Raw genomic sequence first — 72,089 nt, forward strand, 5'->3', positions numbered from 1 at the left:
ACTATCCAAGAGTATAATGTTGTGTTAGCTTTTCGATTTGAGCTCACAAAAACTCCCCCTTTCACTATGCACACTTCCTTTGTGATGCTCTCCCCCTTTTTGTCACGATTAGCTAAAGGCTCTCCTCCAACTTGCGTTGAATCTCATCTAGCTATGTTTCAATGGCAGTGAGGCACATTTGAACTTGGTTATTTGTGGAGTAGAGGACATTTGTAAGTCCTGACATACACTCATGCAAACCTTCAACTAAGATGGTGAACCGGTCGGCGTGAGAGCTAGATTGACCTGGCTGAGTGTTGATAGTTGGAGGTGCAGGAATGTGAGAAGGTGTAGTCTTGGTAGTGTGAGCAGCTGATCCATGACCTGAATGAGTGACATGTTGAACAAATTCACCTTCCGGAGGTGTGGACAGATTTTGCTTTTTCCGCTCAGTAGAAGAATGACTTTTGCTCTTTTCAAGAGATGATATATAAATTGGGCGACGACGAACTAAAAGCTTTCCATCTCTTGGTGGACTAACCCCTTCATGTAATATGATTTTCATGAGAAGACAGCAAAATGGAAGACACATTTTTTGCTACTGATCGTGCTACTGTTTTTCCTATAGTCTAGAAGATATGAGCACAAATGTCAATCGGAGTTCCGGTGATGAGATCACATAAAAACTGTGCCCATCCAAGATTGATAAACCCTGTGTTGGACAATGGATATAGATTGAAGACCATGATGAAGGTGAGAGTCTTTAGTTCAATTTTGAACTTTGCTATTCTGATGGATGTGCCTTTTGTTGAAACTTCATGTTCATCTCCAAGAATACGAAGAATATCCGTCACTACAGGAAGTCTGTCATCGTAGGGAGACTTGTCCACATTTGCAGGTCAGGTGATATGAAGAAGCTTTGCAATGTAATCTGGGGTGATGGTGAACTCTTTTCCCCGAACCCAACATTGTAGTTCTACTCCAGTGAATCTTGCATTTGAATAAAACTCTTTAATCAATTCATCAGTCAGATCCTCGAAGTTTCCAAATAAATCAGTCCAATCCTTGCCTGCAAAGATCCTAGGGATAAAGGTGGATCCCAAGGTATCAAACTTAACAATACGCTCCACCATAATGGGGTCGTCCTGAAAAATTCTAGAGAAGGTCTGAGAGTCTAGGGGAGACTTAAATCTCTCGCTGTTTGAGACTTCAGATGAGTGCCGTGTCCGTTTTGACACTGGTGATAATGTGAGGTCAATAACAGGATCTTTACCACGAGAAGAACGACGAGACATCTGCATAAATGGACACAGAACAAGGGAGCAAATGCAAAACAACACAAACAGACCATAGAACTCGATTAGATACAAGTTAGTCCAACACAAAAGTAAAACACCCTAAAACAGAGCATAACCAACTTAAAACAGAGTAAATAAACTCAAACAACATGCTAAAGGTGTTAAACGAAGTAAGCATAAACGCAATGCATGAATTAAGTAACTGTGCATGTGTGTGTCTGTGTTGAGCATGTGCTGATGCATGTGTGTGCAGCATGTGATGCATGGGGATGCAGCATGAGATGCAAGAAGAGTGCTTAGTGTGTGCATGGCATGGCATTGAGGCACAAATTGGACATAGTGTGTAAACACCACAAACACTGACCAATAGATGATAAGCATGATCAGTCAAGACAAAATCTAAGCATTGGAACTCACTTGAGTCTAATTCAACACAAAAATGTCACTAGGACATTTTGTCAAACACCTAACATGCAACAAAGTACACAGATGATGTAAAATGCATGAACATAATGAAATTTTCCTCAATACATGCTCAAACTGCCTCAAGGGGCCAACACAAGAACAATCACAGCAAATGGGACTCAGCCCAATCAAAAATTTTGAAAAAATTTCACAAAAACTAAGAACCCAACCTATTTTTGAAAAATCCCCAATATATAAAACCTTAAGCTAAAATCTGCATAATCCCAGATAAATGATAAGAGAGGGTATCAGAAATGCATACCTTAAAGAGATTTTGCAAATATAAACTTGAAATTGATGGAGTTTTGAAGAAAAATAAGTTTTGGGTTGAAGGGGGTTCGAGAGAGTCTAAGTGAGGGAAGTGAAGAATTTTTGAAAACCTATCACATCTGTTACATAAAAACTGAAAACATGCATTTTTCGCAGGTTAGAGAGTAGCGAAACAGTCATGAGAAAGTCGCGAGACATACTAAAGCTTTTGCGAGAAGCCCTTAGTCGCGAAATAGGCGCGAGATAGTCACGATAGCCTCTGTGTGAGCTTGAAAAAAAATTCAGTTTTTGCCTAAAAACATTTCACGAGAAGAGTTTAGTCATGAAATACTTGCGTGGCAGTAGCAAGACTTTCTGTATGAAAATGTGACTTTTTAAATTTCCCTCAAGCACATTTCATGGGAAGCTCTCAGTTGCGAGCTTTTCGTGAAAAGACCTCTAAACCAGGTTTTTGAAGAAAAACACACAAATGCATTTTGAACAAAAACTAAAAGCATGAAAGTATAAAATCACTTTCAAAAACATATAAAACACTCAAAAATATTTTTGGGTTTGTTCAGTAAGTACGTGAGCATACACATCACATTTGAATATGTACAATCATACAAATGAGATAAGCATTATTTGAACAAATTCTTGTGTCTAGTGTGTGAGTATCAAATGAGGAATAGTCCATAGACTAGAGTGAAGTTTCAATGATCAATTCAATCAAGTCAAACACAACTGGTATGAAATCAAGTGGTCAATCTCAATTATAGAAATAAACATATATGACCTCCCACAAGAGAAAGATTACAAAACTTATAAGCTTTTCATTTGGCTTCTGCATAAATCATAACAACTGATCCTTTTTGGATAATACATCTCTTTTTAAGATCAGTGCTTGAAATTTTGATATTTCAACATGCAGAGTTAGCCTTTGGCTTTTTGAGCACCATACATTTCAATACATAAGTCGCTTTCCCTTTTTCCTAGTCAAATACTAGTATGTGCGACAGGCATTTGTAGCTCATTATCTCTTTTCATTTGGAGATTTACATTTAGTGAGCTATATAGCAAAAACATAAAAAAATAAAGTGGGAAGAGATATAGGCACAAGTCTATGCAAGTATCAAGACCATCAATACTATTGACCAATCATTCATAACAAGCTTGAAGATCTTTTTACAACAATCACACATAGATTTCAAGATTTCTCCCACACAAATAAATGTGCATACATAACAAGCTAGGCTCGTAAATACACTATGCCATTAGTACGAAGGTACTAGGCCAAACTCACATGTGATACACACAAAACAAGTGATCAAACTTTTTGAAGATTTTTCAATTTTTTATGGTTTTTGAATTTTTGAACACACTCAAAAACAGAACAAGAAAAGTAAGATCAATAACAACAAGTAAGAGCAAAACTAGTAAAAGAAACATGCTATAAACAGAAAGAAATGCATGATATGATGCATGAACCTATGATCCTAAGCATTGGAAGTATTGATGCATGGACATAGGAGATAATCATGCATGAGTACCCCTCTTCACCCACACGTCACGTGCATTTGGGGTGATATCCCTATAGGATTGGGTATGTGAATTGTGACCTTTAAACCTGCTGTTGAAGTTTGCCAAACATGTGGTGAATGCCTCAATCATCTTCAGTACATCCATCACACCGGAATCTCCATTTTGACTTCTTGGTTGTCCAATAGCCCAATTCCTCTTCTCATCTCTTAGTCCTATTGACCTTTGATCCCTAGCATTATTCAATGCTCTCAGCTTATGACAATTAGGTCTGGTGTGTCCTTGAAGTCCACAATGATGGCATACATGGTTCGTTCTCGAACCTCTTTGTGATTTTGAAGGTGATATCCCTTTGGCTTCAGACCTGACCATTGATTGGTTGCGAGGCTTGTTCAACATCTTTTGGTCAGCCACATTCTTTTTTTTCTCAACCTTTGCCTTTTCCATAGTAGGGGCAACTGCAACTGGCTCTTTGGCCTTCACAAACTTCACTTCTTTGGAGATATTCACAGTCGAACTACTTTCTCCAGTGTATCCCAATTCGGTTTTGTCGGAGAAAAGTTTTTTATGAGAAAGGACTTCATCGAGCTTCTTGGAGGAGAGTCGCTCTACTTTAGCATTGGCTTGAACCACTTCAAGCTCAAGAAATTTTATCTTTGAGTAGGCTTTGGTCAGTTCTCCATTCACCGTCTCTATTTCACATTTGGCCTTCTTATAACACACTAGAAGACTTCTAAGTCCTCCTCTGCCTTCTTCATCTTTTTAACAGTGGCTTTGGCTACCCTTACATATTCTCCAGACTTCTCGAGAAGGGAATTATAGTTCTCTTGAAGGCCCACTAAACTTTCATCTTCTTCAGCATCCGATTCTTCTACAATTCCCATGGATTCCTCATCACTATGCTCCCCAAGTTCTTGCACAAGCAAATTCAAGTCCTCTGAAGATTCAACATGAGCAATAGTCATAAATGTTGAGAAATTCCCTTCTTCATCACAACTATCCTCCGAATCTGAATTGGAAGAGTCTGAATCACTGAGAGTTGTGGCATATGCCTTCCCCTTCACTCTCAAATAATTAGGACATTCTTTCTTAACATGTCCATGTCCATTGCACTTGAAGCAAGTGATTCCTTAAGTAGATTAAGGCTCCTTCCTATCTTTCTTCCTGAATTCCTTCCTATCTCCCTTGTAAGATGAAAACTTCCCTTTGTTGAAAGGCTTCCCACTATTTTTCATCTTTAGAAATTTTCAGAAGTTCTTTGCAAGGAATGATACTTCCTTCTCCACATCATCCTCTTCGAAGGAGTTGTCCATTCTCTCGATGATGGTTTTAAGAGCAAGTGATTTGCTCGATTTATGAGAAGGCAAGTCCCAGCTCATATGTTTGGAGAGATCCAATTAGCTCTTGGATTTTGATCTCATCCAAGTCTTTACTCTCTTCTATAGCTGTGACTTTAGCTCGGAAACTCTCTGGTAAAGACCTCAAAATCTTTCTCACCACCTTAGAATCTTCAATCTTCTCTCCGAGATTAAGTTTGGCAATTACAATTTCATTGAGCTTTCCATAGAAAGAATCAAAAGCCTCGTCATCTCCCATCTTAAGTTCTTCAAATTTGGTGGTAAGCATTTGAAGATTCATGTCCTTGACTTTCTTGGTACCCTCATAGGTCGTTTCAAGGATCGTCCAAGATTCCTTAGTTGTCTTCACGTGCGATATCCTATGAAACTCATCAGGGGACACACTACAGAATATAGCATTAATGGCCTTACTATTCACATTAGCTAATGCAAGAGCTGCCTTGTCCCATTCGGACTTGGCAGTTGTGGATTTAACATACCCATTCTCAACGGAATCCCATATGGACTCATCTATAGCACACAAGAAAGCCCTCATTCGAACTTTCCAAAAAGCATAGTTGCCTCCATTAAAGAATGGTGGGGCATTAAGAGATTGTGACCGGTCCATCATAAAGGGTCAAGGAACACACTCAGGTATTTAAACCACAATGAGTGTACCCGCTCTGATACCAATTGAAAGTTCGAAAATGTGTTAAAAAAACAAGAGTTGTTAAGGCCCTCAAATTAAAGTTACAGCTCGATAGATTTTACACTAACTTAATTCTAAGTGTGGAATAGTGTAAATGTGAGCGGATAAAAAAAAAAGATACTCTAACACATATTCACATAATCACAGCATTAAAATGAAATGTAAAAGAGTAGGGAAGAGGAATGCAAACACAGATAACACGCTAATGTGTTATCGAAGAGGAACCGAAGAACTTGGCGAAAAACCTCTCCGCCAGCCTCCAAGCAGTAATTGATTCACTAGACAATCAGTTGAGATACATGGCTTAGCAAGAGACCCTTCAAGCCTAATCTACCCGTTGTACCTAAGCCCTCCAAGCTCCTACTCCAACAAGGCTTCTCGGAACCGTGTCTTGTCTAGCTTTTCGGATCCTGCAACAAGCCCCATGTTGCATTTGCTATCCTTGGCTTCTTCCAATGCTTCCCAGCAGCACCAAACGATTACTTGACACTCTGAAAGGGTGTGATAAGTGTTTGGGCTATCAACTTCTCAATGGTATGGAAATGGGGAGGTAGGAGTTGAGGAAAATCCACAGGCTATTGTGTAGAGGATTGTGGGTATAACAATCTCTAACTCTCAAGGTGTTTGGCTAGGGTCTTCTCTTAGAAGCACTCCTTTACATTTGTGGGTAATATGGGTATATATAGTGTGGGTACAGAAAGTGTGTATCAGATAGCATAGTTTGGCAAAACAAAATGTCTCGCGGGTGTCTCGCGGGAAGGCCTTACTCGCGAGATACTCGCGAGACACAGTTGTCTTCATCTGTACTGACTCTTCGCATTTCAATCATGTGCAGGGCACATGCATTACTTCGCGGGATGCTAAGTCGCGAGATACCTGCAAAAACCTCTTCAGTCTTCAATAGCTTGAGTCTTCACACTCTCTCTCTATCACACAACCCTTACAATCAAATCCCACAATAAATACAAGCAACAAAAGATTGATTAAAATTACAATCAAATTTGGCACGGAATTAAAGCCAACAAAACACATAGTTGTAAATCACAACTTTACAACTCCTAAACTTATTAATTTGATTTTTAGCTAACGTCTTTACTTGTGAAGGTTGAAATTATTGTAGATTCTAAAGTTAAATGAAGTCATAATATTGTTTTATAAATGAGGCCTATTACTCTATGCTTTAAAAGTTTTTTTTTTTTTTAAATTTTTATTTCAGTTATATTATAATTTTATAGTGTAGATGACATTTAATTCAAATGTGCACTAAAAACTTATCCCTCTAGATATGAATTTTTTTTAAAAGGAGATTAAAAAAAAAAAAAAAGAGTTACTAACAAAACATGTTACAGTTATATCTATTAAAATAAGTTTTTTAAAAATTAACATCAATACAACATTGGTATTTTATATTTATGCAATTAATTTTCTTTTTTTGTGACTTTTTTAGACTAATAGACTCAAGGACAGACCCAAGCATAGGCTGGGGGTGGCTAGGCCCCCTGACCCCCCAAACTCTCTCTCTCTCTCTCTCTTCTTCTTTTTTTTTTTTTAATTTTTAATTTTTAATAGTATATATAGTTTTAAGGTTTTAAATTTTACACCCAAGAAAAATTAGTTTTTGGCAATTTATTTTCTTCTAATTTGCATAAGTGTTGGTCTTGGGCTTGGGTTCCAATCTATCTTGGGTCTTATCTTTTTCCTTTCTCTCCTTCTAGCCCAAATTAATGCCTAGCTCATTCAGTATTTATTGTTGTCAGTAGTCGTTGGGCTCTTGGCATTGGAAGCCTACCCTTAGGCAGCTTGTAGACACTTCATTTTGTACCCGGTCAATAAACTTTAGTCCCTAGCCCCAATAATGAGCTTGACATGTCTACAAAAGGTAATTGAAGTTATTTTGATAGTTTGGAAGTAATCACAACTCAAAAGTGCTCAAACCACTTTGAAAATGATGTTGAAAAATGACCTTTACACACTGTTTTGACCATAACTTTTGATCCACAAAGCATTTTTGAGTGAAATTGTATCATTGGAAAGTAGACATCATGTGGTTCACTTTGAACGCAAATATTGCTTAATGTGGGTTCACTTGATATTGGGCCACCTGAATCATGCATGCGTATGCAAGTCATTTTTCTGGGTTCTAGAACTTTAGTTTTACGGGCCTAAAACATCATTCTTTGATGTGGGCCGACCCCTAGACCCTTTGGAAAGTCTAAATATGTCTAAAAGGCCCCGAAAATCCTAGTTTAAACATATAAGTACAACCTTATGCCTCCAAATTCAAACATTAGCTAGAGAGAGTGGATTATTGACCTAAAGTCTTCCAAAAATGCTTTCTTTTCTTTGCATGTTCTGCACACAGCCACCGAGCATTTTTTTTGGTTCTTCAAAACCTCTCTCTACTACTCATTAGGGCAGAAACTATCTATCTCAATCCAAGAAATGTATTTCAAGAACACCTTTTTTTTTTAGTTATGATTACTAATGGACTATTGATATATTTGACTACTTTGATTATCATTCGATCTTGTTGTGTAGGCACGGAAGGGCTAGTTAAATATCAACCAAGTTGTGTTCCGTAAGCAAGGTGAGTCTCTCTCCATGACTCCTCCCTAATTTGGATTTTGATAACTTATTTTCTTGTTGTTCTTATTTGATTTATATGTTATACATACTTATAAATATGATTTGATTTATTTGGTTTTGCTTTGTTATGTCTCATCATGTTTTGAATGAAGGGTTGGATTAATATATTAGAAGCATGTTGGGTTTTGTTTGATTGTCATTTTGTTGCTTGCTTTAAAACTGTGTTTCTAGAAGTGTATGTGTAAGGTTGGATTTATTCAATCATGTGTTAGCTTTATTCCATGCCAAATTTGCTTGTAATTTAGCAATTAGATACCCTGTATTTAGGTGGGAATTATGTATGGGTAGTGTGTGAAAGAGTGTGAAGAAATCTCAAGAAGTGTGCAATTCAAGGGAGTCTTGCAACTGGATCTCGCAACTAGCAAGTCACCAGAATGGCACACGTGTGAAGCATGCATGGGGAGATGAAGGGTCATGCTAGCTTAAGCACTACAAGACAAAACTTTTAGTATGGCCAGACAATTAGCTCACGACTCAAACTCGTGACTTGTTCCAGTCGCGAGGTTAAGTCGCCAAAATGCCCTGTTTGATTAAAACTTGACTTTTCGCATTCCTTATACACACCACTATAAATACCCTTATACCCACGAAATGTAAAGAGTTTCCAGAGAGAATTTTGAGAGAGAAACCCTAAAGAAAATAAGATTGACTCATCCACACTCTTCATCCTTTGATTCTCCAAATTCCTCTACTCTCATCCTCTCCAGTGACATATCCTTGAGAGGTACATTTAGCCAAATCCTTATCTCACCATACCCATATCAATGAGGAGGTATTTTGGTGCTTGGGAAGCAGTTCAGAAGGGGCTAATTCATTTTGGTTGATGCAATGGGTGATTGCAGGATCCGGTAAGTTGGAGAAAACAAGGTTTGGCGTAACCCTGTTGGAGCAAGAAGCTTGGAGGGCTTAGGTAAACTAGGTAGATTAGGCTTGGAGGTTCTTTGCTATTTATGTATCCTAACTTTATTTTCTAGTGGATTATTAGCCACTTGGAGGGCGTCGGAAAGATTTTTCGCCGAGTACTTCGGTTTCCTCTTCGATAACACATCGCCGTGTTATCTTTGTATTTGCATCCTTCTGCCCTTACTCTTTATCATTTAATTGCTACTGTGGTTGTGATTAATTATGGATTAGAGTGTTTTACCAATTTGGGTTTAGCTTTTATTCATATTCAGCACATATATTGTTTGTTTATAAGTTTGTGTTGGTAATTTTAAATTGGGGGTCTAAACGTTCATTGGTGTCTTACACACTAATTGAACTTTCAATTGGTATCAGAGCGGGTGCACTTGCTATGGTTTAATTACCTAAGTGTGATCCTAGACCCCTTTTGAGATGGATCGATCTTAATCGCTTGATGCTCCACCATATTTTGATGAGAGCAACTATGCATTTTGGAAAGTCTGTATGTGGGCATTCCCATGTTCCATTGATGAGAGTGTTTGGGATACTATAGATATAGGATGGACTAGGCTGAAGGCTGCCAAATCTACTTAGGATAAGGTAGCCCTTGCGGTAGCTAATGCTAATAGTAAGGCTCTAAATGCTATTTTCTGTGGTGTTTCTCCAGATGAGTTTCATAGGATTTCTCACATTACAATTGCCAATGAGGCATGGAAAATTTTGGAAATGCCAAAAAGGTGAAGGACACTAAACTGCAAATGCTCACCACACGCTTCGAAGAGCTGAAGATGAGCGAAGACAAGTCATTCGACTCATTTTATGGGAAGCTCAATGAGGTGGCAATTGGGAAATTTAACTTGGGAGAAAAGACGGAGGACTCCAAGATTGTAAGAAAAATTCTACAATCATTACTAGAAGGCTTCCGTGCAAAGGTTACTGCTATTGAAAAGAGCAAGGACCTTGATGAGATCAAAGTTCAAGAACTTATTGGCTCACTTCAAACCTATGAGCTATCTCTACCATCACAAAGGAAGAGAAAATCTCTTGCTCTAAAGATAATCAATGAGAGAGTGGAAGCTCAAGACTCATCGGATGAGGATGAGGTTGAAAAAGATGTGGCGTATCTTGTTAAGAAGTTCCAAAAGTTCTTGAAGTTCAAAAAGAATAGAAAGTTTGTTGAGAAGGGAAAATTCCCAAATTCCTGGAAGGAGAAAAAGGATTTCAAAAAGAAAGATGGGAAGGATTTTCAATCCTCTCAAGGAATCATGTGCTATGAATGCGACGATTATGGACATCTCAAGAAGGAGTGTCCCAACTATTTAAGAGAGAAGGGTAAAGTGTATGCCACTACTTTTAGTGACTCAGACTCCTCTAATTCAGACTTGGAAGAAAGCTGTGATGGAGAAGGAAACTACTCTGCATTTATGACCATTGCTCCCATGGAATCTTTGGATGATTTGAGTGTGTTAGTGGAAGAGCTTGGTAAGCACACGGAAGTGGAGTCGATGGGGATAGTAGAGGAATCTGATGATGAGGAAGATGGAAGAATTGTGGGATTACAAGAAACCTATAATACTTTCCTTGAGAAGACTGGTGAATATGCAAAAGTGCTAAAGCAGCCATTAAGAAAATGAAGAGAGTAGAGCAAGATTACAAAAGTCTTCTAGTGCGGTACAAGGAGACTCAGTGTGAAGTTGAGATGCTGAATGGAGAGCTAACTGAAGCCTATTTAAAGATCAAATTTCTTGAGCTTGAGGTGATTTAGGCTAATGCTAAAATAGAGTGGGTTTCCTCCAAGAAGCTTGGTGAAGTGCTTGCTAATCAAAAACCTTTCTCCAACAAAAGAAGATTGGGATACACGGGAGAGAGCAGTTCGAGTGCCAATGTGTCCAAGGATATGAAGTTTATGAAAACTAAGGAACCAATGGTAGTAATCACTACTGCTAAGAAAGTGAAGGCAGAGAAGAAGAGGAATGTGACTGACCAATGGGTTTTGATAAAGCCTCCTAATCAATCAGTGGTAAAACCTAAAGCTAAAGGGAAATCACTTCCAAAATCACAAAGAGGTCCAAGAACTAAACATTTATACCATCATTGTGGAATTCAAGGACACACCAGACCTAATTGTCATAAGCTTAAAGCATTAGAGAATGCAAGTGCTCAAAGGTCAAGAGGACCAAGAAATGGCAAAGGGAAGTGGACTGCTGAGCAATCAAAAAGTCAAGAAGGTGATCCCAGAGTGAGGGATGTGATGAAGATGATTGATGCCTTCACTACATGTTTGGCAAGCTTCACTAGAAGGTTTGAAAGTCACAACAATAGTACCCAATCCTCTAAGGATATCACCCCAAACACACGTGCTGCGTGGGTGAAGAGGGGTACACATGCATAAGCATTAGAACATGACCATGCATCAATACTTCCTATATGTTGTGACAGTGCTTGACTATTTTCTTTGTATTTGTTCTATCATGTTTTGACAAATTTGTGCTTATTTTCTTTTCTTGCTTTGAATATTTTTTTTTTGGATCAATCTTTACTTGTTTTTGTGTCAAAAATCCAAAAACACATAACAAGGAGAAAATCCAAAAAGTTTGATCAACATTGTGTTTTGTCACACGCATGTTTTGCCTTTTACCTTCATACAAATGGCTTTGTGTATTTACGAGCATAGCTTGTTCTTTATGCACTCATATCATTGTGGGAAAAATCTTGACATCTATGTGATTGTTGTAAATAGATCTTCAAACTTGTCATGAATGATTAGTCAATGGTTTTGTTGATCTCGAGACTTGCATAGAGTTGTGCCTATATATCTTCCCACTCTTTTATTTTTCTTTCTTAAAGAACTTAACCAATGTAAATCTCAAAATGAAAAGAGATAATGAGTTGCAAAAGCTGTCACACATACTAGTATTCAACTAGGAAAAAGGGAAAGTGACTTATATGAAAATGTATGATGCCCAAAAAGCCAAAGGCTTATTCATCAAATTGAAATATCAAAAATTCTAGGCATCGATCTTAAAATGAGATGTATTGTTCAAAATGAGATGTATTGATTCAAAATGATCAAATGTTATGATGTGAATGAAGCCAAATGAAAAGTTTCCAAAGTACGTAATCAAGTTTTGGTGGGAGGTCATATATTCATACTTCTATAATTGAGATTGGTCACTCTTCCTAGTGCTAATTGTGTATGACTTGGTTGAATTGATCATTGAAACTTCACATTAGACTAAGGACTATCTCATCTTTGGTACCCACACACATCACACATGTCTATGTTCAATGAATGCCTTATTCATTTATGTGATTGTACTTGTTTAAATGTGTTGCACATACTCAAATCTATGTTGATCAAACAAAGAAATATTTTTGAGTGTTTTAATTGTTTTTGGAAAGTATTTAAATCTATGTTGATCAAACAAAAAAATTTTTTTGAGTGTTTTAATTGTTTTTGGAAAGTATTTTTGTTTTGAAAAATTTCAAAATTTTCAAAAACAGTGCAACCCTATTTTGATGACTCTGCCTCACGGGTCTAGCAAGTCACGAGCCCCTAGTCATGAGCTTACACAAAAGCTCTTGGCGACTCTCTGGCGAATCAAGGCCCCAGTCACAAAAAAGACTTAGAAAAATTTCAAAATTTTGGGTTTTTAGGATTTTCGCGACCCAGTTTGGCGACTGGTTCGTGAGTGGAAGCTCAAGTCATGAGGTTTACTTAAAATGATTCGCATCTCCCTTCGTGACTTTCTCGCAGGTGGACCTTCCAGTCGTGAAAAACACTTGGACAAATTTTTCAAAATTTTTCACATGGGTTTTTGGCGGCTTGACTTGGCGACTTGTTCGTGACTCATTCTAGTCGCAAAAAATGCATGTTTTGTGCTTTGAGGGTTCTTTTCAGGACAGTTTTCAAAAAATTTTCATTTTTCCCTTGCTTATTGTGACTGTTCATTGTCTTGTCCGTTCCTCTCCCTCCTAAACTCATCGTGTTCTCTCAAAAATCCTCCATTTTCTTCATCATCTCTTCACCAATCTTCAAGAAAAGTTATGGGTTTTGTCATTTTCTCTATGTATTTTCTGTTTATAGCCCTTGATTTCTTGGATTTTGAGTTTTTCTTGAGTTTTGAAAAATATGATGTTCGAATATGGTTTGGGTGTATTTTATTGAGTTTGTTATATGGGTTTTATTGGTTTTGATAGCATGATGCTTATTATACATGTTTTCATGCTTGCTTCTCATTCTTGAGTAGTATGTCCTGTATGTGTTGTGTTATGCATATCATTCCCATGGGTAAATGCCTCATAGACATCTTCTTGTATTTTTTGCAAATTTCATGGAAGACAATGATTGTAGGCAGTTCATGGAATACAATGATTGTAAAATGGATCTCTGGCTATGTGTTCTCTCATGTCTAGTTGCTATTGAACCATGATTTAATTTAAATCTTTGGCCTTATTCTAAGTCCATTTTATTGCTACTAATTTTTGGTGTTACCATATGTTATGCCCTGTGTTGTGGTCTTTGCTGCTATGTTTTTGCAAACGACTCCAAAGAAGAAGACTACTGCACATCGTGCTGACAAAAGGAAAAAAATGGACAATACTCGATTCCGCTCTACTAAACACTTTGAGAGATACAATCAGTCCTATGAGAAGGCTCCAATCATCCAAGAGAAATTTGTAGACTTGGTTGTTTTGAAGGATTACTTTATCTCAAGCAGTTTTCAAGACAGAGGTTGGGATAAGCTCCTTTGTGATCTCCCTGGAGTATGTGAACCTTCGATCTATGAATTCTATGCCAATGCCATTTTAAGGGAGGATGAAATCAATTATTGGATTAGAGGTCATGAGTTCAACATTGACTTGGAGGATATTGATGATGTTCTTGGTTTTGAGGATCTAGAGCATGGTTTCACTCACTACAAGGATAGAATGCTTTCCATAGAGGTGGTTCAATCTCATATTGGTGGTGCTAGAGAGGGAAGATGCCTCAACACAACTGCTTTTCCACCTGATCTAAGATGTCTTACCTTAATCATGATGTTCAACTTGTATCCGGTGAAGAAGATGACCACCATTAGTAATGCAAGAGCCATTTTTCTCATGGAGCATTGGGAGAACACTTACATTGATATTAGTGCCCATGCCTTTTGCATTATTGCTGATGAAACAAGAACAACTTCTAGGGCAAAGTTGATTCTCCCTAGTCTACTCATAAGGCTCTTTTGAGCGAAAGGTGTGAAAATTCCCCAAGACATCAGTCTCATGCCTACTCCTCTAACTATCAATGCTCTAACAATTGTACGGATCAAAGTTCATCTTTTGGGTGATGAAGAGGAGGGTGATCAAGCATAAGGAGAACCTATGGACACTAAAAGAGAAGCAGAAGGACAACCCTCAAGCTCACGAAGCCGTGCTAAAAGGAGCTGAGCTTCATCATCTTTTGCAATACCTCCAAATGCATTTCAGATCATCCTTGAGAGGTTTGACAGGTCACGAGATGTCCAAAATGAGCAATTTGACTGGCTGACTACTATCCAAGAATAGATGAATCTACCTTCAGCCAAGTTTGACAGCTTCACTACACAGCAGTAGCCCTTTGGCCATTTCGATCAAAAAGGGGGAGATATGGAGTAGCTTTTGAGGGGGAAACTTTAAGCATTTCTATGTTTAATTTATGTTGTTTATGGTTCTTTTTTATTATTTATGTTTGAATAGTTTTAATATGGGTTTTTATAGCATTCTGTTAAGTACTTTGGTTTAATTATATTAGTTACTATTTAGTACTTTGTTATTTGTACCCATGCTTTGTAGCTTAGTACTTTTAGTTAATGTTATGCATTTTCTTTAGTACATCACTCTTGTGCCCTTGTTGGATTTTATATCCTTGATGCATCTACCTTGTGTTTTTGTATCGGTTAAATGTTGGACATGCAAATGATACTTTGCATTGAGCTTATTATCTTGCATGTCCGGATGTTCATTCCTTGTGTGAATGATCATTGTGATCACTATTTATAGTGATTGTTCTTATTTGGTCAAGCCATGCTTTATTGCTTTAATCTTTACTGTTTGATCACATTGTGCTTATTCCATATGCATTTTAAGATTTATGCTTACAATGATTGTCTTGTGTTGTTTTCAGGAAATACTTGTTTTTATGGTTCAAGAGTTTCACAGTATCTAGAATTAGGATGTGAGTGAGTTTTGGCAACTGTTCCTAACTCACATGTTAAGTTTAGAGTCTGTTTTAGGGTTTTGCCACGGAATAGCCAAAGGGGGAGATTTTAAGGTTGAATTTATTCAATCATACGTTGGCTTTATTCCGTGCCAAATTTTGCTTATAATTTAGCAATTAGATACCCTATATTTAGGTGGGAATTATGTAAGGGTAGTGTGTGAGAGAATGTGAAGAAATCTCAAGAAGTGTGCAATTCAAGGGAGTCTCGTGACTGGATCTCGCGACTGGCAAGTCACCAGAATGGCACATTTATGAAGTATGCAAGGGGAGCTGAAGGGTTATGCCAGCTGGACAAACAGTTAGCTTGCAACTCAAACTCGCAACTCGTTCCAGTTACGAGGTCGAGTCGCCAGAATGCCCTGTTTGATTGAAACCTGACTCTTCGCATTCCCTATACACAACACTATAAATACCGTTATACCCACGAAATGTAGAGAGCTTTCAAAGATAATTTTGAGAGAGAAACCCTAGAGAAAAACAAGATTGACTCAACCATAATTTTCATCCTTTGATTCTCCGAATTCCTCTACTCTTATCCTCTCCATTGACATATCCTTGAAAGGTAAATTTAGCCAAATCCTTATCTCACCATACCTATATCAGTGATGAGGTATTTTGGTGCTTGGGAAGCAATTTTTAAAGGGGACCAATTCATTTTGGTTGATGTAATGGGTGATTGCGGGATCCAATAAGCTAGAAACGACAAGGTTTGGCATAACCCTGTTGGAGTAAGAAGCTTGGAGGGCTTAAGTGCATTAGGTAGATTAGGTTTGGAGGGTCTTCTGCTATTCATGTATCCTAACTTTATTCTCTAGTGGATTACTGACCGTTTGGAGGGCGGCGGAGAGGTTTTTCGCCAAGTACTTCGGTTTCCTCTTCAATAACACATCATCGTATTATCTTTGTGTTTGCATCCTTCTTCCCTTACTCTTTATCATTTAATTGCTGTTGTGGTTGTGATTAATTATGGATTAGAGTGTTTTACCAATTTGGGTTTAGCTTGTAATTGTATTCCACACATATATTGTTTGTTTATAAGCTTGTGTTGGTAATTTTAAATTGGGGGTCTAAGATTCAAAACTCAACCAAAAAAAAAAAAAAAAATCAAAAGATAATTCCACACACACACGGTGATTCACTCACACAGATTCAGTGAAATAGCATATCAAAACACTATAAACACAACTCACAGTGAAAGAAAGAGAGAAAGAGAGTGCTGAAAAACCAGATCAAGCAGTGGCAGAAGGTAGACCAAGCGGCTGTAGAAGGCACCAAGCGGCAGCAGATTAGGAACTGTCAAGTGACGGCAGATTGTGGGGGTTATGCAACGGCAAATTTTGTGTGTGTGAAAAGCAAAGGCAGCCTTTTTCCTTTAGGTTTGGACTTTGGAGAGTGATGAAGGATAATGAGGGATTTTTGAGGTTAGGTAGCTGCAAATTCTTAGGTTTTATTTAAGCCTTTTTTTTATGATTTTTTTAAAATTTGATTTATGGGCTATTTATTTCTAATATTAAAGACCCATTTTTTTTTTTCCTGAGTTTAAGTTAGGCTTTAAAAAAAAAAGGGGGTTAGGTTCATGGTGAGGGTGTGCAAATTTGTATTGCGGGGGGTTCAAAACAAATTTTTTTAAAATATTATATATATATATATATATATAATTTTCGGGTTGGGGGGTTCATTTGAACCCCCTGACTATAACATACCACCGCCCCTGCCCAAGTATTATCAAACTCAACTACATCCATCCATTCTTCGGGTCTACACACTTAGTCCGTCCCTTGAATAAATAAATATCTACCCTTCCAATCACGATTGGAATCAGGCACGTCCATTACTAGTTTCAACGTCGCCTTGCATGTCACGAAGTTGTAAAAACCCTTCGACAACGCTATTTGTTAGGGTTTGTAGCAATAGAAGGACTCGTCCAAAGTAAGTTGATAGTGACCCTTACTCCTCTGCCCCCACAATACTTTGGCACCAATGAAGATCCTCTATGCATTGGGATAGATCTGGTTGATGGACACACCTAGGTAGTTTGCAAGCCAACGTTGCAACCCGATAAGGGGCAACCTTAGCCCCGCAACGAAGACGGACTCATAAAAACCAACGTCCACCATCCATCCCAAGTAGCACTTCTTGTTCTTACGCAACAGCCTTAAAGGTATGTGGCTAGGTATCTAGAAGTGCACATGCAGTTTCTTGAATACCTTCTTCGACATTTTAGGGAGAAAGTTATTCACTGACCAAATCTTGGGAAGGATAAAAGGCATGAAATCATCGCTCGACGACTCGGAATCCTCTCCGTCTCCTTCCCCGTCCCCTTCCTCTCCATCCTCTTTATCTCCTTCTCCCCCACCTTCATCCATCTCCCCTTCTTCTACCTCTTCCTCTTCTACCTTCATCTCTCTCCACTTCTTCTTCTAAATGGTGAGCCGATGGCTCCCACTCTTGAAAATCAATCTAGTCTCTTGTCATAGGGTCATTGCCTAACGAGCCAACATCTTCGTCATCTAGACGAATCAATGGAACATGACTGCTCGTCGCTTTATTATCACCTAACATCCTCTCACCTATAAGTGACGAATAAAAGATAAGCGGTCACTCACATATAAGCTAAATATTAAATTGACGATCGAGGAGGGACAATTGAAATAAATAAATAAAATACATAAGGAATAAGAGGTTACCTTGCAAAGATGACGATAGAAAGTGAAGCCAACGAAGCGTAAGGACGAATAGCAGGTGACAGATGGCAGGATTGAAGCTAAAGCTCTGGATAAGTTTTGAAGTAAAAGAAAAAGAAAACCTCAGAAGGGCATGGGCACATTTATAGAATGAAGGAGCACAAAAAATGAAGTGACACGACACTTCCTATCAACAAATCAGAGGATGTCACGTGTCATCCCACGAAATGCAAAGACCTTTTTGCCCCTCATTTATGGCATAGAATGCCAAGATGAAAAACATTAAATGATGGGAATATTCTATGTACTCCACGACCCTTCGGTTACCCCGATGGGTCATGAAGTAAGGGGCAGCTGATAAGGGTATTTTTGTCCGGGAAGGATTTTTGTTGTTTATCCGTCCTTAGGACCCCGTCGGGGACAAGGTCTCTCTTTTCTCCATCTAGCTAGGTACTCATAGGGACCGACGACCCCGTCCTTACCATCCCAACGGATGAGCTAGAAGGCCTACCAACTATGAGCCCATCGCGATAAAGGCCTCGAGTCCGTCATGATAAGTGCCCCGTTTGAAATCTTATGGTGCAGACAGATGGATATACCACCCCTTAGGAAACTCATTAGGTAACTTTCTTATACTACGGACGGACGATTCTCAGCTTAACACTCATGTACCGTTAGATAGATGACCATACTGAGTGGTAGGCATGGTAGGTCACGCAATCCTTTATGTGGACCCCACACGTATATCCTTACAGGGAAATAACTGGTGCACCATGCCCAAAGACCCTACTAAATGCCCATATCTCCTCTGTATGGAAAGAGAACCCTAAATTCTTGGAGCATTAACTCCAAATCTCCTCTACAAGGAAAAACTCCTACATTTAAGGGATCTTAGTTCGCTCTTCACCACTATATAAGCATCAGACCTCCTTTTCTCGTAGGTACGTAGAAAATCCCAAGCTCTCTCACTTTAGAGTTCTTAGAAATCTTTCATCCACAGAATTAACCTTCAGAAGGGGCTTTGACCGGCACCCCACCGGTGATCTCTGTTGGTTCTTAGTTTCTTATTCTTCAGGTACTAATTGGAGTGTTCAAGGACAATCAGCTCACTGACGATTTTTGTACATCATCAGAAATCAAATTAAAACACAACCAATTTGCATAAACCCAAAGTAAAGTTCAATACAAAAGTTCATCAATCTAAGATAAAGATGTAATAAAGAATTAAAAGCCCACTGAGAGAGAGAGAGAGAGAGAGAGAGAGTATTCACATTTTTTGTGTGAGAAACTTATGAATTGAACTAAAGATAGAATAAAAAAATTATAGTAAACAAAATGGGAAAAAGAATAGTCAAAATAAAAGAAAGATGAAAGGTTAGAGGGACTGTAACATTAAGGTATTGAGTAGTGGGGAGATAAAAAGATAAAAGTGAGAGGAAAATGTTGAAGTGTTTTTGTAATGTGAGAAGTTAATAAAGGGGAAAATATTTAAAAATGAGAGAGAAAGTTTTGGCTGTTAGGGTCATATTTTTATGTAATTGGCATATCCTATGACAAAACACATTTTACTTGTAATTGGGTATATCTAAGTGGATTCAAGATCATCATGAAGTACTTTGAAGAAGTATAACAAGTGGTAGACATGAATATTGATAGGCCAAGAATGTATTGTCCCCTTGTGATAAATTAATTGATTAATTAGCCGAGTTTATTAATTAATCAAATTAACATGCAAGATGTGTGGTGGCACAAACAAATCACCAATTAAACTAAGTATGCAGTGGAAATTAAATTAACACGGTGATTTGTTTATGAATGGGGAAAACTTACATGGCAAAAACCCCCCAAGTGATTTTAAGGTCACCATTCCCGAGAATCCACTATTATTAAAACAAGCAGTTACAAGTAAAGGAATCCCAGTATCTTATACCAATCTACAGTTGAACTCTTACCCCATTACCCAATTAGACTTGTTTTGTAGTGACAATCTCTTCTTTTCAATGCACGGCTCCCTGTACGTCACTAACCAATTGCGCGGATCCCAGTACGCGACTTAATCACCAACTTGAGAAGGATGTTGGCTGTAAAGTTCTTTAGTTCATCACATGATGAAGATCATGAAGTTGCTTGGCCACAAAACCCTATGGTGTACAAACACAGCAGCTTCTTCAAGAGAAAGAAGAACTAGGGCAAACTAGGTTTCCAGTTACACTTTTCATCACACTTGTGGAATTGTGCACTTGTACAACTGCATCACCTTTTATGGCCCTTAAAATAATCCTTATATAGATACTAGCTGTCGAGCTAGCTATTTAATGAACAACACTTCTTCAACTGATTCTTAGACAGACTTGCATGACTTTAACACTTGAACTTGAAACCTTGTTTCTTGAAGCATTAAACACATCCTAGATCTACCCAATAACAAGTAAAGTGCATTTTGTCAAAGGATTAGCCAATTACATAAAAATATTGACATATGTTCCTAACATGAATCACATATGTCGGGTTTTATCATCACGGAACCAAATATGTGAAGGAGTAGGATCAAAAGAAAAAGATGCCTCGGAAAGAAGAAGGTTCCGGGACGGATTAGATTTTTGTTTAGGTACTATAGAGAAACTAACCAAAAGAAGGAGAGAGAGACAGAGAGAGAGAGAGAGAGACACAATCATTTCAATAGAGTAAACACACATCTAAAATGCATGAAACAGTGTTATAATGCAAATGTGATGCAATGCATGATGATTGAAAGCCATTTTCACAAAGCCCATCCCAAAAATTTCACAAAACCTCCATTAATTTTGAAAAACCCCAAAGTTTATCAAAAATCCCAAAAGTTAGGTCAGAAAACATGAAATGCATGATAGAATGAGTGAAAAGGATCACACCAGATGAAAGAATATGATCTTTAGGCCGAAAATCTCTTGGGAATAAAGTATTTAGGAGAAAAATGTTTTTAGGAGGTGAAAAGACACAAAAGTATCAAGAGAGATCGAAAGAAGTGAGTCTGAAATCACGCGAACCCTATATATAGAACCTCTTAAATCTGGACAAATCGAGAGATGTCGAGAGATGTCAAGGTTTAAACTTCGACAGATGCATCTATCGAACAGCTATCCAGAGGTGTCCACAGCAAAAACAAGCTTGATGAATTGAGGAGCTATCAATCATCTATCAAGGAGGCAGAAACTTTCTTGATGGATCGAGGAGCTATCGAGAAGCTATCAAGATTGTGATAAAAAGAAACTGAAGAGCTCGATAGATAGCCTAGCTGTCATTAGGTGTCAAGGAGCTGTCGAGATTGCTTAAAAACAGTTTTCCAAGAAGAGAAAAACATAGATATGAATGCAATCAAACAAGCAACTCAACCAAGGATCCAAACAAAATTTCAATCTCTCAAAAACATCTCTCAACAAGAAAAATGTTAAGAACATAGATCCCAAAACACACACACACACACACTAAACAAGTCTAACCAATTTTATATTTCAAAAACAAGTTAAGACAGTTTAGTGAGCATACATTAACATATGTATTCCTTGTGATGGCCAAATCACATTGTACCTGCACATGTATCAAAAGTAGCAAAGAATATTGCATGTCATGTGTGAAGAACATCACAAGATTGCATAAGTGTCTATATGTTATGATGATTTGAGATATGAGAAAACCGTTTTAACTCACACACAATCATGACTGTTTGATGGAGACTATTAGCTTCGAGGTACATCTTATAAGTCCCACATCTCTTAGAATACACGCTTGCGATATATAAAGCATTTTGATCTAAGTTGCTCACTTGCTTGGTTGTGTATAGAGATGCTCATCTAAGTTACAAATGATAAAAAGTTTAGAAAACTTTGTTTCAATGGCCATCCAAGGCACACGAGTACCAATGTACACAAACACACACTGTTTTTGTATTTTTCTGATTTTTCAATTTTTATTTTTTATTTTTATATGGAAAACAAAATAAACCAAATCTGAAAAGAAAAACAAACAAAAACAAGTTAAATAAAGCAATGCATAAAACTAGATAGACTCAAAATAATAAACCAAAACACACAAGTAATGCAAAACAAAAACATGAATTGGATAGAGAGAATAAGTGATAGAATCACTTGGAGCCCTTTTCCTTCCACACCTTGGAAGAACCTTTCCGTTTAGCAAACCTTTGATCCGGCGGTGAGGAGGAAGAATTAAAACCATTCAAGTTCGAAAGAAACATGAGGGCTTTGAGAAGATCTCCAAGAGGAGCAAAAGAGGATGGAAACAGACTCTGGTCTCCCAATATGATCATGTTGTTGCTCTTTTGAGTGGCTTTTGAGAGTTTCTCTTTTTAGCCCTAAGGTTCTTAATCCCTTTCTTATCAAGCTTAGGGGGTGCTCCTAAAGATAGATTTACCCTTATCTACGTTCTCACTAGCTAATTCATTCTTAACATCATTGTTCTCAGTTTCAATATTATTAACAAGAGGAACAAAAACAATAGTACTAGTAGAAGTAATACTAGGAGAAGAGAAATCATACCCTAAACCGGTTCGATCGGAAGCAGATTTCTAAAGACTAAGCATCTCATCGAGCTTAGTGCTTGAAGTCCTTTCTAGCTATGCTCTGACTTGGAGCAATTCTGCCTTAAGCTTTTTGGTCTTCTCAAGCCAAGAAATTTTTCTCAAATCTCAATTCTTCAATAGTCTGATTGGCTGCATCAAACTTTGTGGAGATTTCTTCTCGTTCAAGCTCCACATCACTAAGCTTCTTGGTGGCCAACCTATACAACTTCTCATGCTTTTTTGAGACCTTGTATACCTTTGCATAGGCTATGTGGATGTCCTCTTGCTTATCCATCTTTTCAAACTTAGACTCCACCAATTCCTCTTCTTCATCCACATCTTCAACAATCCCCTCAAAAGGATTTACAGTGGCAGTGATGGCAATTAGGATTCCATCATCCTCATTATCAGAGTCATCCTCAGGCTCGGTGTCGCTCAAGGTAGCAGCAAGTGCCTTACTTTTTCCAATGGTCTTGAGATAAGTAGGGCACTCTTGTTTCATATAACCGAAACCTTAACAAGTAAAACACTTTGGTCCTAAGGGAACAGTGTACTGACCACCATCCCTAGCATCCTTTTTTCTTTTATCTTGGCTATTGAACTGTGAGGAACTAGATTGCCTTCGATCCTTGTCAAATCCTTTTGCATTGGCATTCTTCATAAACTTCTTAAACTGCCTCCTTTCATGTTGGATTTTATCTTAGAATCTTCATTGTCTGAAGACTCATCAGTGTCACTGCTCTTGGCTTTCAAAGCCATGCTCTTGCTCTTGCTTGATTTCCCTATCCTCATCAAACCTAACTCATAAGTCTGCAGATTTCCAACCAGCGCAGTCAAAGGAATTTTGTCAATGTCCTTTGATTCCTAATTCCTCAATCGTGGTGATCTTGGAATGGAATCTTTTGGGTAAAGATTTAAGAACCTTTCTCACAATCTTGGGTTCAGGAATGGTTTCCCCAAGATTAAAGGCTGAGTTCACTATGTCTTTGAGCTTGGCATAGAACTCATTAAACAACTCATCCTCCTCCATCTTAATCTCTTCAAAGCTGGTAGTAAGCCTTTGAAGCTTTGAATCCTTGACAGCCTTGGTTCCTTTATAGGTTGTCTTAAGGATGGTCCATGCTTCCTTAGCAATTTCAGTAGGGGATATCTTCTTGAATTCCTCATTTGTGACTGCACTGAATAGAGCATTCAATACCCTACTGTTAAAGTTTACCGCATTGATCTTAGCATCATCCCAGTTGGCCGGCACTTCCGTAAGCTTGGTCCAGCCTAACTCCATAGCTTGCCACACTTTCTTATCTAATGACTGCAAGAAAGCTCTCATACGTACTTTCCAGTATGCATAGTTAATACCATCAAATAAAGGAGGTATAATAAGAGACTGTCCTCTATCCATGACAAATAGGGGTCAATGGATCACACAGCAAAGATTAACCATAATCAAAGTGTGCCTGCACTAATACCACTTGATAGGCCAAGAATGTATTAACCCCTTGTGATAAATTAATTGATTAATTAGCCAAATTTATTAATTAATCAAATTAACATGCAAGATGCATGGTAGCAGAAACAAATCACCAATTAAACTAAGTATGCAACAGAAATTAAATTGACACGGTAATTTGTTTAAGAATGGGGAAAACCTACACGGCAAAAACTCCACCAGGTGATTTTAAGGTTACCACTTCCGAGAATCCACTATTATCAAAACAAGTGGTTACAAGTAAAGGAATCTCAGTGCCTTATACCAACCTACAGTTGAACCCTTACCCCAATACCTAATTGGACTTGTTTTGTAGTGGCAATCTCTCCTTTTCAATGCAAGGCTCCCAGTACATAACTAACCAATTGTGCAGATCCTAGTACGTGACTTAATCACCAACTTGAGAAGGATGTTGATTGCAAAGTTCTTCAGTTTATCACACGATGAAGATCATAAAGTTGCTTGGTCACAAAACCCTATGGTGTACAAACACAAAACCCTATGGTGTACATACATTCATGGATTGGATGAAAATCAACTTGAACAACTGAACTTCATAAATCTCAACAGATACCCTATCTGTCGAGCGGCTGTTGAGCCTCGGGCTGAAATAGCTCTCTTAAACCTTGATAGATACTAGCTGTCGAGATTTAATGAACAACACTTCTTTACTTGATTCTTGGACAGACTTGCATGGCTTTAACACTTAAACTTGAAACATTGTTTCTTGAAGCATTAAACACATCCTAGATCTACTCAATTACAGGTAAAGTGTGTTTTGTCAAAGGATTTGCCAATTACATAAAATGTTAACATATGTTCCTAACATGAATCACATATGTCCTAACAAAGATAATTCAAGAAATAGTACAATAAAAACTAAAACAGGTTATCTTGATACCTATTTTGACACCTATGATCTATTGAGCGTTAATGAACTGTTATACCTTCCTTGATAAACTATCGAGGTTTATAGATTCTAAACATACAGACTTGTTTTTGGCCCATGATGACAAGGCTTTTATAGGGTTTCATTTCTAGGATTTCAAAGGATATAAAAGCATAATTTTATAGTCATTATCTGATATATAGACACACACAAAGAAACTCTTATTAAGATACGCGCTTTTTTGCACCTTATGGTTTTATAAACATGTAGCTTTCATGTCTACAAGTGTGGATTTAAGAACTTTGCATCAACAACCACCATCAAGTTGCTTGGCTGGTTACAAATTGGAAATTTGTGCAAAGAAGAAGTCTCTACAAGATCAAATCTAATTGGTAATTAGCTTAAGGGTTCAACTGTAGGTTGGTATTTTGGAATAAGGCGGGTAGTGGTATGATTCATTATACTTGTAACAGCTTGTTCTTAATTAGTGGATTCTTAGGAGTGGTAACTTGAAATTCACCCAGTGGGGTTTTTGTCTTATGAAGGTTTTCTCCATTAATTAACAAATCACTGTATCAATCTATTTCTCGTTCATGGTGATTTGTTCGTACCTTAACAATATTGCATATAATTTGGATAATAAATCAACTTGGGTGGTTGAATTAATTAACTAGGGTCAATTTATAACCTAACAGTGGAAATAAGTGGATGATATGGCCACTAAAGTAGCTCAACAGAAGTATAGCAACAATAAATGTTATGCTTTAGCTTTTAGATATAGAATATATATATATATATATATATATATATATATATATACTTAGATGAGACACCTTTCTCAACACACACACACACCAAAAAAAAAACCTTAGATGAGACACGTGGCATAAAATTAAACTATAATGGGAAATCTGATTGGATTTTCGTTAAACTTTGGTTTTATATATATATATATATATATAAATTTTTTGAAATCCACCAAAAGTCTTATAGCTCAACTGGTATTTCTTCATATTTCAAGTGAAGACATCCAATGTTCAAATCCTTCGACCCCCAACTATTTTCATTCTATGCTAATTGCTAATTGCAATTTTAATGATATCCTAAAAAGTGAGTTGGAGGTTATGTTGTATGCTAGTTGGTGGTCATTGTCATGGATTACATTTGCCTTGTCCTTCTAGTTAGGGGAGTGTAGTCAACCTGCCAAAATCGACCTGATCCCTAACCCGCTAAGTTGGGTCGATTTACAGGGATTGGTGGATTGTGAAATTTCTTTTACAGTAAGTCGAGTTGGATTTGGGTCATAAGATTCACAAATTCACCTAACTTGACATCCACCTATATTTAAAAATATATTATACAATTTTGTTATTTATTTTGTGTTGTGTTGGATTGAAGAACTATTAAAATTTGTTGTTATTTGTGTTGACTTAAACTTAAAGTAGTATTAAAATTTAAAATAGTTTTTGGTGTTGTTGTTATATGATTAATTCAATAATAATAGTAATTGAAAAAAATTCCAACCCAATCCATCTGGGTTGGGTTGGATCCTTGTGATAGTTTAGGTTATGTTGGATATTTTTTTAAACCACCATAGTAAGTTAGGTTGAAAAATCCCCTTAACCCGATCCAATCTCATTCATGCACACCACCATACTACTTCTAGTATTAGTAGAAACATGACTCTTGGTGCTATTTCATATCCATGGTAAACACACAACCACAATGTCCTCCACTTTCAAGCCTAAGTTAGGAGGTATTATGTTGTCACTATATGAGAAGAAGATATATATATATATATATATAAATCATTAATGAGTTGATTGCCCTTGGTCGCACCAATGGATACCTAAAGAATAAGAAAACAAGAACCAAATAGAATGCACTGATGGGGTACTAGGCAAAGACCCTCTAAAGGTTAAGTCAGTGAATGAGAAATCTCCAAGAACTCTATAAAGTGAGAGAGCTAGGGATTTTTTGTGTAACTTGGAAAAGAGGAGACCTGTGGTTTATATAGTGATGCAAAGGAGAACTAGATCCTAGGAATACAGGGTTTTTCCTTATAGGGAGGAGGTGAAGTTGCTAACATCTAGATCTGAGGGATACCTTCCATACTGGGAAGGAAAAAGTCATTGGGTAGGGTCTTTATGCGTGGTGTGCAAGATGTTTCCATATAAGAACGTGCATGGAGACCACGCAAGGCCACGTTGGATCTGTCGATGTGCCCATCCGTTTGTTGATAGGATACGTCCGCTTGATATGGAAATGTATCCATTAGCTTTCAAGGGTCCGTCTACTCAACCATCAGCTTCTTCTGGTGTAGGGCTTAAGGTTCCAAATGGACCTTTCTCGAAACCGACAACACCTTTGGGGATTGGTGCCGCTAATTTCACCCTTTGCTAACAAGCTCTTTATTGTTTAATTCCTTATTCCAAAAATACCCTTATCAGCTACCCCCTACTTCATGGGCCCTTTAGCTATGCTCGACAGGTCTCGGAGTAAATAAGGTTTTTATTTATTTATTTTTTTTTTATGAATATTAATTTCTTTATTGGGAAGTGTGTCATTGATAGGGGTAGGTAGCTTTTGTAATGAATGCTAGCTGACACGTGGTACTCATTGATTGGCCTTATTTCTAATCAGAAGCGTCACTTCGTATACTGCACTCCTTCGCCCTATAAATAGTTCTTCTTCCTTAGTTTTATCTTTTTCATTTTGTTTTCATCTTTTGCTGTGACTTCAAGCCACTCCGTCACTACTCTCATATTTTTCTGCATTCGTTATCTTGACCATCAAACCACCGTTGACTCCTTTCTACGTAAATTTTCTTTACTTTATTTTAATTACTATCCTTTGAACTTAGCTAGTCGTCATTTTTAGAGGCCTACCGTACAAGTAGGTTCTCAGTATAGATCCATCGCATGTAGGTGAATAGATGTCAAGTGATAGAGAAGCGATGAGTGAATAGTTGTCATTAGTCCGTGAGGGTACGGGTTACGACAAAGTCTATCTGTCAGGTCATGAGCCCATGGAGGATTTGACCCAGTCCCCAGAAAAGGAACCGTCTGCCCATTCTCTTGCTGAGGAGGAAGAGGAGAAAGATGAAGAGGATGAGGATGAGTATGACCAGGAAGATGATGGTGAGGAGGGGGAGGACCATGGAGAAGGAGACGGGGGCCGTAGGCGAGGTAGAAGGTGAAGGCCATAGGCCCTTCATCCTTCCCTTGATATGGACGATGATTGACTTCTATCTGACCATGTCGTTGAAGGTTTTCAACACCCTCCATGCCCGTTACCAAATCCCTAACCATATCCCTATGCGTTTGCTGTGGAAATTCGAGAAGTGTTATTCAGGCAAGACAACGAACGTTGACATGTACGACGCTATGTTCACTACTAGGTTAAGGTTGCCGCTAACGGAACTACATCGTCAACTTGCTAACTATTTAGTCTTTTCTGTCAGCCAGATTGCCTAAAATGCATGGAGGATCTTTATTGGGGCCGAGGTGATATAGGGCTAGTTAAGTGAGGGAAACCGTCGCTTTACACTTGAAGAGTTTTTCTATTACTACAAGCCTCAGAAGATATACTCGTTAAAGGGTATCTACAACTTTGTGTTGAGGAAGTCATTGTTTAGGTTGGTGTTAGACATGCTTAACTCCAATAGGAACTGGAAGAATAGGTACTTTTTTGTACAAGGGACAGACTGAGTGTGTAAACCTGAGGAATGGGATAGCATGCTCGATGAGTTCGATAATACTTGGGACATTTTAAATAAGTCTAGTGAATCGTCGGTGTTTGTTTTCTAATTCATCCCGTTAGCTTTAATTATGTAACTAACCTACTGCTTTTAACTTGTTTCAGCACAAGCCCGTCCAAAGATAATCGAGGAGCAGGAGAGTTTCCTTAATTGTGTTTGGGAGATTCAATTTGATCAAAGGAAGTGGAAGGACTTGATCACACTTGATACCCTCCACAATTTTTGTGGTGGTCCAAAGCCAATGGTTGAAGCCCGACAATTGGACATATACGCCCATCGACGTAATTTCCTTCTTCTTGCCTTTCTACTTTTTGGTTATCTATTTTAATGCGTTAGTTTCCTAGTTTCCTTTGTAAAAAAATTTCAAAGATGGACATTGGTAGGTAGAGGACTTTGGTGAGGAAGTTCGTCGTTGCTCGCCTTAAGTTACAAAGGGATGCATCAGCTTCTCTTTCTAAGGTAACGTCTCCTCCTAAAAACGTTCCCAAGAGGAAGGGCACGAAAAAAGATGACCATCCTACCAAGAAGGTGACAGGCTAATCTACTGGAGCAAATCAGGAGGATCTATCATAGAAAGCTCCCCCACCTCCTCGTCATGGCGCTAGTAAGGGCCTAATGACGGCCTAAGGCCCCGTCGCCTCTGGCCTTGTCTAGAGACTTGTGAGCCATAAGGAATATGTTGTCAAGATGGTCAACTCGATCATTAAAAACACTAATGTGGATTAATGTGGCTAGCATGCCATTGAGGACTTGGGGTTTCTAGCCTTTTCAACCTGGCAAAGGTGAGTATCTGTCAGGTTAGCTTCTTTCTTTTCTCCCTTTTTTTTCTTTCTCTATTATAACCGTTATCTTTTTGTAGGCTATGGTAAGGATGAAGGCCTTTCATGCTATATGCGAGGCTAAGGAGGGGGTGGTCCGTTGCCAGCGTACCTGTCTAAAGTATGAAGCAAACCAGCTAAATCAATACAGGGAAGCTACGTATTCTTAACATTGAGCTGACGGAGAAGAAGGCCAAGCTAGAGACGGCTACCCGTCATTGTGAAGGGCTGGGTAAGGCAAACACCAACATGACGACAAAGCTAGCCACCCTTTGTGAGTAGATGGAGTAAGCTAAGGCTAACGCCATGGTAGATGTAAGGTTAAATTTAATCAACCATTTTGTTGGCTTTATTCCATGCCAAATTTGCTTGTATTTCAGCATTTAGTAACCCTGTATTTAGGTGGGTTTGATGTAAGGATAGTGAGTGAGATAGAGTGTTGATTGCTCAAGAGTGTGCAAGAAAACAAAGACTCGCGGCTTGCTCTCGCGGGTAGCTCGCGGCTTCAAGCCGCCAAACGCAGCACACATGCCAAGCATGCCAGAAGGTGAACAGTAGAGTCTCTTCAAATTCCTCAACTCTCTTCCTTTCCATTGTCAAATTCTTGAGAGGCATTTTACCAAAACCTTGTTCTCACCATATTCATCACTATGAGAGGGTTGTTTGGTTTGCTGGGAAGCAATTAGGAAGGAACCAATCTACATTGGTTGATGCTATGGTCTAGTAGCGGAATCTGGGAAGCTAGAAAAGAAAAAGGTTCGACACAACCTCGTTGGAGCAAGAAGTTTGGAGAGCTTAGGTGCACTGGGTAGATTAGGCTTGGAGGGTCTATTGCTGTCCTTGTATCCCAACTACATTTTCTAGTGGATTGTTTACCGCTTGGAGGGCGGCGGAGAGGTTTTACGCCGAGAGTTTCGGTTTCCTCTTCGATAACACATTGCGTGTTGTCTTTGTGTTTGCATCTTCCTTCCCTTTTATCTTTGCCTTTTATTATCTGTCGTGGGTTGTGATTTTAATTTGGCTTAGATAGTTTATCCAATTCTATATTATAGCTTATGTTCATTTTCCGCACACTAGTTGTTTGACATAATGCTTGAATTGGTTAATTTGTAAATTGGGGGTCTAAACGTTCAAGGGTGTTTATACACATAATTGAACTTTCAATTGGTATCAGAGCGAGTACACCTCTTGTGGTTTCATTACCATTTTGTGATCCTTGACTCCCTTTTGAGATGGATCGGTCTCAATCCCTAAATGCTCCTCCATATTTTGATGGTAGTAATTATGCTTTTTGGAAGGTTCGCATGAGAGCTTTTCTGTGTTCTATTGATGAATCTGTTTGGAATGCTATTGAGATAGGTTGGGCCAGGCCTGAGGAAGCCAAATCCACTTGGGATAAGGCAGCACTTACTGCATCTAATGCTAACAGTAAAACACTCAATGCTATTTTCTATGGTGTGTCCCGAGATGAATTTCATAGGATCTCTCACATTACCGTTGCTAAAGAAGCATGGGAGATATTGGAGACCACTTACGAAGGCACGAAGAAGGTAAAAGACACCAAGTTGCAAATGCTAACCACTCGGTTTGAGGAGTTAAAAATGAGTGAGGATGAGTCCTTTGACTCTTTCTATAGCAAGCTGAATGAGGTGATTGTAAGCAAGTTCAATTTGGGAGAGAAAACGGAGGACTCTAAAATTGTAAGGAAGATCCTTCGATCATTGCCGGAAATTTTTCTTGCTAAAGTGACAGCGATTGAAGAGAGCAAGGACCTTGATGACATCAAAGTTCAGGAGCTGGTTGGTTCTCTTTAGACCTATGAGATGTCGCTGCTCAATCAACGGAAGAGTAAATCTCTTGCTCTTAAGACCATTAGTGAGAAGGTGGAGGATCATGACTCATCAGGAGAAGATGTGGTTGACAAAGATGTTGCTTACCTTGTGAAAAATTTCAGAAAATTCTTGAAATTCAAAAATAATGGCAAATTTGGTGATAAAGGAAAATTCCAAAGTTCAGGAAGGGAGAAAAAGGAATTCAAAAGGAAAGATGAAAAAGAATCCCAACCTACACAAGGTGTCACTTGTTTCGAATGTAACGGGCATGGACACTTTAAGAAGAAATGTTCGAATTATTTGAAATCGAAAGGCAAAGTGTATGCCACGACATTGAGTGACTCGGATTCATCCGACTCAGAATCTGAAGAAAGTTGTGATGGAGAGGGGAACTACTCAGCTTTTATGACTATTACTCATGTTGAGTCTTAAAACGAGTTGAATCTGCTTGTACGAGACCTTGGAGAACATAGTAATGAAGAATCAATGGGAATTGTGGAAGAATCAAATGCTGAAGAAGATGAAAGCACAGCCAGCCTTCAAGAGAATTATAACTCACTCCTGGAGAAGTCGGGTGAGTACACAAGGGTGGCCAAGGCAGCTGTGAGAAAAATGAAGAAGGCAGAGGAGGATTATAAAAGTCTCCTAATCCAATATAGGGAGGCTAAGTGTGAGATAGAAACACTGAATGGTGAGCTGTCAGAAACTTACACAAAAGTGAGATTTCTTGAGCAAGAGGTTGTGCAAGCAAATGCCAAAATTGAGAGGGTCACCACCAAGAAACTAGATGATGTTATTTTATCGTAAAAGTGCTTTTCAGACAAATCTGGATTGGGATATACTGGAGGAAGTAGCTCATCTGAAAATGTCACTAAAGAAGTGAAGTTTATAAAGGCCAAAGAATCAGCTAATGTTGGTCCTACTGCTGAGAAGCCCAAGATAGAGGAGAAGAGAAATGTGGGGAACGAACGGTTGGTGAATTCCCATAATTAATCTGTGGGTAGGTCTGAATCTCGTGCCAAGTCTCGTCCACGACCACAAAGAGGTCCTAAATCACCTTATGTGTGTCATCATTGCGGATTTCAAGGGCATACTCGACCAAATTGCCAAAAGCTGAGAGTAAAGAATAGTGCAACTCCTCAAAGGTCACGAGGACCTAGAAATGATAGAAGAAATTGGGCAGGTGAACAATCGAGAGATCAAAATGGTGATCTCGGAATGATAAACGTGATGAAGATGACTAGTGCATTCACCAACTGCTTGGAAAGCTTCTCACGAAGGTTTGAAAGCCCTAACTCCCGTACCCAATCCTATAAGGAAATCACCCCAAACGCAAGTGACGTGTGGGTGAAAAAGGGTACTCATGCATAAGCATTACAACATGTCCATGCATTAATACTTCCTATGCTTTGTGACAATAGTTGATTGATTGCTTGTTGCTTATGTTGATGGTTGTGTGTTTGTCTATTTGTGCATATTTTTGGTTCTTGTTTTTTTTTTTTTTTTTTTTTTTGATCAATCCTTTTCTTCTTGTGTCAAAAATCCAAAAATTACATAAAAATCAGAAAATCAAAAAGTTTGATTGACATTGTTGAGTTTATGTCCAAAAACTTGTTTTGCCTTGTACATTTTTGCTAATGGCTTTGTGCATTTTCGAGCATAGCTTGTTTCATTGCACTCATATCACTGTGGGAGAAATCTTGAAATCTATGTGATTGTTGTAAATAGATCTTCAAACTTGTCATGAATGATTAGTAAATGGTTATGATGATCTTGAGACATGCATAGACTTGTGTCTATATATCTTCCCACTCTTTATTTTTTTGCTTAAATGAGCTCACCAAATGTAAATCTCCAAATGAAAAGAGATATTGAGCTACAAAAGCTTGTCGCACATTCTAGTATTTGACTAGGAAAAAGGGTAAGCGACCTAAAATTCAAGTGAATGTTTTTTCAAAAAGCCAAAGGCTATCTCATCAAGGTGAAATATCTAATATCACTCTCACAATGAAAGGTGATTGTATCAAAAAGAATCAAAAAGATCAAATGTTATGTTTGAAAGTGGAATCAAATGTTAAACTCCAAGATATGTTATCAAGTTTTGTGGGAGGTCATATATACATATTTCTATAATTGAGATAGATCACATGATCTAGTGCTAATTGTGTATGACTTGGTTGAATTGATCATTGAAGCTTCGCATTAGACTAAGGACTATCTCATTGTTGATATCCACACACAACACACAAGTTTATGTTTGATAAATGCCATAATCATTTGTGTGATTGTACTTGATGAAATGTGTTTTCACATGCTCAATCTTTGTTAATTCAAGCACAAAAAGATTTTTGAGTGTTTTAGGTGTTTTTGGAAAGTATTTTGTTCTCAAAATTTGAAAATTTCAAAAATTCTGTTTTGCCCTGTTTTGGCAACTCAGTCGTGGGTTTGTCAAGTCGCGAGCCTCAGTCGCGTGCTCGCGGGTCATTTTTGGCGACTTGTTCGCGAGTGGAAAGTCCAGTCACGAGGGTTACTCAGAGATTTTCGCGGCTCAGCTCGCGACTCTATTGCGGGTAGACCTTCCAGTCGCGAAAAACATTTAGAAAATTTTTTCATATTTTTGTCTTTGAGTGTTTTGGCGGCTTGAACTGGCGACTTTGTGGCGACTCACTTAAGTCGCGAAAAACGCGTGTTTGGCAAAAATAGGGGCAGTTTTTAAATCTTTTTCAGTTTTTCCCTCGAAATTTTGTGACTGTTCATCTTCTTTCTCAACTATCTCCTTCCCAAACACTCCGTGTACCCATTTTCATACTCCATTGTTGCCTCTTTTCAACTTAAAAATCTTCAAGTAACAGGTATGGGTTTTTTGTCTTGTACTCTATTTTACTTGTTTCTATGTTTTTTTTCCTTTGGATTGTTCGCATTTGTTTATGATTTTGAGATGGGTTTGTGTTTCGTCAGTTACTCTTTGTCCATGCTTAGCCTGTGAAAACTATTGATTTAGTTTGAGCTTAATTTTGTTGTTGGTTTTGTTCTTCATCATGTGCTTAACTAGGGTTTGTTTATTGGTAACTCATCTTGGCTGATCTTATGTTGTTATGTTGTTCCATAATGTTCCTATTTTGAATGTGTGGTTCACTGTGCTGAATGTGCCAGTTCTATTGTGTGCATTTATTGGGAGCATCTATGAGTTTTACTATACTGATTATGAGTCATGTCATTCTCATCACATTATCTTTAGGATATTTTCTCCTCTGCATTCTCCCTGTTGTTCTTGTGTTTCCTCTTTTAGTCTTGTTCATCCATGTGGTTGATCTAAGTAGCATAATGTTTAAGTGTTCAAGTTCATCTGTGTGGCTGCAATTTCTTTGTTAATTACATGGTACTGATTAGTTCTACACATGTATTGTTCTATGTTGTTGTGGCCTTTTTTGATTGCTCACAGATGGCACCTTCATCCCTAAAGAAGAAAACACCTGCAAAGAAGGCAGATAAGAGAATGAAAATGGACCCTAATTTGTTCAGGTATGTTTCTCACTTTGAGAGATACAAGGACTTCTTCTTGAAAGCAGGAATTATTCAAGAAAGATTTGTAGATTTGGAGGATTTAAGACACCTTTATCCCCAGCTGTTTTGAAGGGAGAGGATGGGAAAGGCTTCTGAGTGATCTCCCTGTAGTGTGTGAACCCCTGATTAGGGAGTTCTATTCAAATGCTATGATAAGGGAGGATGATTTAAGCTGCTGGGTTAGAGGTAAAGAATTCACTTTGGATGCACATGACATTGATGATGTGCTAGGGCTTGAAGGATTAGAAGATCAGGAGTTTGTCAATTACAAAGATAGGATTGTGTCTATTGAAACTGTTCAACAAAGGATAAGTGGACAGAGAGAAGGGAAATGTCTGAATACCACAGCTTTTCCAGTGGACATGAGGTGTCTAACAATAATCATGATGTTTAACCTATATCCCATAAAGAAGTTGACTACAATCAACTGTGCAAGAGCAATCTTTCTGATGGATCTCAAAGAAAAGACATTCATTGACATCAGTTCCCACATATATGACACTATTGCGGATGAGACTAGAACAACTTCTAGGCCAAAACTGATATTTCCTAGTTTGCTGATGAGGATCTTTAGAAAGAAGGGTGTTCCAATCCCTCAAGACATCAGTCCCATGTCCACACCCTCTGCAATTAACAGGCTTACTTGTAAGAGGATAAGTGTTCGGCTTCCAGGTGAAGAAGATGAAGGCGATGAAGGAGAGGGTGTCCCAATGGAGACTGAGGTAGAGACAGCAGGGCATGCATCAACATCAACACCCAGAAGGAGTAGCAAAAGGACTAGAGCATCAACTTCTTCAGATACACCTCCAGATGCTTTTCAAGTCATTCTGGAACAACTTGATGGGATCAGAGGAGTCCAGACTGAGCACTCTGAGAGGATGAGAGCCATGCAGGACCAAATTGATATTTTGTCTGCAAAACTTGACAGTTTCACCACCTAGCATGGACAGTGACCCTTTGGCCATTCCGGTCAAAAAGGGGGAGATGTTCTTTCGATCTTTCTGTTGTTGATGAGATTGTTGATGAGAAGCAGAAAAGCAGCTCTTAAGGGGGAGTAATGTGTTGAGGGGGAGTTGTCAAAATCAGAGACATTGTTTATATATGCTTATGTTTTGGGTATTTAATGCTTATATAGGTTTGATACACTGTAGTTTTTGGTGTATTCTTGTTTCTAACTCATATCTTATAATCTTGGTTTAATCTTTTATATACATTGTTGATGTTATTTAGGATATATTGTGTTTTGTACCTGTTTGTACCCATGTGCTTATGTAAGCTTTTAGGGTTAATGTTTTTATGCATAATTTGTAGGCTTTATGGTTTGTACCTTGCTTATTGCAGCCTTTTATACTATGTTGAAATCAATACTTTAATCTAAATGTCATGCATATACTTAGTGTATTATGCATTGGTTGAGTGTTGGGCATACAAGTATCTTGCTTTGTTCTTGTTAACTTGTATGTTCAAGTGTTCATTCCAAGTGTGAATGAGCACTGTGAACTCTACCTTGTGGTGTTCACTTGATTGATCAAGCCAAGCCATGATTTGATTCTTCACTTCATCTTTGCTTGATCACTTTTAGCTTGTTTCATATGCATTCATACTTTTCTGCATACAATGATCATGGTGTATTGTTGTGTTTCAGGAGTTTCATGATCTTATGATTCAAGTGCTACACATCTTCTAAAGTTAGGTGTGAGTGAGTTTTGTTCAACTGTTCCCAACTCACATGTTAAGTCTAGAGTCTGTTTTAGGGTTTTGTCACGGAATAGCCAAAGGGGGAGATTGTAAGGTTGAAATCAACCATTTTGTTGGTTTTATTCCGTGCCAAATTTGCTTGTATTTCAGCATTTAGTAACCCTGTATTTAGGTGGGTTTGATGTAAGGGTAGTGAGTGAGATAGAGTGTTGATTGCTCAAGAGTGTGCAAGAAAACAAATACTCGCGGCTTGCTCTCGCAGGTAACTCGTGGCTTTAAGCCGCCAAACGTAGCACACGTGCCAAGCGTGTCAGAAGGTGAACAGTCATGCTAGCTGGAGCACTACAGGACAAAACAAGACAACTGGGCATACGGTTATCTCGCGACTGGGTCTCGCGACTTAGTCAAGTCGTGAGGCCAAGCCGCGAGCCACCCCTGTTTTGTAATACCTGACGTTTCACATTCCTCTCTCACTCCAGTATAAATACCCCTTATACCCACAAATGTATGAGAGCTTCCAGAGAGAATTTTGAGAGAGAAACCCTAAAGAAAAACAAGATTGATTCACCAACAATCTATACATTAGAGTCTCTTCAAATTCCTCAACTCTCTTCCTCTCCATTGTCAAATTCTTAAGAGGCATTTTACCAAAACCTTGTTCTCACCATATTCATCACTGTGAGAGGGTTGTTTGGTTTGTTGGGAAGTAGTTAGGAAGGAACCAATCTACATTAGTTGATGCTATGGTCTAGTAGCGGAATCCGGGAAGCTAGAAAAGAAAAAGGTTCGGCGCAACCTCATTGGAGCAAGAAGCTTGGAGGGCTTAGGTGCACTGGGTAGATTAGGCTTGGAGGGTTTATTGCTGTCCTTGTATCCCAACTACATTTTCTAGTGGATTGTTTACCGCTTGGAGGGTGGCAGAGAGGTTTTACGCCGAGGGCTTCGGTTTCCTCTTCGATAACACATCGCGTGTTGTCTTTGTGTTTGCATCTTCCTTCCCTTTTATCTTTGCCTTTTATTATTTGTTGTGGGTTGTGATTTTAATTTGGCTTAGATAGTTTATCCAATTCTATATTATAGCTTATGTTCATTTTCCGCACACTAGTTGTTTGACATAATGCTTGAATTGGTTAATTTGTAAATTGAGGGTCTAAACGTTCAAGGGTGTTTATACACATAATTGAACTTTTAGTAGAGTACTAAACCTCTTAACCGTTCTACGATGAGTATGGTGGATTCTACGGTGACAGCTTCGGTGATTGCCCTAAGCAGGTCACTACCCTTTACCCCAACCTGGACTCGTCTCAAGTGGTGATCGACGACACCGTTCCACTAACGCCTGGTGGTGCCAACGCTGTTATGAATGAAGCCGACGGTGTCACCCACTTGGTGAAGGAAGAGTTAAAGGAACCTGCTCCTTCTAAGACCGTCGGCTAGAACGTCCCTGAAGGCCAAACTGTTCCAGATGGTCCATTTACTCCCGAGGGTTCGTCTACTCCTAAAGCTCAACCTGTTCCTAATGCTCCTCTAGCCTAGCCTTGCTTTTTTGTTATTTATTTTGGTATTTTGTAAGAATAATTTCAAAACAATGGAGGGCCTTGTTTTGGTCTTTATGTATTAACTTTTATCCCTATCGGGTTTGTCAAGGCTTTTGTTATATTTATCATTTTTTTCATTCATCACTATTATTCATTACTTATTCCTTTTATTTTGTATGCTTATTGTGATTGTGGGTATACCCCCTATCTATCATAAGGACTTGACTACTCCTGAGTGATTGCATACCCATGGATATTTTTTGGATATCCGTCCACCGTGTAAGTAAGGTTCATGATCACCTATAACTAGGTTCCCATCAATACCTTTGACCACTCGTTCATCCCATAGGTAGGACTTAATAAATTTTAAGACCAAGGCACCCGTCAATGAATAAGGTTCATGATCGCCTATAACTAGGCACCCATTAGTACCTTTGACAATTCGTTCGTCTCGTAGGCAGGACTTGATAAATTTTAAGACCAAGGCACCTATTGACACCCTTGGTGATCTGTCCACCCCGTAGGAAGCACTTGATAAATTTTAAGGCCAAGGCACCCGTCGGTGCCTTTAGTGATCCATCCACCCCGTAGGTAGGACTTGATAAATTTTAAGGCCAAGGTACCCATCGGTATCCTTAGTGATCCATCCACCCTATAGGTAGGACTTGATAAATTTTAAGGCCAAGGTACCCGCCGATGTCCTTGCTGATCTGTCCATCCTATAGGTAGGACTTCGGATTTTCTGTAGAAAATTTCTCGAAAGGTAGATCCTTGACAAAAGATACAAATAATGTAGAAAAATGCAGATAATGTGTCTAATAATCCTCAAGTCTTATTTCAATAACTGAAAAACTTAATATCCTACTTTAACAGTAGTAAAAGAGAAAAGCAATAACATAGTTTGTAGTTGCTCACTACTGGTAGTATCTTCGCAGGTGCTCAATGTTCCATGGATGATGGAATCTTTGCCCATCGAGGGTCTCTAGGTGGTAGGTCTGCTTTCTATGGCAGTCAACAATCCTAACTTGCCCTACATGGGGTCTTTGGTAGCTATTGTCACCTTCCTTAAGACTAGGTCCTCGACCTAAAAGTGCGGTTTGACCTTGGTGTTGTAGTGCTTTGCCATCAGGTCCTGATAATGCGTGATCCGTTGCTCAACTGTCGCCCTAACTTCATCCAAAAGGTCCAACTGCAAGAGCATTCATTCTTCATTCCTTCTTTAATCATGGTGGGCCACCCTGTAGCTAGTTAATCCAACTTTTGTTGGGATGACAACTTCACTCCAAATTGTAAGGAAGGTTGTTTTGCCTATGGGTGTGCAAGCCATCGTCCGATATGTCCATAACACACTTGATAGTTTGTCTGGCCATATCACCTTTGCTCCCTTAAGCCATTTCTTAATTATCTTAAGTAATAATTGGTTTGTAACCTTAACTTGACCATTGGCTTGTGGGTGAGTGGGTGATGAATAGTGGTTTTTGATTCCCAGTTGTTAACAGAAGTCCTTGAATGCGTCGTTGTCAAATTGTTTTCCATTGTCAAAGACGAAGAGTCTGGGATATCGAAGCGGCAAATAATGCTCTTCCAAACGAAGCCTCAGACATTCTTCTTAGTGATAGTGGCTAAGGGTTCTACCTAGACCCATTTAGTGAAGTAGTAGATCCCTACAACAAGGAACTTGAGTTGCCACATTGTTAAAAGGAAGGGTCCCATTATGTCAAGCTCCTACTGAGTAAATGACTAGGAGTGTTCATTGGGGTAAGTTGCTCCAACGGTTGTCGTATGATGTTGCTAAAGTATTAGCATCTGTTGCACACCTTTATATAGGACTGGGTGTCCATCTGCATAGTGGGCCAATAGTACCCTACTCGTATGAGTTTATGAACAAGTGAGCATGCTCTTGAATGATTTCCACATACTCCCTCGTGGACTTCCCTTATGACGAGAGAAGCCCATTTTGTAAAAGATATCCCCAATCAGCACGAAATGTGATGACTGCACCTTCAGCCTACGGGACGCATTGTGTTCTTCTGGCATTATCTTGTTCTTGAGGTAGTAGATGATTATTAGTGTCATCCAATCGGCCCCTATGGGGAACACCTGTACACCTATTTTGTTAATCGCAGGTGAGTATTGGACGAAGGATAGATGATCAGCTTGCTTATTCTCTTCCCTCAGGATTTGCACAAATTTAGCCATGAACTTCTGGCTCACCCTTTCTTTAACCATATTTAGGTATTCCTTCATTCATTCCCCTTTAGCTTTGTAGTCTCCATTGATATGTCCAACAAAAACTTGTGAGTCGCTGTGTATGACTACTAACGAAGCCCCTGCTACTTTGGCCAGGTCAAGACCCGTGAGGACTACTTCATACTCGGCTTCATTGTTGGTTGTCAGAAATTGGAAACAGATTGCACACTCTACCAAATCTCCTTCTGGTGATGATACGACGACCTCGACTCCTCTAGGGCATTGGTTGGACGAGTCGTCCGTCCGTATCATCCATGGCCCTGGTCCTTTATCTTCATCTTCCTTTGTTGTGAATTTGGCGATGAAGTTAGCCAAGGCATAGGCATTGATCGCAGTTCTTGGTCAGTATAGTATGTCGAACTTGCCGAGCTCTATCATCCATAAGACCAATCGTCCAGCTGCCTCTGGATTGTTCATTGCCCTTCGTAATGGTTTGTCCTTCTGGATCACTATGGTGTGTGCTTGGAAGTACAGCTTGAGTTTTCAGGTGGCCATGACTAGGGCAAAGGCTAACTTTTACATAGGGGGTACCTTCCTTCTGCCCCTCAAAATGCTCGGCTGGGGTAGTAAACGGGTAACTATATGCAATCCTCTTCTTGAATAAGGACCGTGCTGACGACCGTTAGGGATACGACCAAGTAGAGGGAGAGTTTTTTATCGGGTTTGGATGGACTAAGTAGTGGCAGGGATGCAAGGTATGTCTTTAGCTCCTCAATGGCTTTCTGGCATTCGTCAATCCATTTGAAGGCTTTTTTCAGTGTTTTGAAGAATGGCAAGCATTTGTCCATTGCTCTGGAGACGAACTTGTTAAGACCCGCAACCTTACCGTTCAAGCTTTGTACCTCCTTAATGTTCTTTAGAGGTGTCATTTCCAATATGGCCTGAATTTTGTCGAGGTTGGCCTCCACGCCTCACTATGATACCAAAAAGCCAAAAAACTTTCCTGATGATACTCCAGACACACATTTGCTGGGATTGAGTTTCATGTCTTAGAGGAGTAGGGTTCTAAATGCCTACCGAAGATCGTCCAAGTGATGATCCTCCTTCATGCTCTTCACAAGCATGTCATCCACATATATCTCAACGTTCCGCCCAATCTACCAAACAAACATTTTAGTCACAAGCCTTTAGTATGTTGCCCCCACGTTCTTTAACCTGAATGGCATGACCTTGTAACAAAATAGCCCTTGGCTCATGTCGAATGAAGTCTTCTCTTGGTCAGCTTCATCCAACCTGATCTGGTTGTATCCAAAGAAAGCATCCATGAAATTTAATAGCTAATGTCAAGTTGTTGAGTCCATAAGGAGGTCAATGCATGAGAGTGGGTAACTATCCTTCAGGCAGGCTTCGTTTAGGTTGGTGAAGTCCGCACATATCTTCCACTTGTCGTTCGCTTTTTTAACTATCACTAGGTTGGCTAACCATTCAAGATAATACATTTCCCTGATGAAGTCTACTTCCAGCAACTGTAGACTTCTTCTACTATGGCTTTGTCTTTTTCTTGGGTAAAGACTCTCTTCTTTTGTCGAACGGGAAGGAAGGATGAGGACATATTGAGCTTGTGAACCATGACACTTGGATTAATCCCTAGTATGTCCTCATGAGTCCAAGCGAAGACATCTTGATTATTCTTCAGGAAGAGGGCAAGCTCCTTGTGGACTAATGGATCGACCTGCGTACCAATACGGGTGATCCGACTTAGGACGTTATCGTCCAGGAGATTTCCTCTAAGTCTTCCGTTGTTTCTACCATGACTCATCACCCCTCGATGTTTAACATTTGCAAATGATCGTCCATTTGTAGCATGGCTATGTAGCATTCACATATTTCTAGAGGCAATTTGATCTCCGTGTGCTTCTCCTATCCCATACCCCGTTGGAAACTTACCAGTAAGTGGTACGTAGACATGACTGCCTTTCATGTGTTGAGCATAGGTCGTCCAATGATGGCGTTGTAGGTGGAGGACCAATCGACGACTAAGTAATTGACCTCCTTAGTAAGCTACTGAGTGTACGTTCCAATGGTTACTGGTAGGGTAATGGTCTTAACAGGGAAGACGGTGTGTATGAGGGAAGAGGTGCTCCTTGTCAATCCTCATTTGCTGGAATGTAAGGTAGTAAAGGATGTCCGCAAAACTCCCATTATCCACTAGCATTCATTGGGTGTTGAAGTTCGCTATCGACAAGTTAATGACCAAAGCTTCGTCATAAGGGTGGTGGAGACGTCAAGCATCCTCTTCCATGAAGCTGATGGTTAGGTTGTCGACCCTAGTCATTTTAGGCGGTCAGCCAAAAATCTAGATGTTTTGCACTATCTGTAAATATGTCTTTCTATCTTCTTAGAGGATCCAGCCATTGTACTTCCTCCTATGATCACCCTTATCTCTCCAAGTGGGGCTTGGCCTTTCTTCGATCCATTGGTTGGGTTCGGGGTTCCTTGGCAGGTTCTCTCCGCTTTTGATGAACCGTTGTAATTTTTCTTGCTTTATGAGGGTTTCAGTCTACTACTTTAGGTCATAACATTTGGAAGTGTCGTGCCCATGATCTCGGTTGAAGCTACAATACTTGTTTCTAAACCTTTTGTTTAGATCCCTTCAGCTTGTTCGGCCAAGTCAACGTCGTGTCGTCCCTTACCTACATAAGAACTTAATCTAGCAGGGTATTTAGTGGCAAGAAATTGACAATCCTTCCAAGCGGAGGTCTTGATCTCCTATTGCCCCTTCGGTCGCTTGTTCGGGCAGGCTTTCTTCCTTTTTCGGGATGGGGATCATCTTGTCTTTCTCTCTTCTTTGGCCTACCCCCTCAGGCAATCATGGCATCTTCAACATTCATATACTTCATGGCCCTGTATAGCATATTGGCCATTGTCTTCGAGTAGTTCTTGTAGATGGAGAAGAGGAACACTCCTAACTAGAGCCCGTTGGTGAATGTGGTGACCAAAAATTTATCGTCGGCTTTGTTAATCAAAAGGGCCTCCTTGTTGAAACGAGTCACGTATGACCTCAGGCTTTCATCTTCTCATTGCTTAATGTTCAACAGGCTTGTTGAGGACCTCTTGTACCTCTGTCCTTCAATAAAGTGGGTGACGAAGTGTTCGCTCAATTCCTTGAAGGTAGAGATGGTATTAGGGGTCAGTTTGCTGAACCATATCCTTGCTAGTTGCTTAAGTGTAGTGGGGAACGCCCTGCACATAATCTCTTCTGAAACCCCTTGTAGGTGCATGGGGTCTTGAATGACTCCAGATGGTTGAGCAGGTCCCTTGACCCATCGTTCGTTTCCACCTGTGGCATCCAGAACTTGGCTGGGAGGGGGAAAGAAGTTACCTGCGCTGTGAAAGGTGAGTTCGTCCACTAAACTAACTCGTCCAAGTTGGTGAATACCCGTCTCCTCATGGCATTCATTATCATGTCCATTTTCTCCTTCATTGTTTGCATGTCTTGGGCCATGCTTATTGTGCTGATTTCCAATTCCGACGGGTGATTGGTGTAGTCCTACCCGTCTCGCCTGTTAGGGATGTTGCTTTCTTCTTGATCCTCCCTCTCCTTCCGATCTCCTGTCAAGAGGTAATTGTCATTTTGCTCTTCGTTGTCCCATCTGTCACGTTGATCTTCAGGACGTCGCTCATTCCCCTGGTTTAGCTGTTGCTCTAACTCTTGGTTGCGTTGGGTGAGCCATTCAATTGCTGCTACTAAGGTTTGCACTTGTCTCTCCAAGGTGTTGGAGGGATTCCCTGTGTTCTAGTTGATGGTAGCCATTAATCATGTCTGGACCATGCAACTCTTTGTCTTAGAAGCGATGATATGGCTAATCACTCGTTTCCCACAAACGACGCCAATTGATGATGCACCAAAATCATCAGTGAGTTGATTGCCCTTGGTTGCACCATTAGGTACCTGAAGAATAAGAAAATAAGAACCAAACAAAAGGCACCAATGGGGTACCGGCCAAAAACCCTCCAAAGGTTAAGTTAGTGAATGAGAAATCTCCAAGAACTCTATAGTGAGAGAACTAGGGATTTTCTACGTACCTTGGAAAAGAGGAGATCTGTGTTTTATATAATGATGTGGAAGAGACCTAGATCCCGGGAATAAAGGGTTTTTCCTTATAAGGAGGAGGTGGAGTTAATGACATTGAGATCTTTGGGATACCTTCCATACTAGGAAGGAAAAAGTCATGGGGTAGGTTCTTTGTGCATGGTGCACAAGATGTTTCCATATAAGAACGTGCGTGGAGACCACGCAAGGCCACTCAGATCCGTTGGTATGCCTATCCGTCAATTGATGGGATTTGTCCGCTTGATACGAAAATGTATCTGTCAGTTTTCAGGGGTCTGTCTACTCAGCCATCAGCTTCTGCTGGTGTAGGGCTCAAGGTTCCAGATGGACCTTTCTTGAGACCAACAACTCCTTTGAGGATTGGTGTCATCAGTTTTACCGTTTGTTGACTGGCAATTTATTGTTTAATTTCTTATTCCAAAAATACCCTTATCAATATATATAAGGAAAAAAAAAGTCAGGTCCTTGGTTTTGTAATTTGTATTTCTTTTGGATATTTGTTGGATTGTGTAGTTTGTATTTGTGATTTATTTGTGGGAAGCGGATGTTACTAGATCAAGATGATAGATCAACTAATATGTAAATGGTGGGTTCCAGTTAGCTTAACTGGTAAAGTTTCTAATGGTTGAATAGGAGATCTAGAATTCAATCACCGCCTACACAAGAAACCAATTGGTGTCTTGATCTGATGATAAAGAGTTAGCATCAGAAGCGAACACCATAGATTGAAAATCTCAAAAAAAAAAAAAAAAAAAAAAAATTGTAAATGTAATTTATATGTTTTGTATTTCCTACGGTGAATATAACCCATTTGGAGCTTAGGATTTCGATGACTTTGCAGACTTTCATGTGATGTCTTGACATGTAAAGCAATAGTCAATTGGACCAATTATCGATTTGGTTCAGCTTATTTCTGCCATCTGTTCTGATTGTCTAGATTAGAAGAATGTGCTTAGTTGTAATATGTTAGTAAGTCAAAACATTTTAACAGGTGAATTCTAGATCAGAAAATAAATGGCATTTCCATGAAAGTACATATATATATAGAGGAACTGTTAGTCATCGCCTAGGGTAGAAGATGAAATTCCAAGAGAGGAGGCGAAGGTTGCTGTAGTATCCCCACAAAGGTATCTCTTGAGGCGATCTAAATCATCGGCTGCATCAAGCATAGAAGGCCTAGTAGATGGAGAGTCCTGTGTGCAAAGGATGCCCAACTCAATCAATTCTACAATTGCAACTTCCCACATTTTCAATACTTCAGGGGATTGATCTCTGGAAGCTCTTACCAAAGAAGGATCTATCACCCTTTCTATCCTTCCATGATAGTGACTCTTCACCCATCTGTGCAGGCTTAGCCCGCCAACAAACATGTCATCTGTTGGTCTTTTTCTAGTCACCATCTCAAGCACTAGAATGCCAAAGCTGTAAACATCCCCTTTTGTTGATGTGGTTGATCCATACCCATACTCTGCATTAGAAAATTTTGAAAAGTGAAAAGGTTTGTGTTTTCACTAAATTAAAAAATAAAAAATAAATATGTAAATAAATAAAAAAGTGTGGACGGTAAAAAATTGAACAACAAATTCAGTTGGGATAAACAGGATATGTGGGATCAGTGTATGCAGGTTGCTATTAAGAGGTAAGTTTGGCTGAATATTCTTGTTTTTGCTATTATTGTTAATGCTTGGGAGTGAGTTTATAATCTGCCCTGATTCTCCACAAGATCGTACAGAATTTTTGAAAGGAAGCCGTTTTTTCTTGAATAGGCTTTTTTGTTAAGAATGCATCAGTTTAGATGTGCTCCAATGGAATTAACATTTCTCTATTCACATTAAAAGCCAGCTCAAAGAAAAAGAAATTCTTCTTTGTTTCATTTTAAATGTTTCTAGATACAAAGAAAAGGGAGAAATCCGTACCCGGTGCAATGTATCCAATAGATCCACATAACAAATTTGCAGTAGAATTTCCCATTTCAGCAGCAGCACCATTTCCCCCTCCAGCTGTCATAACTAACTTTGCGATCCCAAAATCAGAAACTAGAGCCGTCATGTCATCATTGAGAAGAACATTGCTTGGCTTTAGATCACAGTGTATGACTTTGACAGGGGAATGATGATGCAGATAGGCCATCCCTTCAGCAATATCGCTGCAAATGTTGACCCTCTGGATAAGACTCAAATCTGATGAACCTGAACGCAAACCAGTGTCTGAGTGCAGATAAAGACAGCAATCCAAGCTCCCATTTGCCATATAAGGAAGAACAAGAGCCTTAAAATCAGGTAGACTGCATGCTGTTATAATCCTTATCAGGTTTCTATGACGAATCCTCTTTAAGACTTGGCATTCCCTGTTAAAACTCTTTGTTGAGTTTCCAGATTGCAAATGTAGCACCTTGACTGCAATGGCTGTACCATCTGGAAGAACTCCCCTATAGACACGTCCAAAGCTACCGGACCCAACTAGTCTCTGATCATCAAATCCTGAGGTTGCATCTGATAGTTCTTTATAGGTAATTCTTGGAATATTGTGGATTAGTTCTGGTGTAGTTGGTTTTCTGACTTCTCTAGCCTTCCGAGAGTGAATAATTACACTAACATGACGAAATCCAATCACACAGCATATTAATGTTAAGAATGCTGTTATGAAAATGACCAATATGAATATAATCAAGAACACACGGGAATGAAACCAGCGTCTCTTTTGAGAGCAAAATGGAATGCCAGGAATTTTGCTGGAGAGTGCCCTGCAAAGTCGGTGATTGTCCAAGAATGACAAGTTTGTTACTGAGTCAAAGATGCCACCAGTGGGAATCAATCCCTCAAAGTTGTTCAGTGAAAGATTTAGATAGGTGAGTGAGTGAGTTTTATTGAGGCTCATTGGAATCATTCCAGATAATTGGTTTCGTGAGACATCAAAGGATTCAAGATTTTTAAGTTCCCCTAAGGATTCTGGAAGATGCCCCTCCAGAGAGTTGTTTGAGAAATTTATCATTCTCAATGCAATGCAACTTGATATCTGAGGAAAGATACTTCCAGTAAGTTTATTTGAAGAGAGATCCATCTCTTGCACATTTGCTAGCTTGCTGAGCTCGATTGGCAAAGGCCCTTCGAGATGATTATGTGAAAGATTAATAAAAATTCTGATCTCGCGCATACCTGCCAATTCTGGGGGGATGCTCCCTGTCAGTCTATTATATGACAAGTCAAGCTCATTCAGATCTATGCACTGTCCCAAAGTTGGAGGTATCATTCCTGAGAGAAGGTTGTTGTTCAGAAACAGGTAATTTATTCGAACCAAATTTCCTAGAATTGCTGGGATTTCACCAGAGAATTTGTTGTGTGATAGATCTAGCAGACCCAGGTGAGAAGATAAGTTGCCTAGTACTGGAGGAATGGCACTGGTGAAAAGGTTGTGTGATAAGAAAAGTTGTTGTAAGCTTGATAACTGACTCATCTCTGAAGGTATCCTTCCATTTAGAAGATTGTATGTCAAATTCAGGACTAAAAGGTTAGAAAGATTTGCTAAATTTGGAGGAATTGATCCAAAGATTTGGTTTTCCTGCAGTAACAAATAGTTTAGCTGGACACCAAGTTGGCCAATGGAACTAGGCAATCTTCCCCCAAGGCCCATGCCAGCCAATTCAAGCTCCAGTAGCTTAGTGCAGTTTCCAAGTGCAATGAAGAATGGATCAAGATTGGTGTTGTTGTCATGGCTTACCATTTTATTATATGATAAGTGAAGAAAGGCAAGTTCAGGAAGATTCCCAACAAGCTTTGAAGGCAGTTCACCAAAAAGAAAATTGTACTCCACATCTATGTTGTACAGCTTTGAAGCATTTGCTAAAGAGAGAGGAATTTGTCTAGTTAATTGATTGCTGTATAAATTGAGGTTCCATAGAGCTTGACAATTTCCAATCTCTATTGGAATTTCACCTGTGAGGAAGTTGTTGGAGAAGTCTATGTTATGTAACAAAGTGCAGTTGGAGAACAAGGAAGGTGGAAGTGTACCGCTTAAATTGTTTTGGTTAAGAAGTAGTCTAGTAAGTTTGGAAAGAAGGGCAAAGGAGTCTGGTATTGAACCATGTAGATTGTTCCCCTCAATATGGAGACGGTGGAGACATCGAAGGTAGCAAAATTCAGGTGGAATTTTTCCGAACAAGTGATTGCCAACAATCACTAGTATACGAAGGCCAGTGAGATTGGAAAGGATGGGGGAAAGCAGCCCGACGAGTTCAGTTTTATTCAGACTGAGTTGTGCTACACGGTGATGTTGTTTGTCGCACGTCACACCCGTGAAGTTGCACACATCAACAGCCGCATCCCAGTTAGCAAGTGCGGAATTGGGATCATGTATTACAGTTTTTTTGAATGCCATGAGAGCAGCCTTATCTGTATGCAGAGAGTGGTGAGGGGGGTTGTGATGGCCTAACAATTTATAACTAGATGTCAAAGCCAAATGTTGTAGTAGAAGAAAAATTAAGGTTTCGATGAAGATCATGGTGGATATTATTGGAAACCCCAAATAATGTTTCTTTTGTGGAATCCTCATCTCCTTCTTTTCCTACTTTCACATTGAATAAGAAATAGTAATAATAATAAACAAGTGAAAGTAGTGAGAAGAGTCGGGAGCTAGAGCCTAGGGGCAAAGAGAGAGCAAAGGTATTAGAAGGCATGTGGAATGAGCTTTAAGTGAAGGAGGAAATATATCTTTTGGCAAGAAACATTCAATAGGTGCAATGATTTGTAGGAGGACTAAGAGAATTGTCTATTTTATCTTATTTTTCTATTGTGGTATTTGAAACCATGATGAGTAGACGTTCAACTCAACGAAAATGGCTACCACTGAGATGACGATAAAAGAATTAGTGCAGAAGATTAGTGGATGGCATTCTTCTTTTAAGTAGGACGCGCATTTTAAAGTTCAGATTAAATTTTGTTGTGTCCCACGCACACTAGCGCACACATTCTCAAACACATAGTTGACATTTTAGTATTCCCATCATCATAACACATTAGCGCACACACGAATTGGAAAAAGGCAGTTGACATTTTGTGTTCATACTAGTAGAAAATGGAGAAATTATACAGTCCTCTTGTGGACCACGTCACTTGTCTATCATTCCACTAAAAGACTCCCACTTGTTTAAAACTGCTGAGTCAATAATCAGTTTATGTTTAAAAAAATTTCTAGCTCAACAATTTTAAATATGTGGAAGTCTTTTAGTGGAATGGTGGACCACGTCACTTATCCACCATGAGGACCTTATAGTTTCTCAAGAAAATGAGAAATTCAGTTGATCATATTGACGTCCTGTGCAGCCCAAATTTCTTGTAAAATATAAATACTAGGTAGACTAATTTTAGAACCAGGCCCATAAAAATCAAACTTGACCCGTTATCAACATCCTCGGCCTAGGTCCCCTTAAACATAAAAAAGATGCCCAAATAACAACAAAAAATTTACCAATCTAAAATCACAAACCCCAACAACAAAATTTATCAAGTGAAAAAACAGAAAAATTAGCACAAATGACAAAATTTGCCAACAAAAATTTTATGCCAAAATACACAATTGATCCATAAAGTTTATGTTATTGGTCCCTAAAATTATATATATATATATATATATGAGCATTATCGATCATATTGTTAACTATTGTTAGTCTCCTTACCGGTGTAGTTAATAGAGTAATAACATGTCAATTTTTTTAGCTCATGAGGCATCATTTTTAATATTAAAAAAATTACGTATCAACCAAATTGAGGCCCATTGGATTTGCCTATCCATAGGTATTTGGGTTTGCCACGTCAACGTCGTCAACATTTAGGGAAAATTACACTTTACCATTTTAAACTATATTCTGTATTATACTTTACACTCTAAACTTTTCAAATGCAGTTTTTGTACACTAAACTATGATCTTTGTTACATTTTGCACCCCGATGTTAAATTTACTAATAACTTGGACGGAAATTCTAAGTTTATGGTACAAAGTGTAATAAAGAGATAATTTATTGCGGTAAAATTTAATTTATCTTTTGTTTTTAAAGCATTGATAAGATGGGCAATTAGGTCTTTTCATTTGATGCCATATATTTTCATTCAAGTTGATAGTAAACTTAATATTGGGGTGCAAAGTGTAGCAAAAATCATAATTTATGATGCAAAGTGTAATCAGAGATATAGTTCAGGATGGTAAAGTGTAATTTCCCCCAACATTTACCTTCCAACTAGTTGATAACATGTCATTTTTAGTCAATGTTTACAATCCAAATGGTTCTTCTTTAGAAAAGAACCCTATCTTATAAAAAAGTTTATAATACTAGTGGGTAGGGTTAGTTAAGTGTAGTTTTTACTGGCTACTGGCATTTTCAAAGAGCTATTGTTTAGAAAGGTTCCCTACATTATATGTGTGTGTGTGAATTTACAAACAAAACCACCAGATTTATTTTCAAAAGAAAGATCAATTACAATAACAATATTGATTAAAAAAATTTTAAGGTGATAAGAGTAAAAAGAAACCTTTGATTGGTTGGAGTGTATTTATTTTTAATTATCTCAATAGATAATGACATTAATAGAAAGAAATATTTTATTAAATACTTTGGAACTCTATTCACTCATGTGTTCTCATCTCACTGCTCTTAATGCCTTGAGTAACATAGGAAGAACGGAAGATTGGCTTCTTGTGTTTTATTTATTTATTTATTTATTTATTTTCAGAATTGGACAACTTTGTAACTGTTTGATGATAACAAGAAATTTGAAATTATGAATTAGTGGAAGAACGTTTAAATTTCAATTTGTAAACTAATTGGAGAGTGAAACAATTTTATAAGGCATTTTTTTAGGGGGAGTTAATAGACATATTTTTACTATTTTGCTCTTAATTGTTTTCACTCATTAAATGTTGGATGCGAGAATATTTTAGACGGATAAGTTGTCCATCCCAAACAAGAAAAGCCTCTTAAATAGTATGAAAGCTCGAAAATGTGTTAAAACACAAGAGCTGTTTAGACCCCCAATTAAAAATTACGGCTAGATTGCTTTTACTCTAACTTATCTAAGTGCGGAAACATGAGTAAATGAAGTGCAATCAACCGATACTACTCTAGTGTATAAACATGAACAACAAACAATAAAAGTAAAGCACAAGAGTAATGGAAGAGGGATGCAAATACAAGATAACACGGTGATGTGTTATCGAAGAGGAAACCAAAGAATTCAGCGAAAAACCTCTCTGCCGCCCTCTAAGCAGTAAATCAATCCACTAGACTATAAGTTGGGATACATAAATAGGAAAAGACCCTCCAAGCCTAATCTACCAAATGTACCTAAACCCTCCAAGCTCCTACTCCAACAAGGATTATCGGAACTGTGTCTTGTCTAGCTTTCCGGATCCTACAATACGCCCGATTGCATCCGCCAAGCCTCACCGGCTTCTTTTAGCAAATCCCCAAAACTTTCCAAATTCCAAAACACTCTCTACACTCTGAAAAGGTGTGGGTTGTGTTTGGGTACAAATCTCCTCTCAAGGTATGACAATGAGAGAGGGAAGGAGAAGAGGCTACAATGATTTCTCACTAAGGAAGGGTAGCTCTCTCTCTAAAAGATGGGTGTGTGTGTTGTAGAAAACCTGTCTAGAGTTTTTCTCTCTGAATGGCCTCTTTTACATTTGTGGGTAATGAGGGTATATATAGTATGGGTAAAGGGTAAGATACTCGCACTTAAAAATCCTCCTGGCAGAATGTTTCACAGGTATCTCGCAAGAAAGCCTTACCCGCGAGACACTTGCGAAATCCTCTAGGTTGGCATGACTCTTCAGTTTCCAACATATGCTTCTCATGTGGCTCTTTCGTGGGTTAGCTTCCAACGAGACACTCGCGAAATCCACTGATTCTTCATTATATGCACGATTCTTCACCAACTTAATATTAAATCCAATAGAATAAAATCTCACAAAATACAAGGAAATAAATTAAAGCAATTACAACACTTTTTTGTCATAGAATAAAACCAACATAAAACATAGTTGTAAATCACAACTTTACATAGTAGTATAGAAGAGATGTATCATACATGCTAAGCACGAGTGATAAGGCTAGTATTACTATTTAAGGGATTTCTTTGGTTTAGGATGAACAGTTTACTAGTCTAAATTACCCTTGCATCCAATATTTAATAAACTAGTCGCTATCTCGTGGCATGCACCGGATAGTTACAAATGAATTAACTTTTTATAAGAAAAAACACTATATGTGTGTGTGTGTGTGTGTGTGTGTGTGTGTTGTGTTGTGTGTATTAAGAAATAACCATATTATGTCATTTTTTAATAAGATGAAACAAATACATACTACTAATGTTTCTCCCATACTATTCATTTCCAACAAAACAATTAATAGATATTCACAACATGATGGAAGACATGACAAACATATATATCGCCTCCTAAACATCAAATTTCAAAATGAAACATACATGATCCACATTTTCTTAGGCATATTTTCAGATATCGAGATACTTTGATATCAAACATGAATAAAAATATTTCTTTTAGCATTTACTCAATTTGTAGTTTGTATAGAAATCTCAACCATGTTGCCACAATGCAATAAAAAAAAAAACATTATTCATCATGTAAAACTTTAGTTTTCTTTCTTTTCTTTTTTTTTTTTTTTTTGAGAAGGATGTAAAACTTTAGTTAAGTCCATATATTACCTTTAAGGGAGGCACATAATAGTTGCATATTTAACTTCATAGGATCTATACATTACTAAATATTTTACAATTTTAAGTACAACCTATATGTAGGAAAGCACCACTTATATTTTGGAATTGAGAAAAAAATAAATTTAAATTCTTGGTCAATCACATTGATCATCAATCAATTAATCATAACTCGATTCATGATCATATTTAACAATAAAAGAGGAGTTACTAATAAATTATATATTTCATAATTTAAATCAAATTCAAATCTATAGAGGTGCAATTCACCCCTCTTAGTGGACATTTTCTTGTAATGTAAACAGGAGGAAAATAAAAAAGTATAACTCAAAATTTTTCACAAACTTCAAAAAAAATCTTACAAACCTCAAAGTTCATGAACATATTATAACATAGAAGGAAAACCAAAAACTACCCTTAAGTTATGGAAACTCATTTATCACAAACCAAAGCAGTATACTTTCTCATTATGAAGTCAATCTTCAATAATAATACAAAAAAGAATTTCAAAACACCATCCCCAAAAAAAGCCAATCTAATTAATGTAAGTCTTGAAAATAAAAAATTTTGATATCCACTTCACATGTATCTATAATTTGATTTTTATCTTTTCTTTTAAATTTGTCTCTCAACCTTACCTAATTTTGTAACCTCAAACTTAAAATATGCAGTTCAATATTTCCATGTGAAGATTCTCATTGGAAAAATCTAATAGTTATAAATCAAAGCTTACAACTGTTAAAAGCATGATCTAATATATGACTTTTGAATAAAGGTGTAATGTGTGTGTGTGTTTGAATGTGTGAATTTGCAAACAAAGCCACCAGATTTATTTTCAAAAGAAAGATCAATTACAGTAACAATATTGATTAAAAAATTCTAAGGTGCTAAGAGTAAAAACAAACCTTTGATTGGTTGGAGTGTATTTATTTTTAATTATCTCAATAGATAATGGCATTAATAGAAAGAAATATTTTATTAAATACTTTGGAACTCTATTCACTCGTGTGTGTTCTCACTGCTCTTAGGAAGAATGGAAGATTGGTTTCTTGTTTTTTTTTTTTTTTTTTTTTTTTTTGAATTCGCAGAAGACTTAAGGATAGAGATTGGACAACTTTGTAACTGCTTGATGATAACAAGAAATTTGAAATTATGAATTAGTGGAAGAACGTTGAAACAATTTTATTAGGCATTTTTTAGAGGGAGTTAATAGACATATTTTTACTATTTTGCTCTTAATTGTTTTCACTCGTTAATTGTTGGATGGGAGAATATTTTAGACTGATAAATTGTCCATCCCAAGCAGGGAAAGCCTCTTAAATAGTAGAATAGAAGAGGCTTATCGTACATGCTAAGCACGAGTGATAAGGCTAGTATTACTGTTTAAGGGATTTCTTTGGTTTAGGATGAATAGTTTACTGGTCTAAATTACCCTCGCATCCAATATTTAATAAACTAGTCGCTATCTCGTGCAATGCACTAGATAGTTACAAATGAATTTACTTTTTATAAGACAAAACACTATATGTGTGTGTATATAAATAACCATATTATATCATTTTTTATTAGATGAAACAAATACATTCTAATGTTTCTCCCATACTATTCATTTCCACAAAAACAATTAATAGATATTCACAACATGTGGGAAGACATGACAAACATACTTATCGCCTCCTCGACATCAAATTTCAAAATGAAACATACATGATCCACATTTTCATATGCATATTTTCAGATATCGAGATACTTTGATGTCAAACATGAATAAAAATATTTCTTTAAGCATTTACTCAATTTGTAATTTGTATAGAAATCTCAACCATGTTGCCACAATGCATTAAAAAAAATAAAAAAATAAAACATTATCCATCATGTAAAACTTTTTTTTTTTTTTTTTTTTGAGAAGGATGTAAAACTTTAGTTAAGTCCATATATTACCTTTAAGGGATGTACATAATAGTTTCATATTTAACTTCATAGGATCTATACATTACTAAATATTTTACAATTTTAAGTACAATCTATATGCAGGAAACTGTCTAGAAATTAAATTGAATAACCGTTTTGTAAAGTTGTAATTTATAACTATGTGTTTTGTTGGCTTTTATTCCATGCCAAATTTGATTGTAATTATGTTCAATCTTTTATACCCCCTGTATTTCATGTGGGATTTATTTGTAAGGGTTGTATGTGAGAGAGAGAGAGAGTGTGAAGACTCAAGGCATTGAAGACTGAAGTGTTTTTGCGGGTAGATTGCGACTTAGCATCTCGCAAAGTAATGCATGTGCCCTACATATGACTGAAATGCGAAGAGTCAGGACAGGATGGAAACAACTGGTTTTCGCGAGTATCTCACAAGTAAGGTCTTCCCGCGAGACACCCACGAAACATTCTGTTTTTCCAAACTGTCATTTCTGATACACACTTTCTGTGCCTACACTATTTATACCTACATTACCCACAGATGTTGAGAAGTGCTTCTGAGAGAAAACCCTAACCACAAACCTTGAGAGTTAGAGATTGTTATACCCATAATTCTCTACACAATTGCTTGTGGAATTTCCTCAACTCCCACCTCTTCATTTCCATACCATTGAGAGGTTGATAGCCCAAACACTTATCACACATTTTCAGAGTGTTCAATGAGGTTTTGGTGCTGCTGGGAAGCATTGGAAGAAGGCAGGCTTTGGCGGATGCAATCGGGCGTATTGCGGGATCTGGAGAGCTAGACAAGATACAGTTCTGAGAAGCCTTGTTGGAGTAGGAGCTTGGAGGGCTTAGGTGCATCGAGTAGATTAGGCTTGGAGGGTCTCTTGCTAACCCATGTATCTCAACTAATTGTCTAGTGGATCGATTACCACTTAGAGGGCAGCGGAGAGGTTTTACACCGAGTACTTCGATTTCCTCTGCGATAACACATCGGCGTGTTATCTTGTGTTTGCATTTTTCTTCCCTACTCTTTTAGCTTTCATATTTCTTCTATGTTATATTGTATATGGCTTAGAGTGGTTTGTTTGTTTATCCCTCGCATTTACTCTATTCCGCACTTAGTATAAGTTAGAGTAAAATCTATCGAGCCGTAATTTTTATTTAGGGGGTCTGAACAGTTCTTGTGTTTTAACACATTTTCAAGCATTCACTTTTTTTTAAAGAGAAAAAGCACCACTTATATTTTTGAATTGAGAAAAAAATAAATTTAAATTCTTGGTCAATCACATTGATAATATTTAACAATAAAAGAGGAGTTACTAATAAATTATATATTTCATAATTTAAATCAAATTCAAATCTAGAGAGGTGCAATTCACCCCTCTTAGTAGACTTTTTCTTGAAATGAAAACAGGAAGAAAATAAAAAGTATAATTCAAAATTTTTCACAAACTTCAAAAAAAAATCTTACAAACCTCAAAGTTCATGAATATATTATAACATAAAAAGAAAACTAAAAACTACCCTTAAGTTATGGAAACTTGTTTATCACAAACCAAAGCAATATACTTTCTCATTAAAAAGTCAATCTTCTAAAATAATACATAAAAGAATTTCAAAACACTGTCCCCAAAAAAAGGCAATCTAATTAAAGTAAGCCTTGAAAATAAAAAATTATAATACTCACTACGCATCTATCTATAATTTTATTTTTATCTTTTCTTTTAAATTTATCTGTCAACCTTACCTGATTTTGTAACTTCAAACTTAAAATATGCAATTCAATATTTCCATGTGAAGATTGTCATTGGAAAAATCTAATAGTTATAAAACAAAACTTACAATTCTTAAAAGCATGACGTCAAGAGCATAAAAAAGTTTTGGATAAAGGTGCAATATATGACTTTTGATTTCTCAAGAATAATGCTATAAGAAACTTTAATGCAACCAAATGCTAATAATCCCTATTACATACCTATCAACAACTGTTGTTACAGTCCAAAGTTTCTTTTCCATGAATTTGGTTAGATCATAGGAAAACAAACCAAATTTCTCATACATATATATTCACTTTATAATCTAGCAAATAAATAAAAGAATTATATTAAAAATGAGAATTGGAGGAGAGGAAAAGAAATAGCAAAACTAACCCCACCAACTCCTCTTTTATTCAAACATGAAACACAAAAAATTAATTGACCTCTACTGTCACATAGAAAGCATTGAATATGGTGGAAATTAAGCAAAACACCAGAACTACAAATTTATACCAGAAATACCAATTTTTCATGCAAATTGAAAAATAAGGACTTCTAAATACAAAAGCTACTGGCTTACCACAACACAATGACTCCAACTTGACCATCTGGTTTTGAGAGTTGAGAAGTTGCTACAATGATTTTACGTTTAGGGTTTGTGGAGCATAATTTTTTTTTTTTTTTTTTTTTTGATAAAGAAATCCATACGTATTCCATGGTAGTTTTTGTATTTGTATGACCTTCACATCTTCGGGGCTCTCAAGCCACATCTCAACATTTCCATTTGATAGGCCAAAAACGTACAATGTTTTTGCAAGAGACTTTGCTTGGTTACAGAACCAAAGGCATACAAGAAACGCAGCAAGAACTCTTTCTTCTATAAAAGGAGGCTAGGGTTTCAAAAAGAAAATCTTATGAAACTCTCTAGGGTTAGGTTTTTCTTTTTCCACCTCCTTTAAATAGGAGCTTAATGGGCTCTCCTATTCCAAATAGGTTTACACAAACCTTGGGCTTTTCTAGTCCAATAAGGATTATACAAACCCACAAACCTTGGGTTTTTCTAGTTCTATAAGGATTATATCATCCACACAGTACAAGTCTTTGGCCGTGAAGATGAAAAGGCACGTGTCCTAGTATGTCTACTAAAGGACATAGAGGAATTAGAATTCCCCTGAAGTTGAGTTAAAAAGCTCAAAACTTTTAATAACTCACCAAGAATAGGTACAGAGCCTTTAGACAAAGGATGACACCTATTTGACACTCGCTTATGAGAAAACAACTTGAAACAATTAGGATGAGTGTAACCAGAAACACCACAATGGTGACAAACATGAGTAGTTTTCGAACTACTATTCTTCCTAGAAGGAGGTCTAACCTTAGAGGTTGACAACTTAGGAAAATTTGGCATAATATGACCAACAATATGACAATGATGACAAGTGAGGACAAATTCAGAATTTTATTCAACCTAGAAGGAGTTTTAGACATAGGTTTAGAAACTTCAACGTTAACATCAGAATTTTTACCTTTGTCTATCCTAGCAATATTAGTCTTCAACTCTTCATTATTCCTTTTAAATGGACGAATATAAAAATCTTTTTCTTTTGAGTTAGGCTCAACAAGAAGTTTGGCACTAGTTAATTTTTTCAATTTTAGTTTTAAAATCAACTAGTTGCTCTTCCAAACTCTTAATTTTGTCCACCTGAGATGAAATTTGATTTTTAAAATTCTCATTCAAATTATTGGCTTCATCCAATTTTGCAATCAAATCATCTTTTTCAAGCTTGACCTTTTCAAATATAGCTTTTAATTTTGTAGAAATTTTAATAGATCTAATACAAAAATTATAAAGCTTACAATAGGCATCTTGAATATCATCATCATCATTCAACACAAGATCATGCAAATCAAAACAATCAAGAGTTTCCATGACAACGAGGGTCAATGGATCACACAATGTAAGGTTGAATTTTATCAACCATCTTGTTGGCTTTATTCCGTACCAAATTACTTGTATTTTAGCAATTACTAACCCTGTATTTAGGTGGGAATCATGTAAGGGTAGTGTGTGAAAGAGTATGAAGAAATGCTCAAGATTATGTAAAGAAGCAGAGACTCGCGACTAGATCTCGTGGGTGGCTCGCAGTTTGCAAGCCGCCAAAAGTTGCACACGTGCTAAGCATGCAGAGAAGCTGAACCATCATGCCAACTGTAGCACTACAGGACAAAAATTCCAATCTGGCTATTCAATTACCTCACGGCTGGAACTCGTAACTCAGTCAAGTCGCGAGGCCAAGCCGCCAGCCAACTCTGTTTTAAAAAACTGACTTTTTGCATTCCACTCTCACCCTAGTATATATACCCCTTATACCCATGAAATGTAGAGAGCTTCCAGAGAGAATTTTGAGAGAGAAACCCTAGAGAAAAATAAGATTGACTCATCCACAATCTTCAAAAAGAGACTTTTCAAATTCCTCTACTCTCACCATCTCCATTGTTACATCCTTGAAAGGTCCATTACCAAAACCTTTTTTCACCATACCCACATCTGTGAGAAGGCCATTTGGTGTTTGGAAAGCAGTTAGGAAGGGACCAATTTCATATTGGTTAATGCTATGGTTTATAGCGAAAACCGGTAAGCTAAAGAAGAAATAAGTTCAGCGTAACCTCGTTGGAGTAGGAGCTTAGAGGGTTTAGGTACACTGGGTAGATTAGGCTTGGAGGGTCTTTTGCTGTTCATGTATCCTAACTACATTCTTTAGCGGATTATTTACCACTTGGAGGGCGGTGAAGAGGTTTTACGCCGAGGGCTTCGGTTTCCTCTTCGATAACACTTCGTTGTGTTGACCTTGTGTTTGCATCTCTCTTCCCTTAATTTTTGCCATTTAATTTCTGCTGGGGGTGTGCTTTTATTTGGTTTAAATTGTTTATCAATTCTGTATTAAGCTTATGTTTATATTCCACACATTAATTGTTTGATATTAAGCTTGAATTGGTATTTTGTTAATTGGTGTTCTAAACGTTCATAGTGTTTTATACACTAATTGAACATTCACACAGCAAAGATTAAAACCTAATCAAAGTGTGCTTGCTCTGATATCACTTGATAGGCCAAAAACGTATTGACTCATTGTGATAAATTAACCAATTAATTTAGCCAAGTGAAATTAATTAGATTCAATTACATGTAATGAGCGTGGTAGTACAAACAAATCACCAATTAGGTTAAATACAACGGAAAATAAATTTGATACAGGTGATTTGTTTATGAATGCGGAAAACTACCGAGCAAAACCCCACAGGGTGAATTTAAGGTCATCACTCCTGTGAATCCACTATTATCAAAACAAGCGGTTACAAGTAAAGAAATCTCAGTATCTTATACCAACCTACAATTGAACCCTTATCCCAATACCCAATTGGACTTGTTTTGTAGTGACAATCTCTCCTTTTCAATGCACGGCTCCCAGTACGTGACTAACCAATTTGATGTATGGATTCCAGTACGTGGCTTACTCCTTTGCACGAATCCAAGTACATGACTAACTCCACAGCAACCCTTTGATTGTTGTAGTTGATTTGTAGTAGCTTCACAAAGAAACACCAATAAGATCTACAATGTCGTTGCAAGAGATTTTGCTTGGTTACAGAACCCAAAGGCTTACAAGAAATACAGCAAGAACTCTTTCTTCTATAGGAGGAGGCTAGGGTTTCAAAAAGAAAACCTTATGAAGCTCTCTAGGGTTAGGTTTTTCTTTTTCCACCTCCTTTAAATAGGAGCTTAATGGGCTCTCTTATTCCAAATAAGTTTACACAAACCTTGGGCTTTCCTAGTCCAATAAGGATTACACAAACCCATAAACCTTGAGTTTTCCTAGTCCTATAAGGATTATACAAACCCATAAACAATTAGCCTTTTAGAATAAAAACGTTGTTGGCTATAGTTTGAATCCCGTAAGCTTGATAGATCGAGACATGTGTCGAGATTTAATGAATCTCGACAGATCGAGCTTCTGTCAATGAGGTATCGAGACCTGCAGATTGCACTTTTCTTGAGCAGTTCTTGAATAATCTTCATGTCTTCAATTTAACCACTTATAATGATCATCTTGAACCTTCTTAGATTTACCCAAATATAAGTAAAGTGCATTTTGTCAAAGGATATGCCAATTACATAAAAATATGTCCCTAACACCATTCCATGATTTTTTTTTTTTTTCCATAAAGAAGGCTTTTACGTTTGAGCCATGAGAAAACAAAAGAGAGAAATAGATAGGGGCAGCATGAAGAAAGGAGTGATTGTGCGAAGGAAGATTGGAGTCCTAAACGTGAGTGAGATTGAGGAAGGAGTCCTAAACATGCTTATGTATTATCAAATTAAATTAGAATTTAGGTTTTTGTATTATTGGGTTTTAGGGAAAAAAAATCAAAATAATGCTGATGTGGAAATTTGTGGAGCTTAGCAAAAAAGTAGAAGGTTTCAGTTTTATATATACTAGTTGATAACCCGTGCGATGCACGGGATAATTTAACGAAATTTATATATACTTACTTTGCTCAAATAAATACTTGTTTCAAAATGAATATGTTTCACCTTCTATTCAAAATATGGCTCAACGCATATTGTGATTTTTTTCTCTCTATCTTTTTAATCCAGATTTGTAAAAAGATGATGAAACTATTAACAAATTTAAGTTAACAAAGAACATTTGTGTATATAAATCTTTCCATTTAAGAACTGTCACGGCCTTGCAGTTAATGCCCAAAAAACCAAGTCAATCCCTTCTATTTACCAAGTTGAAAATAGCAAATGGAATACAAAAGGGGTGCCCTCTCCTTTTCTTCCAACCTCCGAAGTCACAAGCAAGGATTAACGAATAGATTGTGGGCAATAATAAGAATCCACAACACAAACCTGGGTAAGAGAAACAACATACAACATTGTTTAGATTCTAGAAGGTGGTGGGTTACATAGAATTGAGTATATTTTTTTCAACAAAAAGATTTTAGTAAAAAATGCAAAGGGGATAGAACTTTGCCAACAAAATTGAATGCTTTTGGTGTGGACTTTAAATTGAAAAAAATTTATGCCATCAAAACCCTTAAATGTCTAGAATATAAATCCCTCCAGCATTATATAAAGAAAAATTAGGCAATAACTTGGAGTAACTGCGTCATGTTCAATAAATTTAAGTGTATGCAGCCAACTACAGCAACAATAGTAGAGACCAATTTGCACACAAGTACTAAATACAAAGAGAAAAGAAAAAAAGCAATTAGAAGAACAAAGTAATTAACCTACTTCTTATTTATAAAAAAAATAAATAAAAAATAAAAAGAAGTAATTAACCTACTGAGAGAAATAAGTTTTTGTTGACATTTTTCCCTAAGAATAACTTTTATTTGATAAAGAGGTTGCAAACATTATCAATGAAGAAAATCCATATGAAATTAGTGCATGCATACATGATTTAATCAAGAAGTTCTAACTACAATAACTCATTTCACATCTATTATAAATTTTAGTGGGATGGGATGAAATAGAAATTTGACATGCACTCCAAAAATTGAAAGCATACCTTGCTCAGAAACTTCAAGCTTCAAAGAGTCTCAAGTATATAGAGTCCCTAAAACAATAGGGGTAAAAAACAATTATTGAGAGCATAATATATTCTTAGATCCTTTCATAAATTAAAATAATGATTGAAATAACATAAAAATCACAATAACAAACTACAATATTTGGACTAAAATTATAAACTTTGACACTTTCAATGACATTAATAATAAATTATAAACTTACTATACATGGCTTGTAAATCTATGGACATCTTTTTTGTCTCTTCTCTTGTAAGTTGTAACCTATGAAACACATAATAATTAGTCTAAAATAATATTAAATTTCCGAAGTGGGATGTACAAATACAACCTAGAATCATGATTGGAACAAACAACCTCCAAACACTCCTACAAATACTAATGTAGGTTTAATTATTGCGTTGGAGCAAGGAGGTTTGTGTGCGAGAAAGCTGGGTTGCTGTAAAGGAAGAATCAAATTAAAAAATAATAAAATAGGAGGAATAATCCAAAGGGGGATAGATTTAGTCAAGAAACCGTGCAATAATTTATTAGTTGTGATGTTAAGCAAACATGGCTTAAAATTTTGATCTGCATAAAGCAATAATCTTCTCCAAAAAGATCTTCTCCACGTATGTTAAGCAATAATTTACTATGAAGCGGTGTTTATGGGTTTCCTACTGTTCCTTGTGTTGACTGTTGATCAATACCTCCAAAGAGATATTTATCTTTATTTTCACTAGTCATGCTAGACTCATCCACCTTCAAAGAATGCCCTTCTAAGAATAACCCATTAGAGGGAACTTGATCACCAATCTTTAAGCACAACATCACTCACTGTTGACACAGCAACCACCAAAAAGACAAGAAGAATAACACTCCCACCATCATACCACCCATCTTCCCAGCCATGTTGCTTGATACCAAAGCCAAGAGAGAGTACAACACATGCCAATGATATTAAAATAGCCTTATCTTTAAATGCATCAAACATAAATTTTAGAAACCATTTTGGTGGTGGTTTTTGGTATTTGTTAGCACTAAAAATAGTTTGTCTATGAATAAGATTAGCCTCACAGCTATTGATACCCTTTTTTACATCAGTTTCAAGAATTAAAGCAAGTTCTTTAACCCCTCCAAACTCACTCAAAGACTCAAAGTTTTTGTCCCTTACCATGTCATGAAGCTTCTTTGGATCAACAATAAGCAAAGAAACTAACAAACCAAAACCAAATACAAATTTACATAAAGCATAAATCAAAGAGAAGACTACCAAAGCCGCATTCAAAAAAACAAAAACAAAAATTACCTCTCAAATTGCCGCCATAGTTTCTCAATCCATGAAACAGAGAAATTATCCTCATCAAATACCTTGTCTGCATATTGATTTGCTGAGTTGAAAGCTAATGAAACGATCTATACTTGATCTGCAAAAAAGGGAGAGAAAAGAGATTAAAGCCCTCTAATACATGATTAGTTTCAGCCTTTGTGTGTTTTAAGGTTTGAGAGAGGAGTAGACGAGATATAGATGAGAGAAAAATTGCCGCCATAGTTTCTCAATCCATGAAACAGAGAAACTATCCTCACAAATACCTTGCATATTGAATTGCTGGGTTGAAAGTTAATAAAACGATCTTGATCTACAAAAAAAGTGAGAGAAAAGAGACAGGAGATATAGATGAGAGAAACGGATGATAGATGGGTGAGGAAATTACCTTTGATGTGAATGTCATAAGCAACAGAGAATATTATAATTTTTATGTGTGTGAAAAAAAGGTAAACTTTCTTTAATTGCTAAGATTAGCATTCCTAAGATAAGTATTTGAATTTTAAAAAAAAAGGTCGCATCAAATACCAAGCATAAAATTTAAAATAAGAACGATAGTAAAAGCCTTAATTGTTCACATTTATTTTTTTTCCAATACAATTTCAGCAACAAATGAAGCACCAAATTAATAACCTTTCCACACATTTTTTACTATTTAGTTTCTAACAAAACCAAAGTCAAACTTTGCTCATTCAATCAGTTCCCAATTGAATCAAAAAATAAATTCCAATTTCCCTCATCATTCCCTCACTTAATCCTCCATTTTCTCAGCAATTAATCAAAAACCTCATCTTTCTAATTACGAGAATTGAATAATCCCCTTGAGCTATACTCTTTAAAGAAAAATAACAAATAACAAAGCATATATAATCACAACTTTCTCAGGAAACAGACAGAGATGGAAAGCGAGAGAGAGAGAAAGTGAGTTAGGGCAAGAAGGAAAGAACCTTTGCATGCAGGTTCAAGAAAAGGTGACATGTCAGCCAAGATTGAGTTGTCGCCGAAGGGAATGGCGTTGCGTTCAGGTATGGAGACCTCCATCGCCGCATCATCAGCCACTTTTTTACTGATTAATGCTTTATGGGTAATTTTCAATGCTTCAGACTCTCTCTCTCTCTCTCTCTCTCTCTCTCTCTCTCTCTCTCTCTCTCTCTCTCTCTCTCTCTCTCTCTCTCTCTCTCTCTCTCTCTCTCATTGTCTCAAGTCTTTGCTTTGCTTTTAGACTGTTGGTCTACACAAATGCAAAGTGCTTTCGCTTAACGAAGAAGACCCAAGTTTTTTGTTTAAAATAAAACCTAAGATATCAAATAATTAAAATAAAATAAAATAAAACCTAAAATAAAAAGAATCTAAAATAAAAAGAAAAAAATAGTGATGTCGTGGAAAATTATGGAAGTTTCAGAGGCTTTGGTTTTATATATATACTAGTTGCTAACTCGTGAGATGCACGGGAAAGTTCTTAAAAATACTAAAATTTTCCAATTAAGGAGTGGTCAATTCAGTGAGAAAATGAATGTCACTATTAATGCTTTTGGAGGGTTGAGAGAAATTTAGTTAAGATAAAATGGACCTTTTCGCTCTGGATTTTAAGGAATAAGTCACACAAATGGTTAATTACGACAGTAATATTCAAAGGAATACACATAATTCATTAGAATGTAAAGGATTTCAGTTGGTCAACCAAGGTGTGTGTGTGTGTATAGTGATCTCGTCTCATATTTCTTAGTCTACCGACAAAATTCTGAAAAATAATATGATTTTTAAACATTGGTTATTGTCTACACAACAAAAAGGGTAAAATTTCAAATCAAAATATTTCATATCACATCTAAAAGAAACACTAATAAAAAGTAAAAATATATGACATGCACTAATAACAAAAATTTATAATATTTGAAGAGTTTTGCAAATCAACTCAACAAAATCTTATTAAATTAGTCAGGGGCAGCTTCACTAACTATATTCTATCAATATAAATAACCTTCTTCACAAGACTTTTGCTTAAATTATCATACTAAATATGAGAAAACAGGTACAAGCATATTGTTGTTGACTCTACACTGTATCCCAAAGTGTTTCTCTTTGATTGCTTTGTTCTTCTCTCTGGCTTTACAGCTAAAGCTCCCCCATCATCATGTTCTTGCCTTGCAAAACTTTGCAGAAAAAAGCAAAACCATTCCACCTTTGTTTATCTCTCAATAATTAAGATAGATAGCTAACTTGCCTTAATATATTATTATTTTCTCTCAATTTAAATTAACTTTACTAAACCATAAAAAATCATTTCAATTAAACTTTATTATTTTAGTTTTATTCTCTTGTGGTTTGCTAATCAATTCCCTTTTCCCTATAAATTCGACCTCGGACTTATTGAGTTATTACTTCGCGACAATCCTACACATGGGAGCATTATTTGTAAAATAAATAAAATGGAAAATTCGAGTACTTGAATTTTCTTTGTGAAAATTCAAGTTCCATATATATATATGTGTGTGTGTGTGTGTGTGTGTGTGTGAAAAGGTGTCTATTGAAAGGACATAATCTTTCATATTGAATATATAACAAAAGTACCTTTCAATGAAAATGTATCTATTAAAAGGACATAACCTTTCATATTGGATATATATCAAAAGTACATTTTGATGAAAATGTGTCTATTGAAAGGACATAATCTTTCATATTGGATATATATCAAAAGTGTCTTTTGACCAAAAGGTACTTATTGAAGGGTTATAATCATTTGGATATAAATAGTGGTTTATATTCACTTGATAACTACTTTTTCCCTCCCAAAAAGTTAGTTTCTAATAAACACAACAAATCCTGTGGGTATTCTCCAAAATTGCTATTTGTAAAACCCAATAAACTTGATTATACCCTGGGGACAAGTTTGTAGAAACCCTTTAGCAACTTGCAAATGGGGACAAATATTGTCTAAGGATAACATTCAATTGTGCCTTCAAATCAATCACTAATTTCTATTTACTTGATGTGTTCATTTTGTTCTTACATTATTACTCTTTGATTTGGTGAATTCCCCAATAATCTTAGAAAATATTTGCTACAAGACAATGAGTGAATGATGGTACAATTTTGAAGATGTTGAACCATGATTTAATGAAATTAGATCATTTTGATGGAACCAATTTTACTCGGTGGAAAGAGCAATTGGCTTGGATTTGAAGAGGTCTTCAAATGATGAATCAATCATAATGAAGATTCAATGGATCAAGGCTTAAAGAAACAAATTTTCATTGTTGGCAAGACAAAGTGATGATTCTTTCCTATTGTGGATGCATTAAAAGTCATGTTCATAGTTTGAATATTGAAGGTATGGATTTCTTGTTCATGGGCAATTTGAATTTCAAATTGATTGATAAGTTTCTTTGTTTGGAATATATGCATGTGTTGTGAATTTATATGAATTGAAAAATAAGAATGAACCTTTGACATGTTTAAATGTTACAAAGTGAAGTAGAAAATCTAAAGAATGGGAATTTAAACTCTTAAAGTGATAGAGTATGTGAATATTTTCCTAAGTGATTTTCTAAACTATGTGAAAACATTAAATAACATGTCAGAAGATCACTTCAGATCAATTCAAAAGTGATTTTGAACAATGTTCAACATGGAAGTTCTAGTCAGACCAGTAAGCACTTGAATGTAAATAATAGTGAGTGTTTTTAAAATAACAACTCCAAGAATCCCAACGATGACAAGTACAATATGTCATGTTTCCTTTGTGGAAAGAAAGACCATTACATTTGAGAAAGTAAGTTCTTAAAAGAATAAGAAGGATAACGATGAAAATGCCAATGAAGCAATTGTCATTGAGGACATTATTGCTATAGTGAGTGATGTATGTAATAATATGATCACTGTAATTCATATGGCTGTAACTACAAATCCTTATGATTGATGGTTTGATTCAGGTGCAATGTTGCATGTGTGCAACTACAAGGCATATTTTAAGGCTTATGAGGAGTCTTCCATAGAACTAGAGGTGCTTGTGGGTATCCACTGTAAGGAAAAAGTTCATGGAAAGTACATTGTTGAAGTGAAATTGAGTTTTAGCAAGAAGTTCTCTTGACCAATTTTTTTCATGTACCTGATATCAAGAAAAGCCAATTTGTTATTAAAGAATGGTCTTGTCCAAGAATGGGATATTAGTAGGCAATGGATATGCTACTAATGACATGTTCAGACTGAGTGTTATTACTTAAGATGTTTCTGGTTGTGCTTATGTTGTTGATTCTTTTATTTGTGGCATGCTAAATAAAGACATTTAAATTTCAAATTCTTGAAGTTTACATCAAAGCATGATATAATTTTATATAAGCATGATTTAAGTTGAATGGTGTTTTAACTAGAGATGATGAATATTTCTAAATGGATATTCTTCTTTGTGAGGAATATGTCATAATACACCAAAGTGCAATCCCTTATACTCCCTAATAAAATGTTTTGGTCAACAAGAAAAGAGAAGAGAACTCTAGTTGATATGGTGAATGCCATAATCTTGAGTGTAATCAGTAAATTCCTATTTGATCAATGGAAAGAAGCTCTGCTTAGTATATGCTATGTGCATAATAGAGTTACGTCTCAAAGGTATTTCATGTGTTATGAAATGAGAAAGTGACCAAATGCTTATCATTTTAAAATGTGGGGGTGTTTAACCTTTTGTAAAATGATAGACCAAAGAGGACTTAATTAGTAAAAGAACTATATAAATTGTATATTTAGGTTTTGTGTAAATTCGTGGGTATATAATTTATTATACTTAATGTCTAATATAAGAGTGAAATAAAAAAAAAAAGATTTAATTTATTGAGTTTAAATTCAAAGATGATTTTAAGGATACATGATATCTAGTTAAACACGAATAAATGACTCCAATGTTATATATCATATTAAGTGGTATTAAAGATTTAAATGTGGTTCACCAAGTGAACAAAGGTGGAGTCAAAGCGTAAGAAATAAATGGATTTTGATCCAAATTTTATTTCATGAGAAAGCTTTGTGCTTCTAAAAGATGTAGCTTTCAGATATAAAAGCTATTAATGTTGAAATAGACTCAATAATATTTAATAATAATTGGGTCTTAATGGTTCTACTCTAGTTTCAAAACCAATTGGGTCTTAATGTTGAAATAGACTCAATAATATGAAAAATAGTATTTCTAGTATGCCTATCAGTTTTCTCATTATCTGATAACTCAGTATTATTTAAAACTGTTATATCCCTTTTTCTGTCTATATCTAAAGGTGAATTTAAAATTTCTATCTTTTTAGTTAATTCTGCCAAAATATTATTTTGGGTATATATCATAGATCTTTCAATTTATTTAGTCTTTCATCAATTTTTTCCTTTGAACTATCATTTTTCTTAGAACTATCATTTTCTCTCTCTTTCCTCTTCATGTCTCTTTCTTTTTCTATGTCTTTTTCTATATCTAACTTCTTACGTATAGCTTCTATCTTTTCATCATTTTGTCTTTCAATTTTTTCTAACATTTCTTTTACTATGCCTTTCCGTATCATTCCTTTTTCTTTGTCTTCATCAATTATGTCTAGTTTGTCTTGCACTATTTCAATATGACTATTGTCTTTCTTTTTAGTGAAAGTTGTCTTTAAGTCTTTCAAGTCATGATTCTTGTTATCTTTCTCATAGTCTTTCTTATTGTCTTTATATGTTATGGCTATAGGTTTCTCAATTGCTTTTAGTTCTCTACCATCTTTTCTACTATTAAGCCAATTTTCTATTACACTATTCCTTTCATTATGTTAATTATCTGTCATGGTCTTTGTTAAAGGTGATCTATGATGAGGTTCAAATTCTCTTTCTAAATTTAAAGTTTTCATTCTTTCAAGTAGGTCCAAAAAACTATCATTTTTTCTTTCTACTTTAGTATATAGAGTGCATCTTTCAATAGTTTCTAAAGATTCTAATTTTTTATTAATCATGTCTAACAAACTATTATTGTGTCTACCATTCTGTCGATTAATTTTATCTCCTGTTAATGTACTCCAATTATTTGTGCTATTATTATAGTTATAATCATCAGTATCACTGTCAGAATCAGAATCTGTTTCATTATAATCCATATTACTATTTAACCAATTATTGTCTATATCACTTATGCTATAACTTTCATCATAATCTATATCATCATAGTCCATGTTTCTTATTAATGTGTGCCAAACCTAAGTGTGAACAAGCAAATTGTTGAAGAAATGATAAATGTATTTATTATATTTCCAAGCAATTAATAATTACTGGCGGAACTATTACTAACCTGTAACAGTAACAGATTTACAGACAGATGTTAACAATCTAAGAAAAGAATTAAAAGAATTAAAATCAAAAAATTTCATTTTAAAAGACATGATTGGGTAGATAGCTGCACAAGTAATTAGTATAAAGGATAGAATTAAATATGGTAATGAATCCTTGACAGACTCCTCTCTTCTTGACAAAAATAATTATATGGATAAAATTTCTTATAAAGATGAATATAAAGATGAATTTTTAAATATAACTGACAGAATGATATTCCAGAAATGGTATACTGAAATAACTCTGGTTGTTCATAAAGAATTCTCGTTAAGAGTTGTTGCACTTGTTGATTCCGGTGCTGACATGAATTGTATACAGGAAGGATTAATACCTTCCAAATATTATGAATCAACAACAGACAAATTAACTCAGGCTAATGGTGATAAACTTAAAATAAGTAATAAATTGACAAAGACATACATATATAATAATGGAATCAATTTCAAAACACCTTTCTTCGTAGCAGACAAGTTGTCCTCTAAAGTTATTTTAGGAAATCCTTTTTTGGCTTTACTTTATCCTTTTTCCACGACAGACAATGGAATATGTACTAATATTTTGGAAACGGAAATATTTTTTTAAGTTCATCCCACCTCCAATCCCTAAGGATATACATTTGATGAAAGAAATCTCAATATTTAAGGACATAAATACTGACGAGCCAATAACAGACAATAATGAGATTACTACAAATCCAAAGGTAGATGATACTATAAGTTCTACCCAGTAGCACTTAAGTATATACATATTATTTGAAATGTATATATACAGTTTATTTAAAGTTTTTTGTTTTTTTTTAGAAATATTATTTAAAGTTTCTTTTCAAAAAGTTTATTTAAAGTCTGTTTTCAGAAAGTTTTTATGCTGAGATTTTACTCAATCTAACAAAGCCCTCAGAAATATTTGAATCCCTCATAGAAATAGATAGCCTTCTTTTAGAACCCTTTGAATAAACCCCCTCAGAAGTATTTGAAACTATAATGCCCAAATTTGATCACCAGCTGCATGAAGGCCTTTAGCTAAGGCGTACTTGCACTACATTAATTTGTTAATTTAAAAATTAACGGTCAATTACTTGGCAAGCAAGATAGCCATCCTAAGGCTAAAATCTCAAATCAAATTTTTCCAAAACAAAAAACTTTATTAAAGATTTCAGATAGAGCATAAAGACGTCTCAATAGAGGCAACATCCCTTCAGAATACAAGGTCAGCAATGACAATGTATTCAAGTAGTTATTATTACAAGAGCCCGACTAACAGACATAATGACAGAATAGCTACTATAGCTACTAACAGATAGATCCAGAAAGGACAAACAACTATGACAGATCACTATTCACCAACATGTGTGAATAGCTTTAAGACAGATCCATGACATTCCAGATAGATACAGATAGATGTTCATAAGTCACTACTGTTTATTAACATACGTGTAAAGAGACTGATAGATTACCAGACAAACTACTGCTCATCAGTAGTAATTTCCACAATATTTTACAAGTTTCCACTGGCAGATTAACTTAAGTTAACTTTACTAGCTCAAGTTACTTTTGGAGACTTACCATTGTTCATTTCATCTATAAAAGGATAAATTCCGAAGACAAAAGATAGGTCCAGAATTAAGGTCCAGAATAGAGGTCCAAATTCTCTAAGGTACTAGTACTCAAGTTTAAGGTTCTAGTTCCCAGAGAGAAGATAGCTCTCTCTCCCTTAGAAAGACTTTTGTAATCCTTCCTCTCTAGTAATCTTGTAATCTTGTAACTCTTCCCTTCAGACAGAATCTTGTAACCTTTCAATTTCAAAGACATATTTTACTTTGTAATCTTGTAACTCTTCAGACAGCTTTATTTTCCAAGCTTGTATCAAAGACAAAAGTTTTTTTTTCAAGTTTTATAAAAAATAGAAGTTTTTATTCAAGTAAGATTTTACTAGTTTCTAT

General features: G+C 36.8%; 1 protein-coding gene across 1 annotated transcript; it reads right to left on the bottom strand.

Annotated features, from left to right (window-relative positions):
- Positions 1–45,491: 45,491 nt before the first annotated feature.
- LOC115990414 (putative leucine-rich repeat receptor-like serine/threonine-protein kinase At2g24130) lies at positions 45,492–48,991 on the bottom strand. The gene is made up of 2 exons (XM_031114249.1): positions 46,411–48,991; positions 45,492–45,869 (listed from the first exon to the last, which is right to left on the bottom strand). The coding sequence occupies exons 1-2, from the start codon at positions 48,989–48,991 to the stop codon at positions 45,550–45,552; spliced, it is 2,901 nt and encodes a 966-aa protein (XP_030970109.1). The 3' UTR covers positions 45,492–45,549.
- Positions 48,992–72,089: the final 23,098 nt, after the last annotated feature.

Source organism: Quercus lobata, chromosome 5 (genome assembly GCF_001633185.2).
Source record: "Quercus lobata isolate SW786 chromosome 5, ValleyOak3.0 Primary Assembly, whole genome shotgun sequence".
Classification (NCBI taxonomy): Eukaryota; Viridiplantae; Streptophyta; class Magnoliopsida; order Fagales; family Fagaceae; genus Quercus; species Quercus lobata.

Excerpts from the sequence above, each read along its gene's own strand:
- LOC115990414 (XM_031114249.1), bottom strand. The coding sequence starts at position 48,991 with ATGATCTTCATCGAAACCTTAATTTTTCTTCTACTACAACATTTGGCT. Across the intron at positions 45,870-46,410 it reads TATTGGATACATTGCACCGG|ATGACATGTTTGTTGGCGGG; the intron begins GTACGGATTTCT and ends AAAGACCAACAG.